The sequence below is a fragment of the Pseudophryne corroboree genome, chromosome 1 (assembly GCF_028390025.1).
Source record: "Pseudophryne corroboree isolate aPseCor3 chromosome 1, aPseCor3.hap2, whole genome shotgun sequence".
Lineage (NCBI taxonomy): Eukaryota > Metazoa > Chordata > Amphibia > Anura > Myobatrachidae > Pseudophryne > Pseudophryne corroboree.
The window spans coordinates 704,922,461-704,994,549 of NC_086444.1; the positions used below are offsets into that span (position 1 = coordinate 704,922,461).

The 72,089-nt window shown below is 48.4% G+C and overlaps 1 protein-coding gene and 1 non-coding gene across 2 annotated transcripts; both read left to right on the forward strand.

The window, feature by feature from the left end:
* Nucleotides 1-13,843: 13,843 nt before the first annotated feature.
* On the forward strand, nucleotides 13,844-44,920 carry EEF2 (eukaryotic translation elongation factor 2). Its single transcript, XM_063914862.1, has 15 exons — nucleotides 13,844-13,952; nucleotides 15,574-15,788; nucleotides 15,977-16,158; nucleotides 16,232-16,443; nucleotides 17,694-17,872; nucleotides 18,248-18,353; nucleotides 18,696-18,809; nucleotides 18,907-19,045; nucleotides 19,234-19,429; nucleotides 25,184-25,442; nucleotides 25,640-25,747; nucleotides 26,885-27,238; nucleotides 43,136-43,318; nucleotides 43,401-43,533; nucleotides 44,383-44,920. The coding sequence occupies exons 1-15, from the start codon at nucleotides 13,950-13,952 to the stop codon at nucleotides 44,574-44,576; spliced, it is 2,577 nt and encodes an 858-aa protein (XP_063770932.1). The 5' UTR covers nucleotides 13,844-13,949; the 3' UTR covers nucleotides 44,577-44,920.
* Nucleotides 18,559-18,628, forward strand: LOC134932746 (small nucleolar RNA SNORD37). The gene has a single exon (XR_010179472.1). It is a non-coding gene; the product is annotated as a small nucleolar RNA SNORD37 (small nucleolar RNA).
* Nucleotides 44,921-72,089: the final 27,169 nt, after the last annotated feature.

The window sequence follows — 72,089 nt, forward strand, 5'->3', positions numbered from 1 at the left end:
CAGCATCTTTGTGGGTAGCCGTATCCTGTGACGGCAGGGCTACCTTCTTGGATAAGCGTGTTAAAGCTTTGTCCACCTTAGGGGAGGATTCCCAGCGTAACCTGTCCGTTGGCGGGAAAGGATACGCCATAAGAATCCTTTTGGAAATCTGCAGTTTTTTTATCTGGAGATTCCCAAGCCTTTTCACATAACTCATTTAGCTCGTGTGAGGGGGGAAAGGTTACCTCCGGCTTCTTTTCCCCATACATATGTACCCTCTTGTCAGGGACTGGGATTTCCTCTGTGATGTGCAACACATCCTTAATTGCTATAATCATAGAACGGATGGATTTAGCCAATTTTGGCTGTAACTTTGCATCATCGTAATCGACACTGGAGTCAGAATCCATGTCGGTATCTGTGTCAACAATTAGGGATAGTGGGCGCTTCTGAGACCCTGACGGCCTCTGCGACATAGGATCAGGCACGGGTTGGGACCCTGACTGTCCTGAGGCTTCAGCTTTTTCTAACCTTTTATGCAAGGAATTAACATTATCATTTAAAACCTTCCACATATCCATCCAATCAGGTGTCGGCTCCGTCGGCGGAGACACCACATTCATTTGCTCCCGCTCTGCTTCCACATAGCCTTCCTCATCAGTCATGTCGACACAAGCGTACCGACACACCACACACACAGGGAATGCCCTTTTTGAAGACAGTTCCCCCACAAGGCCCTTAGGAGAGACAGAGAGAGAGTATGCCAGCACACACCCCAGCGCTATAAACCCAGGAATAATACAGTAACTTAATGTTAACCCAGTAGCTGCTGTTTATATATTGTTTTCTGCGCCTATTATGTGCCCCCCCCCCCCCCCCCTCTCTTTTTACCCTCTTCTACCGTGTATCTGCAGGGGAGAGCCTGGGGAGCTTCCTCTCAGCGGAGCTGTGGAGAAAAAATGGCGCTGGTGAGTGCTGAGGAAGAAGCTCCACCCCCTCGGCGGCGGGCTTCTGTCCCGCTTAAATATGCAATTTTTGGCGGGGGCTCATACATATATACAGTGCCCAGCTGTATATATGTTCAACTTTTGCCAAAAGAGGTCCCAAATGCTGCCCAGGGCGCCCCCCCCCCCCCCCCCCCCCCTGCGCCCTGCACCCTTACAGTAACCGGAGTATGTGAGGTGTGTGGGAGCAATGGTGCACAGCTGCAGTGCTGTGCGTTACCTCAGTGAAGAACGGAGTCTTCTGCCGCCTGTGAAGTCTTCTTTGCTTCTCATACTCACCCGGCTTCTGTCTTCCGGCTCTGCAAGGGGGACGGCGGCGCGGCTCTGGGATCGGACGGCGAGGGCGAGATCCTGCGTACGATCCCTCTGGAGCTAATGGTGTTCAGTAGCCTAAGAAGCAGGACCTAGCTTCAGAGAGTAGGGCTGCTTCTCTCCCCTCAGTCCCACGATGCAGGGAGTCTGTTGCCAGCAGCTTCCTGAAAATAAAAAACCTAACAAAATACTTTCTCTCAGCAAGCTCAGGAGAGCTCACTGAAAAGCACCCAGCTCGTCTGGGCACAGTATCAAACTGAGGTCTGGAGGAGGGGCATAGAGGCAGGAGCCAGTGCACACCAGAACGTAAATTCTTTCTTAAAGTGCCCATGTCTCCTGCGGAGGCCGTCTATCCCCATGGTCCTTACGGAGTCCCCAGCATCCACTAGGATGTTAGAGAAACATTGATAGCTGCTAACCATGGCAATGCAATGTTTATTCCTAGGGTGCCCGTCCTGAAGGTTACCGACAGGTAGTACTTCCCAATGGGAAGGGCCGGTTCAAGGGAGCTCTGCGCCCCGGGCAGGAAAAGGGGCGTGTCCTAATACAGGGGGTGTGGTCAGCTACGCCCCCTGTACATTGCTAGCGCCGCTTGAATGCTGAGCGGTGCGCGATGACGTCATCGCGCACCGCACAGCAAAAGGTCCTCTCCACGAAGGGAAACTAGACGCTATGCGTCTAGTTCCCTTCGTGGAGAGGACCTTTGCTGTGCGGTGCGCGATGACGTCATCGCGCACCGCTCAGCAAAGTTACTCTCCACGAAGGGAAACTAGACGCATAGCGTCTAGTTCCCTTCACAGGAGGCGGACGGGGACGGCAGCGGGCAGCGGAGGCGGACGGGGGACACAGCGGGCAGCAGTGGTGGATCTTGCCACGGTGCGGCGCCCTCCGGATGGCGCCAGCGCCCTCCGGAAGGCGACGCCCCGGGCAAAAGTCCTGCTTGCCCGTGGCAAGATCCGCTACTGCTTCCCATAGAAGTCACTGGCGGTCACAGTGCAGCCAGTGCATGCATCTGGCTCACAAAGGTGGTTTTACTGTGGAGGGCTGCGACTACACAGTATGTGAAATTCGTCACTATGGGGGTAATTCTGAGTTGATCGCAGCAGGAACTTTGTTAGCAGTTGGGCAAAACCATGTGCACTGCAGGGGGGACAGATGTAACATGTTAGATTTGGGCAGTGGTGTATCTAGGGGTCCGAGCGCCCCTGGCAAAATAGGGCCTGGCGCCCCCCCCTGACCTCCAGAGAGAGAGCACAGCAAGCCAGTGGCAGTTGCAGGGGTTGAGCTGCAGTGGAGACCACATTTGAAATAGGGGGGGCTGCACCAACTGCGCACCCCAAACACTGCCAAACATTGCTGTTCGGGACTCACTGTCAATAGGAACTGGCCAGTAGCAGCAGCAGACAGGAAACCAAGCAGCAATGGATCTTGAACAGCCCAGTGTGGTGCAGTGAGGTCAGTGGCTGAGGAGGCATGGGCTAGTATCAGAGCCAGAGTTACATACACATATATGAACGGGTGTGTTAGGAAATGCTGGCGTTCAGGATACTGGCAGTCACATGACCAACTGCGACATTATAATATTTAGAATGCAGATAGGGTAATTAATTTACCCCTCCTCTGCCCCCTACCCTAACCCCCCTGGGGTGGTGGCTAGGGCTAAAGCTCAGGGGGGCAGCTATGGCTAATCGCAGGGGGTGACTGCTAAGACTCTGCTAACCCCTCTTGTAGTGTTGACCGCATCCCATATGAATCGTAGGGTTCATGTGGGCATTATACAAGGTTGTACATATTTTGTTACCCTACATAGTTATAAATATCTTTTTTGTATTATTCTATTAATTTTTATAGTAAAAAAAAACTCGGGTACACTCGATATAACAGTTGAGGCTCTGCCTCCCCTGCCTACCCTTACTGCAAGTCACTGGATCAGTCCAGCGAAATTTTTCCTTGGTGTCCCCACCCCCCATATCCAAAATTTACATCTCAGTTTAACATAATGCTATGTGGCGCAAGGCATCGCGCTGGTCACTCGTATTAACCTCTGACCTTTGCTTTTTTTCTTTGAGCCAGATTGCATACTTTTTCCTGCAGTTTGTGTTTTCATTCAATAATACCCCTTTCACATCGCACTAAAAACCCGGCATATTGCCGTGTCGAAACGGGTCAGTGTGCGATGTGAAAGCTCCTTTTCAGAATTAGCGGGTCGCCTGACCCGGTAATTCAACCTGGTAAAAAAGAAGGGTTATTACCGGGTTGATTACCGGGTCAGGCGCAGTGTGAATGGGAGCCGTTCCGATGCGACACGGCTCCCATTAACAGCATAGGGAGAGGCGGCGCAGGAGATGAGCTCATCTCCCAGCGCCGCCTCCACCCCCGCCCCAGCCGCTGCTGCGTCCTCCGCTGCTATGGCAACCGACCCGGTATATTGCCGGGTCGGAAAGCCAGCAACGGAGCGCAAATGCCTGATCCCACCCGGTAAGTACACGTTTCTCTTACCGGGTAGGATCCGGCATTTGCGATCTGAATGCAGCATAAGTGTAGTAAGTACCTGGGATTAGTATCTTTACTGACCCCTCTATAATCTACACTACATCACTGACCCCTCTACACCCTACGCTATATCGCTGGTCTATCTATACCCTACTCTACATCACTGACCCCCCTACACTCTACGCTACATCACTGACCCCTCTACACCCTACGCTACATCACTGACCCCCCCTACACCCTACGCTACATCACTGACCCCTCTACACCCTACGCTACATCACTGACCCCTCTACACCCTACGCTACATCACTGACCCCTCTACACCCTTCGCTACATCACTGACCCCTCTACAACCTACGCTACATCACTGACCCCTCTACACCCTACACTACATCACTGACCCCTCTACACCCTACACTACATCACTGACGCCTCTTATCACTGGCCCATCTATACTCTACACTACATCACTGACCCCTCTGCACTACATCACTGACCGCTCTGCACCCAACGATACATCTCTGTCATCGCTACACCCTACACTAAATTACTTACCCCTCTTTGCCGTACACTACATTACTGACACCTCTATACCCTACACTACATTGCTGACCCTTCTATAGGTTACACTACACTGTAAAACATTACTGTACTACCTCTCCGCACTACATCAGAGAAAGGAAATACTGTGAAAAATAAGACATAGGGCAAAGTGGACAACAGACACTGACGCTTTAGACCAGTGGTTCCCAAACTCGGTCCTCAAGGATACCTAACTGGTCATGTTTTCCATCTCACACGGCAGCTGCACTGTGTTATCACCAACTGCCACATTTTTAAAATCCACAGGCGACCTGGAAAACATGAACTGTCGAGGACCGAGTTTGGGAACCATTGCAGTCTAGACAGAGGAGAGAGTCTAAGAACAGCAAAGCACCAGGGAAAGTGGCCAATTGATAAACTATAGAGGGAGGGAGGAGAGATAGAAATACCAGAAAAAGTAAAACAAATGGGAAAGTGGGCAAAGTATACTGAAAGACACACAAAAAGTGTGTGTGTGTGTGTGTGTGTGTGTGTGTGTGTGTGTGTGTGTGTGTGTGTGTGTGTGTGTGTGTGTGTGTGTGTGTGTGAGGAGGGGGGGGGGTAGGTGTCTAGTAGTGAGTGGTAGGATAGGGAAAAAATAAGAATTTACTTACCGATAATTCTATTTCTCGTAGTCCGTAGTGGATGCTGGGACTCCGTCAGGACCATGGGGAATAGCGGCTCCGCAGGAGACAGGGCACAAAAGTAAAAGCTTTAGGATCAGGTGGTGTGCACTGGCTCCTCCCCCTATGACCCTCCTCCAAGCCTCAGTTAGGATACTGTGCCCGGACGAGCGTACACAATAAGGAAGGATTTTGAATCCCGGGTAAGACTCATACCAGCCACACCAATCACACTGTACAACCTGTGATCTGAACCCAGTTAACAGCATGATAACAGCGGAGCCTCTGAAAAGATGGCTCACAACAATAATAACCCGATTTTTGTAACAATAACTATGTACAAGTATTGCAGACAATCCGCACTTGGGATGGGCGCCCAGCATCCACTACGGACTATGAGAAATAGAATTATCGGTAAGTAAATTCTTATTTTCTCTGACGTCCTAGTGGATGCTGGGACTCCGTCAGGACCATGGGGATTATACCAAAGCTCCCAAACGGGCGGGAGAGTGCGGATGACTCTGCAGCACCGAATGAGAGAACTCCAGGTCCTCCTCAGCCAGGGTATCAAATTTGTAGAATTTTGCAAACGTGTTTGCTCCTGACCAAGTAGCAGCTCGGCAAAGTTGTAAAGCCGAGACCCCTCGGGCAGCCGCCCAAGATGAGCCCACCTTCCTTGTGAAATGGGCATTTACATATTTTGGCTGTGGCAGGCCTGCCACAGAATGTGCAAACTGAATTGTACTACACATCCAACTAGCAATCGTCTGCTTAGAAGCAAGAGCACCCAGTTTGTTGGGTGCATACAGGATAACAGCAAATCAGTTTTCCTGACTCCAGCCGTCCTGGAAACCTATATTTTCAGGGCCCTGACAACATCTAGCAACTTGGAGTCCTCCAAGTCCCTAATAGCCGCAGGTACCACAATAAACTGGTTCAGGTGAAACGCTGACACCACCTTAGGGAGAAACTGGGGACGAGTCCGCAGCTCTGCCCTGTCCGAATGGACAATCAGATATGGGCTTTTGTGAGACAAAGCCACCAATTCTGACACTCGCCTGGCCGAGGCCAGGGCCAACCGCATGGTCACTTTTCATGTGAGATATTTCAAATCCACAGATTTGAGCGGTTTAAAATGTGATTTGAGGAATCCCAGAACTACGTTGAGATCCCACAGTGCCACTGGAGGCACAAAAGGGGGTTGTATATGCAGTACTCCCTTGACAAACTTCTGGACTTCAGGAAGTGAAGCCAATTCTTTTTGGAAGAAAATTGACAGGGCCGAAATTTGTACCTTAATGGACCCCAATTTGAGGCCCATAGACACTCCTGTTTGCAGGAAATGCAGGAATCGACCGAGTTGAAATTTCTTCGTGGGGCCTTCCAGGCCTCACACCACGCAACATATTTTCGCCACATGTGGTGATAATGTTGTGCGGTCACCTCCTTCCTGGCTTGAACCAGGGTAGGAATGACCTCTTCCGGAATGCCTTTTTCCCTTAGGATCCGGCGTTCCACCGCCATGCCGTCAAACGCAGCCGCGGTAAGTCTTGGAACAGACATGGTACTTGCTGAAGCAAGTCCCTTCTTAGCGGCAGAGGCCATGAGTCCTCTGTGAGCATTTCTTGAAGTTCCGGGTACCAAGTCCTTCTTGGCCAATCCGGAGCCACGAGTATAGTTCTTACTCCTCTACGTCTTATAATTCTCAGTACCTTGGGTATGATAAGCAGAGGAGGGAACACATACACCGACTGGTACACCCACTGTGTTACCAGAACGTCCACAGCTATTGCCTGAGGGTCTCTTGTGTTCAGGCGGGACGCCATCATGTCCACCTTTGGTCTTTCCCAACGGTTTACAATCATGTGGAAGACTTCCCGATGAAGTCCCCACTCTCCCGGGTGGAGGTCGTGCCTGCTGAGGAAATCTGCTTCCCAGTTGTCCACTCCCGGAATGAACACTGCTGACAGTGCTATCCCATGATTTTCCGCCCAGCGAAGAATCTTTGCAGTTTCTGCCATTTCCCTCTTGCTTCTTGTGCCGCCCTGTCTGTTTACGTGGGCGACTGCCGTGGTGTTGTCCCACTGGATCAATACCGGCTGACCTTGAAGCAGAGGTCTTGCTAAGCTTAGAGCATTGTTTTATGTGGAGAGAAGTCTCCAGACTTGATCACACTCCCTGGAAATTTTTTCCCTGTGTGACTGCTCCCCAGTCTCTCTGGCTGGCATCCGTGGTCACCAGGACCCAGTCCTGAATGCCGAATCTGCGGCCCTTTAGTAGATGAGCACTCTGCAGCCACCGCAGAAGAAACACCCTTGTCCTTGGAGACAGGGTTATCCGCTGATGCATCTGAAGATGCGATCCGGACCATTTTTCCAGCAGATCCCACTGAAAAGTCTTGCGTGAAATCTGCCGAATGGAATCGCTTCGTAAGAAGCCACCATTTTTCCCAGGACCCTTGTGCAATGATGCACTGACACTTTTCCTGGTTTTAGGAGGTTCCTGACTAGCTCGGATAACTCCCTTGCTTTCTTCTCCGGGAGAAACACCCTTTTCTGGACTGTGTCCAGAATCATCCCTAGGAACAGCAAATTGTCGTCGGAAACAGCTGCGGTTTTGGAATATTTAGAATCCACCCATGCTGTCGTAGAACTACTTGAGATAGTGCTACTCCGACCTCCAACTGTTCTCTGGACCTTGTCCTTATCAGGACATCGTCCATTTTCTTTGAAGAAGAATCATCATTTCGGCCATTACCTTGGTAAAGACCCGGGGTGCCGTGGACAATCCAACCGGCATCGTCTGAAACTGATAGTGACAGTTCTGTACTACGAACCTGAGGTACCCTTAGTGAGAAGGGCAAATTGGGACATGGAGGAAGCATCCCTGATGTCCCGGGACACCATATAGTCCCCTTCTTCCTGGTTCGCTATCACTGCTCTGAGTGACTCCATCTTGATTTGAACCTTTGTATGTAAGTGTTCAAATATTTCAGATTTAGAATAGGTCTCACCGAGCCGTCTGGCTTCAGTACCACAATATAGTGTGGAATAATACCCCTTTCCTTGTTGTAGGAGGAGTACTTTGATTATCACCTGCTGGGAATACAGCTTGGGAATTGTTTCCAATACTGCCTCCCTGTCGGAGGGAGACATTGGTAAAGCAGACTTCAGGAACCTGCGAGGGGGAGACGTCTCGAATTTCCAATCTTTACCCCTGGGATACTACTTGTAGGATCCAGGGGTCCTGTACGGCCCCAGCGTCATGCTGAGGACTTGGCAGAAGCGGTGGAAGGCTTCTGTTCCTGGGAATGGGCTGCCTGCTGCAGTCTTCTTCCCTTTCCTCTATCCCTGGGCAGATATGACTGGCCTTTTGCCCGCCTGCCCTTATGGGGACGAAAGGACTGAGGCTGAAAAGACGGTGTCTTTTTCTGCTGAGATGTGACTTAGGGTAAAAAAGGTGGATTTTCCAGCTGTTGCCGTGGCCACCAGGTCCGATGGACCGACCCCAAATAACTCCTCCCCTTTATACGGCAATACCTCCATGTGCCGTTTGGAATATGCATCACCTGACCACTGTCGTGTCCATAAACATCTTCTGGCAGATATGGACATCGCATTTACTCTTGATGCCAGAGTGCAAATATCTCTCTGTGCTCTATAGTCAATAAAATACTGTCCCTGTCAAGGGTATCAATATTTTCAGTCAGGGAATCCGACCAAGCCACCCCAGAGCTGCACATCCAGGCTGAGGCGATAGCTGGTCGCAGTATAACACCAGTATGTGTGTATATACTTTTTAGGATATTTTCCAGCCTCCTATCAGCTGGCTCCTTGAGGGCGGCCGTATCTGGAGACGGTAACGCCACTTGTTTTGATAAGCGTGTGAGCGCCTTATCCACCCTAAGGGGTGTTTCCCAACGCGCCCTAACTTCTGGCGGGAAAGGGTATACCGCCAATAATTTTCTATCGGGGGAAACCCACGCATCATCACACACTTCATTTAATTTATCTGATTCAGGAAAACTACATGTAGTTTTTTCACACCCACATAATACCCTTTTTTGTGGTACTTGTAGTATCAGAAATATGTAACACCTCCTTCATTGCCCTTAACATGTAACGTGTGGCCCTAAAGGAAAATACGTTTGTTTCTTCACCGTCGACACTGGAGTCAGTGTCCGTGTCTGTGTCTATGTCGACCGACTGAGGTAAATGGGCGTTTTAAAGCCCCTGACGGTGTTTGAGACGCCTAGACAGGTACTAATTTGTTTGCCGGCCGTCTCATGTCGTCAACCGACCTTGAAGCGTGTTGACATTATCACGTAATTCCTTAAATAAGCCATCCATTCCGGTGTCGACTCCCTAGAGAGTGACATCACCATTACAGGCAATTGCTCCGCCTCCTCACCAACATCGTCCTCATACATGTCGACACACACGTACCGACACACAGCACACACACAGGGAATGCTCTGATAGAGGACAGGACCCCACTAGCCCTTTGGGGAGACAGAGGGAGAGTTTGCCAGCACACACCAAAACGCTATAATTATACAGGGACAACCTTTATATAAGTGTTTTCCCTTATAGCATCTTAATATATAATCATATCGCCAAATAAGTGCCCCCCCTCTCTGTTTTAACCCTGTTTCTGTAGTGCAGTGCAGGGGAGAGCCTGGGAGCCTTCCCACCAGCAGTTCTGTGAGGGAAAATGGCGCTGTGTGCTGAGGAGATAGGCCCCGCCCCCTATTCCAGCGGGCTCTTCTCCCGGTTTTTCTGAGACCTGGCAGGGGTGAAATACATCCATATAGCCTCAGGAACTATATGTGATGTATTCTTTAGCCAGAAAAGGTATTAACATTGCTGCCCAGGGCGCCCCCCCCAGCGCCCTGCACCCTCAGTGACCGTTGGTGTGAAGTGTGCTGAGAGCAATGGCGCACAGCTGCAGTGCTGTGCGCTACCTCATGAAGACTGAAAAGCCTTCAGCCGCCGGTTTCTGGACCTCTTCTTACTTCGGCATCTGCAAGGGGGTCGGCGGCGCGGCTCCGGTGACCCATCCAGGCTGTACCTGTGATCGTCCCTCTGGAGCTAGTGTCCAGTAGCCTAAGAAGCAAATCCATCCTGCACGCAGGTGAGTTCACTTCTTCTCCCCTAGGTCCCTCGTTGCAGTGAGCCTGTTGCCAGCAGGACTCACTGAAAATAAGAAACCTATCAAAACTTTTACTCTAAGCAGCTCTTTATGAGAGCCACCTAGATTGCACCCTGCTCGGACGGGCACAAAAACCTAACTGAGGCTTGGAGGAGGGTCATAGGGGGAGGAGCCAGTGCACACCACCTGATCCTAAAGCTTTTACTTTTGTGCCCTGTCTCCTGCGGAGCCGCTATTCCCCATGGTCCTGACGGAGTCCCAGCATCCACTAGGACGTCAGAGAAAATGCTTTAAGCAGCCTAACTGAGTTGGGAAACTGGTGCTGGCATTGTAGTGTCGACATAAGGACTGTTGACTTGCTGACTACGTTCAATTCACTATTAGTACAGTATAACAGCTGTAACTTTCTACCTCTAAGGATGGAGGTGGGTACAATTACATCTGGGGACGGTTCAGTGAAATGTGGCAGCTCAACCAGCAAGCATATGCACTCGAAAAATGCAGTACTGTACAGCTCTCCCTTATTACCAGCCAGTCTTACAAGCAATAAGCGTTCTTAACTTTTTGATAAAGCTTATTAGCATCTCCAGCACACTGCAGATGCTGGGAGATGTAGTTCTCCTTGTCAAAACACTTAATTATAAACAATGTGCCCCCCCGAAAACTCTCAAACACACGTTACCCTCATACTCACAAATCTAAACAGACACATATCTCCCCCACTGACAACTCTTCCCACTCCCACACTGACAGCTCCATCACACCAATCCCCCATTCCTCCCCTCCACACCGATACCTCCATCACACCAATCCCCCCCTTCCTCCCCTCCACACTGACAGCTCCATCACACCAATCCCCCCTTCCTCCCCTCCACACTGACAGCTCCATCACACCAATCCCCCCTTCCTCCCCTCCACACTGACAGCTCCATCACACCAATCCCCCCTTCCTCCCCTCCACACTGACAGCTCCATCACACCAATCCACTCTTCCTCCCCTCCAAACTGACAGCTCCATCACACCAATCCCCCCTTCCTCCCCTCCACACTGACAGCTCCATCACACCAATCCCCCTTCCTCCCCTCCACACTGACAGCTCCATCACACCAATCCCCCCATTCCTCCCCTCCCCACTGACAGCTCCATCACACTAATCCCCCCTTCCTCCCCTCCACACTGACAGCTCCATCACACCAATCCCCCCTTCCTCCCCTCCACACTGACAGCTCCATCACACCAACCCCCCCTTCCTCCCTCCACACTGACAGCTCCATCACACTAATCCCCCCATTCCTCCCCTCCCCACTGACAGCTCCATCTCACTAATCCCCCCTTCCTCCCCTCCACACTGACAGCTCCATCACACCAATCCCCCCTTCCTCCCCTCCACACTGACAGCTCCATCACACCAATCCCCCCTTCCTCCCCTCCATACTGACAGCTCCATCACACTAATCCCCCTTCCTCCACTCCACACTGACAGCTCCATCACACCAATCCCCCCTTCCTCCCCTCCACACTGACAGCTCCATCACACCAATCCCCCCTTCCTCCCCTCCACACTGACAGCTCCATCACACCAATCCCCCCTTCCTCCCCTCCACACTGACAGCTCTATAACACCAATCCCCCCTTCCTCCCCCCCACACTGACAGCTCCCATATACACATGCCCACTCCCCAAACTGATACTGACCCCCCCCCCCACACACACACACACACTAACCGCACACATACTGTAAATGTGAGATAATTGCAGGTACTGATGTACAGTAGTGTGTATGTCACCTACACAAATCACCCCTCCTCCACACAGACGGCTGCCACAAACTTCTTGGGCCATGGACTCACCATGGTGTCTCAGCAGGGGGCTGTCCATCAGTCTCCAGCCTCACTCTCTCCTCCTTCCGCGGTGTGATTCCTTGCAGACACCTCCTCACGCTGCCGTGGTGAGCATGGCCCTGGGCCGCATCTCCGCCTCCAGGAGGGTGGGGCTAACAAAGGGACAGAGGAGGGAGTGACTTGGGTGTGCAGCAGCTGAGGGGAGCGTTATGCTGTAACAGGAACTGCTCTGCTGCAGCCAGGACTTTAGTCAGGAGCCAGCAGCACACAGCTTCTGTCTCCTCCCCTCGCCGACAGAGCCGGCCTTAGCTATAGGCAGGCTAGGCATTTGCCTAGGGCATCCAAGCATGTCTAGGGGCATCCAAGCATGTCCCTGCAGTATCTCATGCTGGGAGGGACAGTCTGCAAACTAACTGTTACTTTCCAAATGTATTCAATCAGTACTTGTATACACTGCTGTTTACATTTATCCAAAAAAATGCACACTCTCCCTTAAAGTTCTCCCTCCGACATGCTTGAATGCCCCTGACTTGTGAGAACTCAGACAGACAGCAGAAGCCCAGTAACTGCAATGCCTGGACCTGTGACATTTTCACTGACTATATAAGGTTATTACTGGATGGCTCCTTATGATACCACATGTGTATTTGGAAGACTGCTTCACATAAATCTGACATCACCTAAACTGCTTGTGCACATGGGGGATGGGGACCCTGCTATCCTGTGTGTGTCCCTTATCCCTGTGCAAACCCCAGGTGTCTGCAGGGACATAACATGGGCAGTGTTCTCCTCACACTTTATTTCCTAGTCAGTCCATACCGTAAAATTCCCCTTCCATTATGGCATACCCTGTGAGGTCACATCCCTTGTATGGGTGCCCCTTTTAACGGGTGTGAGCGCAAGCACGCACCCACTCTGCTACCCCCATCTCACAAAACGCAGTCATGGATCCAGGGAGCTGCATGGGCGCACACACTGACTGCAAGCACGCCAGCAAGCAAAAGTAAGTTATATAAAAAAAGCTACTAGCATTACTAATGTGGGGCATATGTGTAAGGTGCATTGCTATGTGGAATTATGTGTATTATGGGCATCACTGTGTGCCATTATGTAGGGTTGATCTGGCCCACAGTGTACCCCCCCCCCGGTGGGCCCCACTGCCAAAGTGTGGCTGGGTCAGATGCAGAACCAGCGGCGGTGCTAGGGGGCACCTGACAAAATTTTGCCTAGGGCATCAAATTGGCTAGGGCCGGCTCTGCTCGCCGCTAATTAACCCCGCTGTTATTAATTTGTGCAACCTGCTTCACTCCATGCCCACTGTAGCGCTCTACCACTTGGCCGCAGGTGGCACCTCCGGGTGGCGCCCCCCTTCTACGGGCGCCCCTGGCGAGTGCCATCCTGGCCAAGTGGTAGATACGCCTCTGGATTTGGGTGTGGTCTGTTCAATCTGCAATCTAAATTGCAGTGTAAAAATAAAGCAGCCCGTATTTACCCTGCATGGAAACAAAATAACCCACCCGAATCTAACTCTCTCTGCACATATCTGCCCGCCCCCCTCCCCTCCCCGCAGTGCACATGGTTTTGCTCAACTGCTAACAAAGTTTCTGCTGCGATTAACTCATAATTACCCCCTATATTATACAACACGCCATCGAAAATACGCAGCACAGCACGGGTCAGAGAGTTTACAGTGTACAGCAACAAGGGGCGTTCCCTATAGCTCCCGCATGACACCAATCACCCATTAGAGATCGCAGCAGCGCGACAAACGCAATCAGTTATCTCAAATGCATGCGCAATGAACATCCAAGTGATCCGCCTTCTCATACGTCACCACGCCGGCGCTGCGCCTATATAAAGCGTCCTGCTGACGTCAGCTTTCTCTTCCGCCTGTTTGTCTGCTGTGAGGCAGGCAGTCCGCTCCGGCTTCATCCCGTGAAAGAATCCGTCGCCATCCGCGAAAATGGTAAGCGGTGGCTACCAGCACAGTCATACGGGAGTCTCAGGCGGCGTTGTTGATTGCTATTTCCGTTATTGGGAATTTCTTCTGCCCGGTTTCGTCAGCCGGTCACGGACAAAAAACGCGGGCCAGGGGCGCCATTACTATTCTAATTTTGTCGTGTCGCCTGCTGTGGAAGCGTCGTTGTGTTTCTCGTAGTGCGGTATCTCCTGGGGTAGAAGTGATAGCTGCTGCTTCCGTGCGGCGTTACCCCGGGCCGGCAAAGTATGAGGCGGTTGCCGGGAGCCGCTGCGTGCGCTGTAGCACCAATGCCGGGTCACCTTTCCCTGGGACACGTCACTGCAACCCTACCCGTGCTGCCAGCCGTATACAACGTGGGGAGAGCGGCCCCGTTACGTAATGGCTGGGGCGGTGGTGACGTTGAAGGCTCAGGCCTCTGTGCCGCCCGCTCAGCTGACGCCTCATACAGTAATAAGCAGGAAGCAGAGTGCGCACAATGGTATGTAGAGAAACCTCCCTGCCTGATGCTGTAGCGTGTAGCACATAGGCTCCCTGATGGAGGGAAGGGCCGGCTCCCGTACTGTATCCACGGCAGGAGATGTGTATGGGCGGGTGTCTCTACTTCGGCTACGGATTAAAGCAAAATCCTTATCAAAATCTGGTCCGTTAAAGTCACCTCCCTGGGCAGATGTTGGATACAGACACCTGTATTAACGCTTGTATAATGCTCACACTGTATTCCGCAGCACTTTGCCGAGAATGGTTCAGACATTTGTCTGCCTCAGAGGAGTTCATAATCTTGTTTCCTATCACATGGATGTATGTTCGCTTTGTCTTATTTTTTTTTTTTTTTTTTTGGTTAAGCCAGTTGACTTGCCTCTCACTCCAAAAACATGTTATTGTATGCAACCTTGGTAACATGCAAGTCCCAAAGTATACATTGCATTTCCTCAGTGCTTTGTGGGTGCAATGCTTATATCTATGCTAGATTTAATGAATATTCTTTTTTTCATTAAATTAGTCCTAGAAATTAAGAATGGTTTGTGTGATGCCGCTGTGAAGACTGACATGACACAATTGTCCGTAACGCTCTGTGTAGTGCACTTGTGCTATTGCCCTCTAAAGCACTGAATAGTCTCCTTTAGCAGTTGGATGTCATTTTTTTTTTTTTTTTTTTTGTATTTTTGTCTCCCCATAAAATATATATATTTACATTTACAATTGTGGGTATCCAGTTACAGGTGATACTGTGGGTGTGAAAAATGGGTGTATCTGGCATTTTTTTTTATTTCCCCCCCCCACCTGTAACCAATTCGGTCCAGACAAGCACCTGTTTTGTTTGAAAATATGTAAGTCCTGTGAAAAGTATTGGGGTGGAGCTTGCTACACTGGAGATCGTAGAATAGCACCAGTGAACCAATTAGCTACAGTAAACTACCTCAGCTAATTGGTTATCTCCCCCCCCCCCCCCCCCTCCCCAGTATGATAGGAGAGGGCTAATTTTTATGTAGTCAAAATACACCTGGTGTGCGCAGTGAACCTGGTTCATGCCTTCTTGCTACATGCTTTAATGGGTAAGGTGTTTCTGGTGCTTCAAAGGTTTTGTATAACTTTGTTTCTCTTTCAGGTGAACTTCACGGTAGACCAGATACGTGCCATCATGGACAAAAAGGCGAACATCCGTAATATGTCTGTCATAGCCCACGTGGATCATGGAAAGTCCACTTTGACAGATTCGTTGGTGTGCAAGGCTGGCATTATTGCCTCTGCCCGTGCTGGTGAGACACGGTTTACTGATACTCGTAAGGATGAACAAGAGCGATGCATCACCATCAAATCTACGTAAGTGGCTCTTTGATTTTTATATTTTTTAAGCTACAATGTCCTGTTTGTAGGTTTTAATTCAATACAATAAACTTTTAATCTGGCGTTTGCCTTGTGTGCTAATGGCTGGTGTAAAGCAATTTTTTTTTTTTTTTTTTTTTTTTTTTTTTTTAACTTGGTATTAACTTTCAGTATTCAATTTGCAGTGCCATATCCCTGTTCTATGAACTGTCTGAGAATGACTTGGCTTTCATCAAGCAAAGTAAAGATGGCTCTGGCTTTCTCATCAATCTGATTGACTCACCAGGCCATGTTGACTTCTCCTCTGAGGTCACAGCTGCTCTTCGTGTTACTGATGGAGCGCTTGTTGTTGTGGATTGTGTGTCTGGTGAGTTTTTGGTCACTTTTATAATTGATAACTAAAATTGATAGATATTTAACTTCATTTTTCTTATGAACAGGGGTGTGCGTACAAACGGAAACTGTGCTTCGTCAGGCTATTGCGGAGCGTATCCGCCCTGTCTTAATGATGAACAAGATGGACCGTGCACTTCTGGAGCTACAACTAGTACCAGAAGAGTTGTTTAATACATTCCAACGTATTGTGGAGAATGTTAACGTAATCATCTCCACCTATGGTGAAGGAGAGACTGGCCCCATGGGAAACATCATGGTGAGTTTTATGTTTAAACCAAGCACCATGTTTTTGTTTGTGTATAGGTATAGTCTTTATGTATTACTGGTGATGGGGATTCAGAATGGATTTGGATGACTCTCTAGGAAATGTTGGTTATCAGTAGTTAATATAGGGTTTTTTTTAATGTCCAGTAGTGTTCTGACTTTGTAGATCAAATAAGTCTCTTGCTCCATTTTTATTGGAGGGAGTTGGCTGATATGTAGTAGTTGGCCTCAAGGGCTTCTATCTAGATAGTGGCTCCCAGTCTTCAGGGAACCCCAACAGTCTGTTTTCCAAGTCTTCTCAAAATTACATATGAAATTGGCTCCAGCTGTGGACCTTGTAAATGTCTGAGTAATGAAACACCTGTGTAGTGTTCACTCTAGGATTTTAACGGCAGGGTGCTGATCATTGAGGGGGGCACATTTTTGATGTGATGCTTTGTGCACAAAGCAGAGTGCATATGTTTATAGTTTTTGGACATACATTTCCCCCTTAGTATATCATATACCCCTATATACATATAGGACACCCATGTAACACCCAACATCTGTACTGCGAAACATACTGTATGTGTCCAGTCTTCGTGAAAGATTGACTGTAGCATATACATAAGTAGATAACTCTAAATGTCCTCCAGTGCTGAAGTGGTTATAATCCGTATGTGTTATAAAACAGAAGTTAAGCAGAGGGTTATAATATTTAGTTTGAGTCTGTTCTACTAGGGAAATAGTGTAAGCAGTACATGCTCACTGCTTTCCCTGTTCTTTCCCTCTTTATCAGAGTGCTGTGTTATGCAGGCAGCCACAGCAGTGATGTCATTTACAGTGCCTCCTCTGCCATCCAGTTCGCGAAGGATAGAAATTGTGTTCCAATTTCAGAGATGGGCAGGGAATAGACAATAACATTGGAACATGCACTCTGACTGTTGCATTCTGTATACTAGGGGGAGATTTATGGTCCTGCAGGGTGCACTGAGAGGGCAGGGTGCTTTTTCACATTTCAAATATGGGCAGGGTGCAGCACCCTGCTGAAACGGCCTAGAAGGAACACTACCTGTGCACCTACTAGGCAACCTGGATAACTCAGTTGGGAGTCCTTGAGTAGAATTTGGGAACCACTAATCTGTTTTCTTTAGTTGTGTGGCCAATTTGGGTAGTGCCTGCTCTTATTTAGTGCTTGCATTTTGAACTGGATAATGGATATAGCCTGTAGGTCTTGTACATTTAAAGATTCTTTCCTTTTAGATTGACCCTGTTCTTGGAACTGTTGGCTTTGGCTCTGGACTGCATGGCTGGGCTTTCACCCTGAAGCAGTTTGCCGAGATGTATGTGGCAAAGTTTGCTGCAAAGGGAGAGGCTCAGTTGGCACCAGTAGAGCGGGCAAAGAAAGTGGAAGACATGATGAAAAAGCTGTGGGGTGATAGGTGAGTTTTACTTGGATGATTTGGAAACCATAAGTGGCTTTCTCTGTTCTCAAGTATTTAGTGCCCTGCAAAACCTGTGCTTTCTGTGGCACCCTGCTAAAACTGCTGCCTGCTTCCTGCCCTCAGTGTGTAAAGATGCCGTGCGCATGGCATCCATTCACGCTGAGAGCGCTTAGGGGAAGCCCCCAACAGTGATGCCACCCACGCCCCCTTTTGTCTGGGGGCTGAACTGCCCACTTTTATTACCCACAATGGCCCTGCCCCCTATTTTTGCATGGCCATGCCCCTTTTCAGAGCTGCGCGCATGCTAGTGCACCTCTAGGTCCGGCCCAGATTCTAGAGTACACAAAATATTTATCACCTTTTGTCTTGCAGGTATTTTGACCCATCTAATGGAAAATTCAGCAAATCTGCAACAAATGCTGAAGGCAAGAAACTTCCAAGAACCTTCAGTCAACTCATTCTGGACCCCATATTCAAAGTGAGTGATTTAGTTTATAATGGGGCTTGTTTTAGTGCTGGTAATGTTAACATTCCTTCTGCATGCTCTGCAATAATCTGGCTCAATGTGGCAGTGTTGTGGTTAGGTTGGCTGGAGCACAATTAACTAGAATCTCCTAGATTCTGAATTGCAAGAATAATTTTTTTAAAATGATGCACATTAACTGAATGTTAATCAGCATGTGACAGATGATGACTAAACATTTCTTCACTTTGACCTGACAAATGGCTGAAGAAACTAAAAAAAATCTGAATGTCTCTAGCTTTGATAAAACTGAAAGTTGTCAATTACATCCTAACTACAAAGATAAGTATTTATTAGGTTTTTGATGCCATCATGAACTTCAAGAAGGATGAGACTGCTAAATTGATAGAAAAACTGGACATTAAGCTAGACAATGAGGATAAAGACAAAGAGGGCAAGCAATTGCTAAAGGTAACTTGAGGCTTATCTTCTATATGCATATTTCAGCTTTACTAAATGTATTTATGTACATCAAATATTGACTGGTAACTTCAAACAAAACTTACAGGCTGTCATGAGACGCTGGTTGCCTGCTGGTGAGGCACTTCTGCAGATGATAACCATCCACTTGCCTTCACCTGTGACAGCCCAAAGGTACCGCTGTGAGCTCTTATATGAGGGGCCTCCTGATGATGAAGCTGCCATGGGTAAGTCTTTTCTACCCTCCTGTGAGGTAGACATTCCTGCACCACTGATATGCATTCATGATTTCTTGAAGCCATCCTAGCTTTAAAATGTTATGTTTAAAAACTGGAAAACTTTGTACTGGCCAGTCAATGTACTTAAGTTAAGAAAATGCTCAAAGCTTAAGTTTATTTGTCTACTTATAAACCAGGTGTCAAGAACTGTGATCCCAAAGGACCCCTGATGATGTACATCTCTAAAATGGTGCCCACAACAGATAAGGGCAGATTCTATGCCTTTGGGCGCGTGTTCTCTGGTGTTGTTTCTACTGGCCTTAAAGTTAGGATTATGGGACCAAACTATACACCAGGAAAGAAGGAGGACCTGTACCTGAAGCCCATTCAGAGGTTTGTTGGAGACCAGGATTGTTGTGCTGCCAGATAACCTGATAAGTAGCATGCACTGTATGTATTTTCTCTGACGTCCTAGTGGATGCTGGGAACTCCGAAAGGACCATGGGGAATAGCGGCTCCGCAGGAGACTGGGCACAAAAGTAAAAGCTTTAAGACTACCTGGTGTGCACTGGCTCCTCCCCCTATGACCCTCCTCCAAGCCTCCGTTAGATTTTTGTGCCCGAACGAGAAGGGTGCACACTAGGTGGCTCTCCTGAGCTGCTTAGTGAAAAGTTTAAGTTTAGGTTTTTTATTTTCAGTGAGTCCTGCTGGCAACAGGCTCACTGCATCGAGGGACTAAGGGGAGAAGAAGTGAACTCACCTGCGTGCAGAGTGGATTGGGCTTCTTAGGCTACTGGACATTAGCTACAGAGGGACGATCACAGGCCCAGCCATGGATGGGTCCCAGAGCCGCGCCGCCGGCCCCCTTACAGAGCCAGAAGACTGAAGAGGTCTGGAAAATCGGCGGCAGATGACGTCCTGTCTTCAATAAGGTAGCGCACAGCACCGCAGCTGTGCGCCATTGCTCTCAGCACACTTCACACTCCGGTCACTGAGGGTGCAGGGTGCTGGGGGGGGGGCGCCCTGAGACGCAATAAAAACACCTTAAATGGCAAATACATCACATATAGCTCCTGGGCTATATGGATGCATTTAACCCCTGCCAATTTTTCCTTAAAGCGGGAGAAAGGCTCCACCCCTTTCTCGGCGGCCTTTCTCCTCAGCACACTGGCGCCATTTTTCCTCACAGCTCCGTTGGAGGGAAGCTCCCTGACTCTCCCCTGCAGTCCTGCACTACAGAAACGGTAAAACAAGAGAGGGGGGGGGCACTAATTTGGCAGATAAATCTATACAGCAGCTATATTAGGGAAAAACACTTATATAAGGATATATATATATATATATATATATATATATATATATATATATATATATATATTATTTATTTAGTGCTCTGGTGTGTGCTGGCAAACTCTCCCTCTGTCTCCCTAAAGGGCTAGTGGGGTCCTGTCCTCTATCAGAGCATTCCCTGTGTGTGCTGTGTGTCGGTACGTTGTGTCGACATGTATGAGGAAAATGGTATGGAGGCTGAGCAATTGCCTGTATTAGTGATGTCGACACCTGACTGGATGGTCTTATGGAAGGAATTACATGATAGTGTCAGCACTTTACAAAAGACTGTTGATGACATGAGACAGCCGGCAAATCGGTTATTACCTGTACAGGCGTCTCAAACAGTCAGGTGCTCTAAAGCGCCCGTTACCTCAGATGGTCGACCCAGACACTGACTCCAGTGTCGACGGTGAGGAAACAAACGTATTTTCCAGTAGGGCCACACGTTACATGATCACGGCAATGAAGGAGGTTTTGAACATTTCTGATACTACAAGTACCACAAAAAAGGGTATTATGTGGGGTGGGAAAACTACCCGTAGTTTTTCCTGAATCAGATGAATTAAATGAGGTGTGTGATGAAGTGTGGGTTTCCCCTGATAAAAAAACTGCTAATTTCTAAATTACTGGCATTATACCCTTTCCCGCCAGAGGTTAGGGCGCGTTGGGAAACACCCCATAGGGTAGATAAGGCGCTCACACGCTTATCAAAACAAGTGGCTTTACCGTCTCCTGATACGGCCGCCCTCAAGGAACCAGCTGATAGGAAGCTGGAAAATATCCTAAAAAGTATATACACACATACTGGTATTATACTGCGACCAGCAATTGCCTCAGCCTGGATGTGCAGTGCTGGGGTGGCTTGGTCGGATTCCCTGACTGAAAATATTGATACCCTGGACAGGGACAGTATATTATTGACTATAGAGCATTTAAAGGATGCATTTCTATATATGCGAGATGCACAGAGGGATATTTGCACTCTGGCATCAAGAGTAAGTGCGCTGTCCATTTCTGCCAGAAGAGGGTTATGGACGCGACAGTGGTCAGGTGATGCGGATTCCAAACGGCATATGGAAGTATTGCCGTATAAAGGGGAGGAGTTATTTGGGGTCGGTCTATCGGACCTGGTGGCCACGGCAACGGCTGGGAAATCCACCTTTTTACCCCAGGTCACCTCTCAGCAGAAAAAGACACCGTCTTTTCAGGCTCAGTCCTTTCGTCCCCATAAGGGCAAGCGGGCAAAAGGCCACTCATATCTGCCCCGGGGCAGAGGAAGGGGAAAAAGACTGCAGCAGGCAGCCTCTTCCCAGGAACAGAAGCCCTCCCCCGCTTCTGCCAAGTCCTCAGCATGACGCTGGGGCCTTACAAGCGGACTCGGGCACGGTGGGGGCCCGTCTCAAGAATTTCAGCGCGCGGTGGGTTCACTCGCAAGTGGACCCCTGGATCCTGCAGGTAGTATCTCAGGGGTACAAATTGGAATTCGAGACGTCTCCCCCTCGCCGGTTCCTGAAGTTTGCTTTACCAACGTCTCCCTCCGACAGGGAGGCGGTATTGGAAGCCATTCACAAGCTGTATTCCCAGCAGGTGATAATCAAGGTACCCCTCCTACAACAGGGAAAGGGGTATTATTCCACGCTGTTTGTGGTACCGAAGCCGGACGGCTCGGTGAGACCTATTTTAAATCTGAAATCCTTGAACACTTACATACAAAGGTTCAAATTCAAGATGGAGTCACTCAGAGCAGTGATAGCGAACCTGGAAGAAGGGGACGATATGGTGTCTCTGGACATCAAGGATGCTTACCTCCATGTCCCAATTTGCCCTTCTCACCAAGGGTACCTCAGGTTTGTGGTACAGAACTGTCACTATCAGTTTCAGACGCTGCCGTTTGGATTGTCCACGGCACCCCGGGTCTTTACCAAGGTAATGGCCGAAATGATTCTTCTTCGAAGAAAAGGCGTCTTAATTATCCCTTACTTGGACGATCTCCTGATAAGGGCAAGGTCCAGGGAACAGTTAGAGGTCGGAGTAGCACTATCTCAAGTAGTACTACGACAGCACGGGTGGATTCTAAATATTCCAAAATCGCAGCTGATTGCGACGACACGTCTGCTGTTCCTAGGGATGATTCTGGACACAGTTCAGAAAAAGGTGTTTCTCCTGGAGGAGAAAGCCAGGGAGTTATCCGACCTAGTCGGGAACCTCCTAAAACCAGGCCAAGTGTCAGTGCATCAATGCACAAGGGTCCTGGGAAAAATGGTGGCTTCTTACGAAGCGATTCCATTCGGCAGATTCCACGCAAGAACTTTTCAGTGGGATCTGCTAGACAAATGGTCCGGATCGCATCTTCAGATGCATCAGCGGATAACCCTGTCTCCAAGGACAAGGCTGTCTCTCCTGTGGTGGTTGCAGAGTGCTCATCTTCTAGAGGGCCGCAGATTCGGCATTCGGGACTGGGTTCTGGTGACCACGGATGCCAGCCTGAGAGGTTGGGGAGCAGTCACACAGGGAAGAAATTTCCAGGGCTTGTCGTCAAGCATGGAAACGTCACTTCACATAAATATCCTGGAACGAAGGGCCATTTACAATGCCCTAAGTCAGGCAAGGCCTCTGCTTCAGGGTCAGCCGGTGTTGATCCAGTCGGACAACATCACGGCAGTCGCCCACGTAAACAGACAGGGCGGCACAAGAAGCAGGAGGGCAATGACGGAAGTTGCAAGGATTCTTCGCTGGGTGGAAAATCATGTGATAGCACTGTCAGCAGTGTTCATTCCGGGAGTGGACAACTGGGAAGCAGACTTCCTCAGCAGACACGACCTCCACCCGGGGGAGTGGGGACTTCACCCAGAAGTCTTCCACATGATTGTGAACCGTTGGGAAAAACCAAAGGTGGACATGATGGCGTCCCGCCTCAACAAAAAACTGGACAGATATTGCGCCAGGTCAAGGGACCTTCAGGCAATAGCTGTGGACGCTCTGGTAACACCGTGGGTGTACCAGTCAGTGTATGTGTTCCCCCCCTCTGCCTCTCATACCCAAGGTACTGAGAATCATAAGGAGAGGAGTAAGGACTATACTCGTGGCTCCGGATTGGCCAAGAAGGACTTGGTACTCGGAACTTCAAGAGATGCTCACAGAGGACCCGTGGCCTCTACCTCTAAGAAAGGACCTGCTCCAGCAGGGACCCTGTCTGTTCCAAGACTTACCGCGGCTGCGTTTGACGGCATGGCGGTTGAACGCCGGATCCTGAAGGAAAAAGGCATTCCGGATGAAGTCATCCCTACCCTGATCAAAGCCAGGAAGGATGTAACTGCAACATTATCACCGTATTTGGCGTAAATATGTTGCGTGGTGTGAGGCCAGGAAGGCCCCTACAGAGGAATTTCAACTGGGTCGTTTCCTGCATTTCCTGCAAACAGGACTGTCTATGGGCCTAAAATTAGGGTCCATTAAGGTTCAAATTTCGGCCCTGTCGATTTTCTTCCAGAAAGAACTAGCTTCAGTTCCTGAAGTTCAGACGTTTGTCAAGGGGGTACTGCATATACAGCCTCCTTTTGTGCCTCCAGTGGCACCTTGGGATCTCAATGTGGTTTTGGGGTTCCTAAAATCACATTGGTTTGAACCACTCACCACTGTGGACTTAAAATATCTCACATGGAAAGTGGTAATGCTGTTAGCCCTGGCTTCAGCCAGGCGTGTCTCAGAATTGGCGGCTTTATCCTATAAAAGCCCTTACCTAATTTTTCATACGGACAGGGCAGAATTGAGGACTCGTCCTCAATTTCTCCCTAAGGTGGTTTCAGCATTTCACTTAAACCAGCCTATTGTGGTACCTGCGGCTACTAGGGACTTGGAGGATTCCAAGTTGCTGGACGTAGTCGGGGCCCTGAAAATATGTTTCCAGGACGGCTGGAGTCAGGAAATCTGACTCTGTTTATCCTGTATGCACCCAACAAGCTGGTGCTCCTGCTTCTAAGCAGACTATTGCTCGTTGGATTTGTAGTACAATTCAGCTTGCACATTCTGTGGCAGGCCTGCCACAGCCAAAATCTGTAAAAGCCTATTCCACACGGAAAGTGGGCTCATCTTGTGCGGCTGCCCGAGGGGGTCTCTGCTTTACAACTTTGCCGAGCAGCTACTTGGTCAGGGGCAAACACGTTTGCTAAATTCTACAAATTTGATACCCTGGCTGAGGAGGACCTGGAGTTCTCTCATTCGGTGCTGCAGAGTCATCCGCACTCTCCCGCCCGTTTGGGAGCTTTGGTATAATCCCCATGGTCCTTTCGGAGTTCCCAGCATCCACTAGGACGTCAGAAAATAAGAATTTACTTACCGATAATTCTATTTCTCATAGTCCGTAGTGGATGCTGGGCGCCCATCCCAAGTGCGGATTGTCTGCAATACTTGTACATAGTTATTGTTACAAAAATCGGGTTATTGTTGTGAGCCATCTTTTCAGAGGCTCCTCTGTTATCATGCTGTTAACTGGGTTCAGATCACAAGTTGTACGGTGTGATTGGTGTGGCTGGTATGAGTCTTACCCGGGATTCAAAATTCTTCCTTATTGTGTACGCTCGTCCGGGCACAGTATCCTAACTGAGGCTTGGAGGAGGGTCATAGGGGGAGGAGCCAGTGCACACCAGGTAGTCTTAAAGCTTTTACTTTTGTGCCCAGTCTCCTGCGGAGCCGCTATTCCCCATGGTCCTTTCGGAGTTCCCAGCATCCACTACGGACTATGAGAAATAGAATTATCGGTAAGTAAATTCTTATTTTAACAGCTAATATTACAGCTTTACCGTCTTCTCACTATAGAACTATTCTGATGATGGGACGGTATGTGGAGCCAATTGAGGATGTACCCTGTGGCAACATTGTTGGTCTAGTGGGAGTGGACCAGTATTTGGTGAAGACTGGAACAATCAGCACTTTTGAACATGCACACAACATGCGTGTCATGAAGTTCAGTGTGAGCCCTGTTGTTCGTGTTGCTGTAGAAGCAAAGAACCCTGCTGACCTGCCAAAATTGGTTGAAGGTCTGAAGCGTCTTGCTAAATCTGACCCTATGGTACAGGTAAGAATGAGTTTTGTGCTATTGAACAAAGCATACTGGCCACCTTTAGAGTTCTAAATTAAGAACAAAACCAGGGTATGAATGGGTTTATTTCTTAATGTTGAGACACAATGGGAACCTCACTTGAAATGGTGACTAGTAATTTGTGAGATACTGTAAGTGTGCTGCCTGTGACGACTTTAATCTTATTTTACAAGTGCATCATTGAAGAGTCCGGAGAACACATCATTGCAGGAGCTGGAGAACTACACTTGGAAATCTGTCTGAAAGATCTGGAAGAGGATCATGCTTGCATTCCAATAAAGGTAAACTATAGGCAAAGCTATGCATCGCCTGAAGCTCCCTATGGCTGGTATCTAGTCACTTGCAGAATGAGCTACATTGTACAGTTTTAAAGGACCACTTAACAGCAAATTTCCAAGTTACTTGACATCAGGGTTGTCTGGTTTAAACCAAATGTTTTAATAACCTTTTTTTTTTTTTTTTTTTTTTTTTTTATGCTGTCTGTACTGGCAAGGTGCCTTGACTTTATTTAGAAAGTCTATTATACTAAAGTAGTGTCTTAAAAATGCTTAATGCCAGTGACATTCCCTTTGCTAATGCTTTAACTCCTTTTTTGTGGCTTTTATGAAAGTGCTTTCGCACTTTCCATTTTGTACTAGTCAGATTTATTTATAAATAAGACTAATGCTGAACATTAACTTGTCCTCATTTTCAATTTGTCAGTGTACTTTGTATGTATTAGGAGTACATATTTTCAGATTTAATAGAAATCTTTAAAAAAAAATGGTTTTGTACATAGTCCCAGAAAAAAACATTTCTACCATACACACTGCAGTCATTTGACAAATGACCTGATACTGTGTTCAGGATTGTATCCAGTTGCTCCTATATACTCCATGCAGTCTTAATGTAGAAGTAAAATGTTTGAGGCTTCTAATACACTAAAAAAAATGGGGGGGGGGGGAGGGGAGGAAAGATGTAAACATGTAATTTTTTTCTCTTCCCAAACCTGCTTGACATGAATGCTGCTTAACAGACCATTACTTGAGCAAGCTTTAATTTCATGTAGGTGGGGTATGCATAGTAATTCCAGTTGGGCTGTTTTGCCAACAAACTGATGTCCTACTGTATACTTGCTATCCACTGAATGGTAATGGCTGAGTTTTGGCCAAAGCACATAAGGCATTTCTACAGGCTGCAAGTTCTCGCTACCCTTCTCAGACAAAAATGATGTCATTGTCAAATTACTAACTAGAACTGCTTTACCTGGTTTCACTTTGTTTCATTCCCCCTTTTTATGTAGCAGAATTTTAACTTTGGTCGAAGTGTGCAATATTGTGATCATGAAGTTGCTTAGTCTCCTGAAAAAGCGATTTGCTTAATATGAAACTTGAAATGTAATGACTTGGCTTTTGATTTTTTATTTTTTTTCTCTCTAGAAATCTGATCCAGTTGTGTCTTACCGTGAGACAGTAAGTGAGGAATCAAACCAGCTGTGTTTGTCAAAGTCTCCAAACAAGCACAACCGTCTGTACATGAAATCTCGTCCTTTCCCTGATGGCTTGGCTGAAGATATTGATAAAGGTGATGTGTCGTCACGTCAGGAGCTCAAGACTCGGGCTCGTTACCTGACTGAGAAATATGAATGGGATGTTACAGAAGCTAGGAAGATTTGGTGTTTTGGTCCTGATGGAACTGGACCAAACATACTCGCTGATGTCACCAAGGGAGTCCAGTACTTGAATGAAATAAAGGACAGTGTAGTGGCAGGCTTCCAGTGGGCCACCAAGGAGGTAGGTGTGATTTAGCAAAACACTTTATTGCTTTAATTGGTTTGGGAAGCAAGGGCTTGTTAGTTACAAGTAATTCTAAACGATAGTGGAGCAGTTAAAGCTATAAATCCAAAGTTAAATGCTATGGGGCTAACACTTGATTTTCTGCAGAAGTTTCTAAAGATAAAAACTGACAATAAGCTTTTTGCAAGCAACTTGGCTGACTTCTACAGTACATGGTATACAGGTTGAGTATCCCATATCCAAATATTCCGAAATACGGAATATTCCGAAATACGGACTTTTTTGAGTGAGAGTGAGGTAGTGAAACCTTAGTTTTTTGATGGCTCAATGTACACAAACTTTGTTTAATACACAAAGTTATTAAAAATATTGTATTAAATGACCTTCAGGCTGTGTGTATAAAGTGTATGTGAAACATAAATGAACTGTGTGAATGTACACACACTTTGTTTAATGCACAAAGTTATAAAAAATATTGGCTAAAATGACCTTCAGGCTGTGTGTATAAGGTGTATATGTAACATAAATGCATTATGTGCTTAGATTTAGGTAACATCACCATGATATCTCATTATGTTATGCAATTATTCCAAAATACGGAAAAATCCGATATCCAAAATACCTCTGGTCCCAAGCATTTTGGATAAGGGATACTCAACCTGTATAAACACTTTTGCATCTGGGGACCTAAATTCCAGAGGTAGGAAGCAGCTTCAACAAAATCTGAGTGAGGAAGTAATCGGTTGCCAGAAGATGGGTGGGAGTATAAAGGGAGACTGGGTTAGATATGTGAATGGGTGAGGAGTAAATTTCAACAGAAGGGAATGCAGTGTTTAATAGGGGAGGTAGACATGGTACATTTGGAGAGGGAGATGGGCAGCAGACATAGTCGAGAGGCCAGTGAATCTGGAGATGACTAGTGAGGTTATTGGCGTGAATCAAGGGCTGAGTCATATACTGGAAATTTGAGATAAAAATGGTAGGACTGCAAGAGGTGCTGAATGTGTGGTTTGAAGGTGGGTGGATTAAAAGATTACTGAAGATAGCTTACTTGGGGGCTAGAGGAGATGTGCCTTCAATAAATTATGAAATTGTAGGTGTTCTGCCAAACTGTGGTTAAGATAATCAGCTCAGTCATAAGGGCCCTACATACAGTCAGATTTGCCATCAATGTGCCCAATAACCCCCCTGTCCTTGGGCTGTGACAGCTTCACTCCCCTATCACCATAGCACTGCATGCTAATATGGATGAGATTGTCCATATTGGCATGTATAAATCTCACACAATGCGGGGCTGCTCATCGGTGGTGCTTACATGCAAAGATATGAATGATATCTTTGTTAATGAACAAGATCGTTCATAATCTTTCAGTGTAATCGCTAAGTGTCAAGCCCATTAAACATGTTAGCAGTGAAACATCTTAGAAAATATAGCAGGGGAAGTAGGAGATACTGCACAAGTGAGGGGAGGAAAGGGTAGATTGGAGTATTGTCGGCTTAAAGATTGAGTCTCGACTAAAGAGCTTGCCTAGAGGACTAAAGGTATGTACACAAGGTGCAATTTCTGCTGCAGGGTACACTGGGCTCCACAAGGGTTAACATCGGGTTGTAGAGTAGGATATTGATCCGAGGCACCAACAGGCTCAGACTGTTCCCAAGATGCAGTGTCGCCGCCGCCTTTAACTCCGCATCCATGCACAGGAGCTCAGTTTGTAAGTTGGTGCCATGCAGTAAGCAGGCACTTAACAGGAGGGCTGCATTAGGCAGCATATTGCTTTAATTGAACGAAAGAACTTAAGATTCTTCTGTCAGACTACAAAGGGCTGCAGCAGGCAGTCTCATAGACTGTCCTATTTGCAGCTCCGTCACCCCCAGCGGCGCTGTGTACTTTCGCGCCCTGGTTGCCAGGTCACTGCAGCGGAGGCGCCGGTTCCTGCAAACCGTGAGACACACGCCGCTGTCCTCCCAGATCGCAGGGCCGCAGGTACGGTGGAGGTAGGGACTTCTGTGCCTGCACTTTACTGAGATCCAGCACGGCCATGTGTGCTGGCACAGACACTGATCACTGGGCAGCCACACCACCAGGGACACTTAATGTGTACAGGTCTGGGGGCTTTTAATATACATAAACCCTGCATTTAACTGCCTGCAGCACCTGGTGGGGATGCCAGCAGGGGGAGCAGGTCAGACCTGTGGCCCCAGCCCGAGGGCGCCATTTCTACAAATGTTCCTGCCCTGTAGCCGCTTTACACTCCTTCACTCCTGGCCAGCAGCCATCACTGATGGAGCGGTGCTGTTCCTGGGACTGCTGGGGCAAATCCTTCTCTGTAGAACCGCCTGATTTGCCAGTGCTGTGCTTCCTACAGGACACTTAAGTATTCTACCTGTCACTGGGACAGTGTTAAGAGTGCATACATTCAGGGTTGTGTGGTACAAACACCCTATGATATAACAAAGCACAGTAACTACTGGATGTATATCTATTAACTCGTATAGCCATACTGAGTATTACTTTGTATTGCTAGTCCAATTTTCTCTGACGTCCTAGTGGATGCTGGGGACTCCGTAAGGACCATGGGGAATAGACTGCTCCACAGGAGACTGGGCACATCTAAAGAAAGCTTTAGGACTATCTGGTGTGCACTGGCTCCTCCCCCTATGACCCTCCTCCAAGCCTCAGATTTCTGTGCCCAGCTGAGCTGGATGCACACTAGGGGCTCTCCTGAGCTCCTAGGAAGAAAGTATGTTAGGTTTTTTTATTTTCAGTGAGACCTGCTGGCAACAGGCTCACTGCACCGAAGGACTAAGGGGAGAAGAAGCGAACCTATCTAAGTGGTGGTAGCTTGGGCTTCTTAGGCTACTGGACACCATTAGCTCCAGAGGGATCGAACACAGGACCCGACCTCGTCATCCGTTCCTGGAGCCACGCCGCTGTCTCCCTTACAGAGCCAGAAGCAAGAAGGTGGTCCGGAAAATCGTCGGCTGAAGACTTCTGTCTTCTCCAAGGTAGCGCACAGCACTGCAGCTGTGCGCCATTGCTCCTCATGCACACCACACACTGCGGTCACTGATGGGTGCTGGGGGGGGGCGCCCTGAGCAGCAATATTAACACCTTGGCTGGCGAACTGACACCATATATAGCCCCAGGGGCTATTTAGGTGTTTATTAACCCCTGCCAGAACTTTTACAATAGCGGGAGAAAGCCTGCTGAAAAAGGGGTGGAGCCATCTCCCTCAGCACACTGGCGCCATTTTCCCTCAGCTCTGCTGGAGGGATTGCTCCCTGGCTCTCCCCTGCAGTCCTGCACTACAGGAAAGGGTTAAAAAGAGAGGGGGGGGCACAAATGAGGCGCTGTATGTAAATATAATATAATTAATATAATATAATTAATATAATATAATGCAATGCAGCTATAAGGGAAAACACTCTCTATAGGGGATATATAGCGCTCTGGTGTGTGCTGGCATACTCTCCCTCTGTCTCCCCAAAGGGCTTCGTGGGGTACTGTCCTCTGTCAGAGCATTCCCTGTGTGTGTGCTGTGTCGACATGTATGATGAGGATAATGATGTGGAGGCGGAGCAAATGCCTGTGAATGGGATGTCGCCCCCTGCGGGGTCGACACCGGTGTGGATGGACTTATGGAAGGAATTACGTGACAGTGTCAACTCCTTACATAAAAGGTTTGACGACATAGGACAGCCAGCTGCTCAGCTTGTGCCTGTCCAAGCGTCTCACATGTCGTCAGGGGCTCTAAAACGCCCGCTACCTCAGATGGCAGACACAGATGTTGACACGGATACAGACTCCAGTGTCGACGACTATGAGACTAGTGTACCTTCCAATAGGGCCACCCGTTACATGATTGAGGCAATGAAAAATGTATTACACATTTCTCTGACGTCCTAGTGGATGCTGGGAACTCCGTAAGGACCATGGGGAATAGCGGCTCCGCAGGAGACTGGGCACAAAAGTAAAGCTTTAGGACTACCTGGTGTGCACTGGCTCCTCCCCCTATGACCCTCCTCCAAGCCTCAGTTAGATTTTTGTGCCCGACCGAGAAGGGTGCACACTAGGGGCTCTCCTGAGCTCTTAGTGAAAGTTTAGAGTTAGGTTTTTTATTTTCAGTGAGACCTGCTGGCAACAGGCTCACTGCATCGAGGGACTAAGGGGAGAAGAAGCAAACTCGCCTGCGTGCAGAGTGGATTGGGCTTCTTAGGCTACTGGACACCATTAGCTCCAGAGGGACCGAACACAGGCCCAGCCTCGAGTCCGGTCCCAGAGCCGTGCCGCCGGCCCCCTTACAGAGCCAGAAGCAAGAAGAGGTCCGGAAAATCGGCGGCAGAAGACATCCTGTCTTCACCAAGGTGTAGCGCACAGCACTGCAGCTGTGCGCCATTGCTCCTCAGCACACTTCACACTCCGGTCACTGAGGGTGCAGGGCGCTAGGGGGGGGTGCCCTGAGCAGCAATAGAAACACCTTGGCTGGCGAAAATACATCACATATAGCCCCCAGGGCTATATGGATGAATTTTAACCCCTGCCAGATTCCACATAAAAGTGGGAGAAAAGGCTGCCGAGAAGGGGGCGGAGCCTATCTCCTCAGCACACAGGCGCCATTTTCCTTCACAGCTCTGCTGAAAGGACGTCTCCCTGACAATCCCCTGCAGTCCTGTACTACAGAAACAGGGTAAAAAAGAGAGGGAGGCACTAATTGGCGTAATAATTACAAATAGCAGCTATAAGGGGGAAAAACACTTATTTAAGGTTATCCCTGTGTGTATGTATATATGTATATATATATATGTATATATGTGTGTATGTGTATGTGTGTATATATATATTATCTATCTATCTAGCGCTCTGGTGTGTGCTGGCATACTCTCCCTCTGTCTCCCCAAAGGGCTAGTGGGGTCCTGTCCTCTGTCAGAGCATTCCCTGTGTGTGTGCTATGTCGGTACGTTGTGTCGACATGTATGAGGAGGAAAATGATGTGGAGGCGGGGCAATTGCCTATAATAGAGATGTCACCTCCTAGGGAGTCGACACCTGAGTGGACAGTGTCGGCTCTTTGCAAAAAACGGTTGACGACATAAGACAGCCGGCTACTCGGCTTGTGCCTGTCCAGGCGTCTCAAAAGCCATCAGGGGCTCTAAAACGCCCGTTACCTCAGATGGTAGATACAGACGTCGACACTGATACTGACTCCAGTGTTGACGGGGAAGAGACAAACGTGACTTCCAGTAGGGCCACACGTTACATGATTGAGGCAATGAAAAATGTTTTACATATTTCTGATAATACTAATACCACTAAAAAGGGTATTATGTTCGGAGAGAACTACCTGTAGTTTTTCCTGAATCTGAGGAATTAAATGAGGTGTGTGATGAAGCGTGGGTTTCCCCCGATAAACTGATAATTCCTAAAAAATTATTGGCATTATATCCTTTCCCGCCAGAGATTAGGGCGCGTTGGGAAACACCCCCTAGGGTGGATAAAGCACTCACACGCTTATCAAAACAGGTGGCTCTACCCTCTCCTGAGACGGCCGCCCTTAAGGATCCTGCTGATAGAAAGCAGGAAGGTATCCTAAAATGTATTTACACACATACTGGTGTTATACTGCAACCGGCAATCGCCTCAGCCTGGATGTGCAGTGCTGGTTTGGCTTGGTCGGATTCCCTGACTGAAAATATTGATACCCTAGACAGGGACCGTATATTACTGACTATAGAGCATTTAAAAGATGCATTTCTATATATGCGTGATGCACAGCGGGATATTTGCCGACTGGCATCAAGAGTAAGTGCGCTGTCCATTTCTGCCAGGAGAGGGTTATGGACGCGACAGTGGTCAGGTGATGCGGATTCCAAACGGCATATGGAAGTATTGCCTTATAAAGGGGAGGAGTTGTTTGGGGTAGGTCTGTCAGATCTGGTGGCCACGGCAACAGCTGGGAAATCCACATTTTTACCCCAGGTCGCCTCAACATAAGACACCGTATTATCAGGCGCAGTCCTTTCGTCCCCATAAGGGCAAGCGAGCGAAAGGCTCCTCATTTCTGCCCCGGGGCAGAGGAAGGGGAAAAAGGCTGCAACAGACAGCAAATCCCCAAGAACAGAAGCCTTCTCCCGCTTCTGCCAAGTCCTCAGCATGACGCTGGGGCTTTACAAGCGGACTTAGGCACGGTGGGGGCACGTCTCAAGAATTTCAGCGCGCAGTGGGCTCACTCGCAGGTAGACCCCTGGGTCCTTCAGGTGGTATCTCAGGGGTACAAATTGCAATTCGAGACACCTCCCCCTCGCCGGTTCCTAAAGTCTGCGTTACCGACGTCTCCCTCCGACAGGGAGGCGGTATTGGAGGCCATTCACAAGCTGTATTCTCAGCAGGTGATAATCAAGGTACCCCTCCTGCAACAGGGCAAGGGGTATTATTCAACGCTGTTTGTGGTACCGAAGCCGGACGGATCGGTGAGACCTATTTTAAATCTGAAATCTTTGAACACTTACATACAAAGGTTCAAGATGGAGTCACTCAGAGCAGTGATTGCAAACCTGGAAGGGGACTATATGGTGTCTCTGGACATCAAGGATGCTTATCTCCATGTCCCAATTTACCCTTCTCACCAAGGGTACCTCAGGTTTGTGGTACAGAACTGTCACTATCGGTTTCAGACGCTGCCGTTTGGATTGTCCACGGCACCCCGGGTCTTTACCAAGGTAATGGCCGAAATGATACTTCTGAAGAGAAGGCGTCTTAATTATCCCTTACTTGGATGATCTCCTGATAAGGGCAAGATCCAAGGAACGGTTAGTAGTCGGAGTAGCACTATCTCAGGTAGTGTTACGACAGCACGGGTGGATTCTAAATAACCCAAAATCACAGCTGATTCCGACGACACGTCTGCTGTTCCTAGGGATGATTCTGGACACAGTCCAGAAAAAGGTGTTTCTTCCGGAAGAAAAAGCCAGGGAGTTATCAGAGTTAGTCAGAAACCTCCTGAAACCAGACCGGGTCTCAGTGCATCAATGCACAAGGGTCCTGGGAAAAATGGTGGCTTCCTACGAAGCGATTCCATTTGGCAGATTCCACGCAAGAACATTTCAGTGGGATCTGCTGGACAAATGGTCCGGATCGCATCTTCGCATGCATCAGCGGATAACCCTGTCCCCAAGGACAAGAGTCTCTCCTGTGGTGGTTGCAGAGTGCTCATCTTCTAGAGGGCCGCAGATTCGGCATTCAGGACTGGATCCTGGTGACCACGGATGCCAGCCTGGGGAGCAGTCACACAGGGAAGAAATTTCCAGGGCTTGTGGTCAAGCCTGGAAACGTCACTTCACATAAATATCCTGGAACTAAGGGCCATTTACAATGCTCTAAGCCAAGCAAGACCTCTGCTTCAGGGTCAGCCGGTGTTGATCCAGTCGGACAACATCACGGCAGTCGCCCACGTAAACAGACAGGGCGGCACGAGAAGCAGGAGGGCAATGGCAGAAGCTGCAAGGATTCTTCGCTGGGCAGAAAATCATGTGATAGCACTGTCAGCAGTGTTCATTCCGGGAGTGGACAACTGGGAAGCAGACTTCCTCAGCAGACACGACCTCCACCCGGGAGAGTGGGGACTTCATCCAGAAGTCTTCCACATGATTGTAAACCGTTGGGAAAAACCAAAGGTGGACATGATGGCGTCCCGCCTCAACAAAAAACTAGACAGGTATTGCGCCAGGTCAAGGGACCCTCAGGCATTAGCTGTGGACGCTCTGGTAACACCGTGGGTGTACCAGTCAGTGTATGTGTTCCCTCCTCTGCCTCTCATACCCAAGGTACTGAGAATCATAAGAAGGAGAGGAGTAAGGACTATACTCGTGGCTCCGGATTGGCCAAGAAGGACTTGGTACCGGAACTTCAAGAGATGCTCACAGAGGAACCGTGGCCTCTACCTCTAAGAAGGGATCTGCTCCAGCAGGGACCCTGTCTGTTCCAAGACTTACCGCGGCTGCGTTTGACAGCATGGCGGTTGAACGCCGGATCCTGAAGGAAAAAGGCATTCCAGATGAAGTCATCCCTACCCTGATCAAAGCCAGGAAGGATGTAACCGCACAACATTATCACCGTATTTGGCGTAAATATGTTGCGTGGTGCGAGGCCAGGAAGGCCCCTACAGAGGAATTTCAACTGGGTCGTTTCCTGCATTTCCTGCAAACAGGACTGTCTATGGGCCTAAAATTAGGGTCCATTAAGGTTCAAATTTCGGCCCTGTCGATTTTCTTCCAGAAAGAACTGGCTTCAGTTCCTGAAGTTCAGACGTTTGTCAAGGGGGTACTGCATATACAACCTCCTTTTGTGCCACCTTGGGATCTCAATGTAATTTTGGGGTTCCTAAAATCACATTGGTTTGAATCACTCACCACTGTGGACTTAAAATATCTCACATGGAAAGTGGTAATGCTGTTGGCCCTGGCTTCAGCCAGGCGTGTCTCAGAATTGGCGGCTTTATCCTATAAAAGCCCTTACCTAATTTTTCATTCGGACAGGGCAGAATTGAGGACTCGTCCTCAATTTCTCCCTAAGGTGGTTTCAGCGTTTCACCTGAACCAGCCTATTGTGGTACCTGTGGCTACTAGGGACTTGGAGGACTCGAAGTTGCTGGACGTAGTCAGGGCCCTGAAAATATGTTTCCAGGACGGCTGGAGTCAGGAAATCTGACTCGCTGTTTATCCTGTATGCACCCAACAAGCTGGGTGCTCCTGCTTCTAAGCAGACTATTGCTCGCTGGATTTGTAGTACAATTCAGCTTGCACATTCTGTGGCAGGCCTGCCACAGCCAAAATCTGTGAAAGCCCATTCCACAAGGAAGGTGGGCGGCTGCCCGAGGGGTCTCGGCGTTACAACTTTGCCGAGCAGCTACTTGGTCAGGGGCAAACACGTTTGCTAAATTCTACAAATTTGATACCCTGGCTGAGGAGGACCTGGAGTTCTCTCATTCGGTGCTGCAGAGTCATCCGCACTCTCCCGCCCGTTTGGGAGCTTTGGTATAATCCCCATGGTCCTTACGGAGTTCCCAGCATCCGCTAGGACGTCAGAGAAAATAAGAATTTACTTACCGATAATTCTATTTCTCGTAGTCTGTAGTGGATGCTGGGCGCCCATCCCAAGTGCGGATTGTCTGCAATACTTGTACATAGTTGTTGTTACAAAAATCGGGTTATTGTTGTGAGCCATCTTTCCAGAGGCTCCTCTGTTATCATGCTGTTAACTGGGTTCAGATCACAGGTTATACGGTGTGATTGGTGTGGCTGGTATGAGTCTTACCCGGGATTCGGAATCCTTCCTTATTGTGTACGCTCGTCCGGACACAGTATCCTAACTGAGGCTTGGAGGAGGGTCATAGGGGGAGGAGCCAGTGCACACCAGGTAGTCCTAAAGCTTTACTTTTGTGCCCAGTCTCCTGCGGAGCCGCTATTCCCTATGGTCCTTACGGAGTTCCCAGCATCCACTACGGACTACGAGAAATAGAATTATCGGTAAGTAAATTCTTATTTTCTGATAATACCCCAGATACCACAAAAAAGGGTATTATGTTTGGTGACAGAAAACTACCAGTTTTCCTGCATCTGAGGAATTGATATGAGGTGTGTGAGGAAGCGTGGACTTCCCCCGATAAGAAATTGATAATTTCTAAAGCAGCGTACCCTTTTCCGCGAGAGGATAGGTCACGTTGGGAAATAACCCCTAGGGTAGATAAAGCGATTACACGCTTATTAAAAAAGGTGGCACTACCATCACGGATACGGCCACCCTGAAGGAACTGCTGATAGAAAGCAGAAAACTACCCTTAAAGCTATATATACACACACACGGGCATTATATTGAGACCTGCTATTGCCTCGGCATGTATGTGCAGTGCGGCAGCTGCGTGGTCCGATTCCCTGTCGGATAACTATAGATAGGGACAATATTTTGCTGAAAATAGAGTATATAAAAGACGCTGTCTTATACATGTGTGATGCACAGAGGGATATTTACCGACTGGCATCACTAATAAGCGCTATGTAAAACCATTGCCGCCAGACGGGGGTTATGGACTCTGCAATGGTCGGGCGATGCCGATTTAAAATGGCACATGGAAGTTTGCCCTAGAAGGGGGTGGAACTGTTTGGGGATGGTCTTTCAGACCTCGTTTCCACAGCTACGGCTGGGAAATCAAAACTTTTGCCACAAGCTACCCCACAGCAAAAGTAAGCACTGTATTATCAGGTACAGTCCCTTCGGCCCCAGAAAAGTAGAGAGCTAGAGGCTCATCTTTTCTGCCAAGAGGAAAAGGTAGAGGGAAAAAGCTGCAGCACACAGCTAGTTCCCGGGAGCAGAAGTCCTCCCCTGCGTCCGGTAAGTCCACAGCATGACGCTGGGGTTGCTCAGGCGGACCCGGGTACGGTGGGGGCCCATTTCAGAAATTTCAGCTCACAGTGGGCTCTCTCACAGGTGGATCACTGGGTTCTTCAAACAGTATCTCAGAGGTACAGGCTGGAATTCGTGACGTGTCTTCCCCCCCCCCCCGTTTCCTAAAATCTGCCTTACCGGCAACTCCCTCTGCCAGGGAGGCAGTGTTGGTGGCTATCCAAAAATAAGTATTCACAGCAAGTGATTATCAAGGTACCCCTCCAACAGGAAAAGGGTTACTTTTCCACAATGTTTGTGGTACTGAAACCGGACGGTTCGGTGAGACCCATCTTAAATTTAAAATCCTTGAACACATAACAAAAGATTCAAGTGCAAGATGGAATCGCTCAGGGCGATTATTGCGAACCTGGACGAGGGGGATTACAGGGTCTCTCTGGACATCAAAGATACTTACCTGCATGTCCCCATTTACCCTCCTCACCAGGAGTACCTTAAGGTTGTGGTACAGGACTGTCACTATCAGTTCCAGACGCTGCCGTTTGGATTATCCACGGCACCGAGGGTCTTTACCAGGGTAATGACTGAAATGATGCTCCTTCGCAAGAAGAGAGTTTTAATTATCCCGTATTTGGACGATCTCCTGATAAAGGCGAGGTCCAAGGAACAGTTGGTAAGGGGGTAGCACTTTCTCGGGAAGTGCTGCAACAGCAGGACTGGATTCTCAATTCCAAAGTCACAGCTGGTCCCGACAACACGTCTTCTGTTCCTGGGAATGATTCTGGAAACAGACCAGAAAAAAGTGTTTCTTCCAATGGAAAAAGCCGAGGAGTTGTCATCTCTAGTCAGAAACCACCTAAGACCGGGACAGGTGTCGGTACATCAATGCACACGAGTCCTGGGAAAAAATGTTAGCTTCGTACGAAGCAATTCCATTCGGAAAGTTCCACGCAAGGATTTTCCAGTGGGGCCTGTTGGACAAATGGTCCGGGTCCCATCTCCAGATACAGCAGCCGATAACCCGGTCGGCAAGAACCAGGGTGTCGCTGCGGTGGTGGCTGCAGAGGGCTCATCTACTAGAGGGCCACAGATTCGGAATACAGGACTGGGTCCTGGTGACCACGGATGCCAGCCTTCGGGGCTGGGGTGCAGTCACACAGGGAATAAAATTCCAAGGACTATGGTCCAAACAGGAGTTTTCACTTAACATAAATTTTCTGGAGATAAGAGCAATTTACAAGGCCCTAAGCAAAACAAGGCCCCTGCTTCACCAGCCGTACTGTTCCAATCAGTCAACATCACGGCGCTCGCCCATGTAAACAGGCAGGGCGGCACAAGAAGCAGGAGGGCAATGGCAGAAGCCACAAGGATTCCCCGTTGGGCGGAAAATCATGTGGTAGCACTGGCAGCAGTGTTCAGTCCGGGAGTGGACAACTGGGAAGCAGACTTCCGCAGCAGACTCCACCCGGGAGAATAGGGACTTCATCCAGAAGTCTTCCAAATGCTAGTAAACCGTTGGGAAAGACCACAGGTGGACATGATGGCGTCCCGCCTCAATAAAAAAGATATTGCGCCAGGTCAAGGGAACCTCAGGCGATCGCTGTGGACGCTCTAGTGACACCGCGGGTGTACCAGTCGGTTTGTGTTCCCTCCTCTCCCTCTCATACCCAAGGTACTGAGGATAATAAGGAAAAGAGGAGTAAGAACTATACTCATTGTTTCGGATTGGCCAAGAAGGGCTTGGTACCCGGAACTTCAAGAGATCTCAGAGGACCCATGGCCTCTGCCACTCAGACAGGATCTGCTGCAGCAGGGGCCCTGTCTGTTCAAAGACTTACCGCGGCTGCGTTGACGGCATGGCGGTTGAACACCGGATCCTGAGTGAAAAAGGCATTCCGGAGGTAGTCATTCTTATCCTGATCAAAGCCAGGAAGGATGTCAGCCTGAAGTTCAGATGTAAGGGAGTGCTGCATATTCAGCCCCTTCTTTGTGCCCCAGTGGCACCTTGGGATCTCAATGTTTTGGAGTTCCTGGAATCACATTGGTTTGAGCCACTTAAAACCGTGGATTTGAAATATCTCACATGGAAAGTGGTCATGTGTTGGCTCTGGCTTCGGCCAGGCATGTGTCAGAATTGCCGGCTTTGTCATAAAAAAAGCCCTTACCTGACTTTCCATATGGATAGGGCAGAGTTGAGGACTCGTCCTCACTTCTCCCGAAGGTGGTATCAGGTTTTCACTTGTACCAACCTATTGTGGTGCCTGCGGCTACTAGGGACCTGGAGGATTCCAAGTTACTGGACGTAGTCAGGGCCCTGAAAAATTTATATTTCCAGGACGGCTGGAGTCAGGAAAACTGACTCGCTGTTTATCCTAGATGCACCCAACAAGCTGGGTGCTCCTGCTTCTAAGCAGACTATAGCGCGCTGGATTTGTAGCACTATTCAGCTTGCGCATTCTGCGGTGGGACTACCGCGGCCTAAATCTCTAAAAGCCCATTCCACAAGGAAGGTGGGCTCATCTTGGGCGGCTGCCCGAGGGGTCTCTGCTTTACAACTTGGCCGAGCTGCTACTTGGTCAGGGGCAAACACGTTTGCAAAATTTTGTAAATTTGATACCCTGGCTGAGGAGGACCTGGAGTTCTCTCATTCGGTGCTGCAGAGTCATGCGCACTCTCCCGCCCGTTTGGGAGCTTTGGTATAATCCCCCATGGTCCTTACGGAGTCCCCAGCATCCACTAGGACGTCTGAGAAAATAAGATTTTACTCACCAGTAAATCTATTTCTCGTAGTCCGTAGTGGATGCTGGGCGCCCATCCCAAGTGCGGATTGTCTGCAATACTTGTAAATAGTTATTGTTACACAAATCGGGTTGTTATTGCGAACCATCTATTCAGAGGTTCCATTGTGATCATACTGTTAACCGGGGTTCCTATCACAAGTTATATGGTGTGGCTGGTATGAGTCTTACCCGGGATTCAAAATCCTTCCTTATTGTGTCCGCTCTTCCGGGCACAGTGTCCTAACTGAGGCTTGGAGGGAGGGTCATAGGGGGAGGAGCCAGTGCACACCAGATAGTCCTAAAGCTTTCTTTAGATGTGCCCAGTCTCCTGCGGAGCCGTCTATTCCCCATGGTCCTTATGGAATCCCCAGCATCCACTACGGACTACAAGAAATAGATTTACCGGTGAGTAAAATCCTATTTTATGGTGCATTAATTTCTGCATGGTACACTCGACTATTTGTGTGTGCGCATGTAGCTGCTGCGTGGTTGCCTTATTAAAGGGTATTTCACTCAGTGGGCTACTCCTTTATTGCTATACCTGAGGGTACTAAGTGCATCGGGTTTCTTTCTGTATAATACGGGATTGTATCACAAGATATACTTGCTGTGTGTTTTTACTTGTGATTCATAGTTGCCCTATATATCTCTTGAACTCCCGGTTTGGCTGTCAGTCACACTTCACTGAGTGTTCTTGCTAGGTATATTGCTGCTACACCTTGTACCAGGTTGCCTGATTATTGTGCACTTATGTCTGCTACACGTGGCAACGACCCTGGGGCTTCTCCCACATTGCATGGTGAGGCCGTTGACATGATGGAGGAGAATATGGCAGCTGAGTGTTCAGGGGGTTCCTTATTCCCCCCAGTGGGTCAGTAGCACCTGGGGTATCTCAGGACCCACCTTGGGCTACGTTTTCGATGCTGTTAAACATGCTTGTAACTAATTGGTGCCCCCTGTGGGACCACCTGTGCCAATGCAGAACTATTAATCCAACAGGGCCTAGACTTAGGCCTACGTCTGGCCTCCCTCAAGGTTCACATCTCTGCCTTGTCGGTTTGGTTTCGGTGAAAAATTGCTACCCTTCCTGATGTCCATACATTCACTCAGGGTGTGTTGCGGATTCAGCCTACTTATGTGCCACCAGTGGCCCCTTGGGACTTGTCTGTGGTTTTGGAGGCCTTGCAAGAGTCTCTGGTTGAACCTCTTGCCTCTGCTGACCTTAAGTGGCTTTCCTTTAAGGTCCTATTCTTGCTGGCGATTGATTCAGCTAGAAGGGTCTCAGACTTGAGTGCCTTATCCTGTAAGTCTCCCTATTTGATTTTTCACCGTGACCGGGCGGTTCTTAGAATGCGGCCAGGTTATTTACCTAAGGTGGTGTCTTCCTTCCACCTTAACCAGGAGATAGTGGTTCCGGCCTTTCATTCTCCTGAGTTGTCTTCCAAAGAGCGGTCTTTGGATGTGGTACGGGCTCTCTGTATCTATGTGAAGAGAACTTCCTCCTTTAGGAAATCTGATTCTTTTTGTATTGGGTTTTCACAAACGTGGCTGGCCTGCTTCCAAGCAGAGTTTGGCCAGATGGATAAGAATGGTGATTGCACATGCTTATGTACAGGCTGGTTGTCCGGTACCTGCTACCATTAAAGGCCATTCTAATCTGTCTGGACCTTCTTGGGCAGCCCACTGTGGTGCAACCCTTGAACAGTTGTGCAAGGCGGCAACATGGTCCTCAGGGAACACGTTTGTAAGGTTCTATGCCTTCAATACCGCCGCTTCCCAGGATGATTCATTTGGACGCAGGGTTCTTGTGCACGCTACAGTGTCCCCTCCCATAAGAAACTGCTTTAGGATATCCCCGATGTTAATCCTTGTAGAGCCCAGTGTACCCTGCAGCAGTAAACAAGATTTATTGTAAGAACTTACCGTTAACTCTTTCTGCGAGGTACACTGGGCTCCACAAGGTGCCCACCCTGACACACTTGGCTTCTTTGGGTTGGTATTGGCATAGCCGCCGACACCCCCTCCTGTGGGGTGTAATTAGCTATGAGCGATTGTCGTCTCTGGTACCTGCTACTGCATTGGGCTGGTTAATGAATCTGAGCTCCTGTGCATGGAGGTGGGGTTATAGAGGAGGCAATGCTGTGCATCTTGGGAACAGTCAAAAGCTTTGAGCTTGTTGGTGCCTCTGATCAGGATCATCCTCTACACCCAATGTTAATTGTTGTGGAGCCCAGTGAACCTCGCAGAAAGATTTAAGTGAGTTACCATAACTCGCGTTTGTTTTTTTCTTACAACTTAGACTTGTCAAAATCGTAAGAAAATATAGTGCATATTGCACTGTATTGTCCCTGTGATGCCGATACGCCTTCCTGCAGGATCAGCAACACAAGGAAAAATAGGCTGTGCAGGCAGCTCAACCTTGACTATCTGTGGGTTGTCTCCAGCCACATCAAAGTCAATGTCTGGCTGTACAGCACATCGCACTGTGTACACACTATTAGAGCAGGTACAAGAACAGCACCTTGGTGGACATGATGTAACTACCTGCATGGCTAGATTTAATAAGCCTACTTCACTGTTCCCAAGACTTCACTGCAATCTGATTTATGATGCATTTAGCAAGGAGCTTGTTTACTGCAGTCTAAACTTTTCGAAGTATTTTCAAAGTTTATGGAAGGCCATGATTTTTTCTTAAATTAGACTAAATCTTTAATTTCAGGGTGCCTTGTGTGAAGAGAACATGAGGGCAGTTCGTTTTGATGTCCATGATGTGACCCTTCATGCAGATGCCATACACAGAGGAGGTGGACAAATCATCCCAACTGCCCGTCGCTGCCTTTATGCTTGTGTACTAACTGCTCAGCCTCGCCTCATGGAGCCAATCTACCTTGTGGAGATCCAGGTCGGTACAACTTTCGTTCTTGACCTGATTTAGCATTAGTTGTACAGGAACTGCCTTACTGATGACCTATATTCCATCACAGTGCCCTGAGCAAGTCGTGGGAGGAATCTATGGAGTCTTGAACAGAAAACGGGGTCATGTGTTTGAGGAGTCACAAGTTGCTGGCACACCAATGTTTGTTGTTAAAGCTTACTTGCCTGTCAATGAATCATTTGGTAAGTTCTTTATTTTTGCACTGCATCTTATATAGCAGAGGTTGGCAATAAGCAAACTCCAGCTGGTGTGGGACTACACATCACAGCAAGCCCTGCCACAGTTCTTGGTACGGCATGCTGGTATGTAATTCAACACCAGCTGTATGGCTAACTAAATGCCTTGAATGTCCCAGCATGAACTGAAGTTAGAGTAGGGACAAACTAAACTTGTGTATAATATGTAAAATCCTCCCATACTCTGCTTAGAGTAGCACTTTATCTGCGGCATGTGTTAAGTGTCTATCTTTGTGCAATTTTAATTGCATAACGTGCCTTATTTAAGTATCCTAGTAAGTCCTTGGTTTTCAAGTCTGTTCTGTACAATATTGAAATAAGCTGCTTTTGGAGACTTTGGACAGTTGAATGGTGGATTGTCATATGAAGTGGAAACTGCAACAATAGCTTGACTTTTTGCAATTTTTTTTTTTTCAATGGGGCAAAATGGAAGTTAACTTAACATACACTAGGCGATATATCTTTTTACCCTCCTGAGCAATATTGTCCAGTGTATGATATGACAATACATGCTCCCAGGGTTTAACAACTTTGTATGTACATACAGCTCAACCTGACAACCTTGTCGGATGCTGCATAATCGGGCTGACTGTGGCATAATGCCGCTGTGATATTAGTGTATACACACTGCCTAGTGTTTCCCTTCCCAGGGTGCCTGCAATCACCCTGAAGTGAGTTGCCTAGTGTTAAGTTTGTATATCTGAAATCTATTAATTTTTGAGTAAAACAGAACAAAAGTAGTTATTGTAGATGGATACTTGTGTAAATAACTTGGCTTCATAAATCTCTCTGCAGGTTTCACTGCTGATCTGCGATCAAACACTGGTGGCCAAGCCTTCCCTCAGTGTGTGTTTGACCACTGGCAGATTCTTCCTGGAGATCCATTTGACACAACAACAAGGCCCTGCCAGGTTGTTGCTGAAACCCGTAAAAGAAAGGGTCTTAAAGAAGGTATCCCGGCCTTGGATAATTTCCTGGACAAGCTGTGATCCTCCTATGGCAGCATGAAAATCAGCTGGAGATATGGACTTAAAATGGCAAAAGTCAGCTTTCTCAGTATGGCCCACCTTTATTTTGCAACTTACAGGAGATCTGTTCCTCATTCTAATGGCCAGAATTTTCTTCTCCCATCTTGGTGCCGTAACACTCATATTTATTAGGAAATCTGTTCTGGGTTTATCACCCCTGTTCATTTAAAAGATTAGGTCTTTGAATCAGAAATGTGAATATAATGGGGCTGTTCAGGGGTGTCTGACAAACAAGATTGGGAATCCTGTACTTTCACAGCATGAATATCAGCATTGTATTAGTGCCATTAAATACTTATATTTCAGTTTTGCAGTGCGATTGCTATTTAAGTCCTTGGGTTTTTTTCCAACAAATTAAGGAACATTACATTGCGAAAGTTTAAACATAAAGAAATGATTGTACAAAAGGGCTGCAATAACACAAGTTATGCTGACTGCCACTCACCTTTTCTAATTACAAGGAACTGTTTAATTGGCCACATACAGGCTTCAACTTGCATCTTCTAAGCTTGTTAAATTGTTTCTCTTGTACTCAAATTCAATCCTACAGACTGGTGTAGTAAAACATTTGAAAGATTTGTGATAGTTACCACAAATAACTTGATGTCATGGTCTGCTCCAGGCTTTTGGGTACAATTTGCTAGCAGGGTGTGCTGGGCTGTGACTGCAGCCCAGCTTGGCATGCTGGGCTGTGACTTTGCAGCCCAGCATGGCACATTGCAGCAAAGATGAACATGGCTACATTCTACCTCAGTGCCAAGGCTTGGGAGGTTGCATAGTAATGTACAGTATCTCATATCTGGCTATTAAGCCTGTAATAGCATAGGAGGGATGTATATTAAAAAATTCAACATAATTATACATAATCTGTATGATTGTGTTTGTGTAAGAAACCCACATTGTGAGGTTAAACTAAAGTACTGTATAAGATGAAAGCACATGGCTGGAGACTAAACTTCCTGCTTCTTGCAGGAAGTTTGCTTCTGTCCTACAACACTCTGCCACCGGAGGAGCAGGGGTGTTAGTAGGAATTCTGTACAGATCAGGTTTCACTGATTGTAGTGTGTCCCACATGCATTGCATTTCAGTCTTGTATACACCTTAGTTACATTTTCTCTTACGTCCTAGAGGATGCTGGGGACTCCGTAAGGACCATGGGGAGAGACGGGCTCTGCAGGAGACATGGGCACTTTAAGAAAGACTTTAGATCTGGTGTGCACTGGCTCCTCCCTCTATGTTCCTCCCCCAGACCTCAGTTTGATACTGTGCCCAGAGGAGATGGGTGCACCTCAGGGAGCTCTCCTGAGCTTCCTGGCAGAAAGTATATTTGTTAAGTTTTTAATTTTCAGGGAGCCTGCTGGCAAGACTCCCTGCATCGAGGGACTGAGGGGAGAGAAGCAGACCTACTTCTGTGAGTTTCAAGGATCTGCTTCTTAGGCTACTGGACACCATTAGCTCCAGAGGGAGTCAGAACACAGGTCTCACCCTGGAGTTATTCCCGGAGCCGCGCCACCGTCTTCAGAGCCGGAAGATAGAAGCCGGGTGAGTAAAAGAAGACTTCATGATCTTCACTGAGGTAACGCAACGCAGTGCAGCTGTGTGCCATTGCTCCCACATGGCAGTCACTGGAAGGGTGCAGGTGGGGCGCCCTAGGCAACAATAAAGTTTTTTCTGGAAAAAGATAGATATAGAATATATATATATATATATATATATATATATATATATATATATATATATATATATAAAATAAGCCCCCACCAGTTTTTACTATATTTAAGCGGGATAGAAGCCTGCTGCTGAGGGGGAGGGGCTTCTCCCTCGGCACTCACCAGCACCATTTTCTCCACAGCACAGCTGAGAGGAAGCTCCCCTGCTTATCCACGGTGAAAGAGTTTGAGAGAAGAGGGGGGGGCACATAATTGGCAGCAAATAGTATTACAGAGCTACTGGGTAAACACTGTTTCTCTGACGTCCTAGTGGATGCTGGGAACTCCGAAAGGACCATGGGGGATAGCGGCTCCGCAGGAGACTGGGCACAAAAGTAAAAGCTTTAGGACTAGCTGGTGTGCACTGGCTCCTCCCCCTATGACCCTCCTCCAAGCCTCAGTTAGATTTTTGTGCCCGAACGAGAAGGGTGCACACTAGGTGGCTCTCCTGAGCTGCTTAGTGAAAAGTTTAAGTATAGGTTTTTTATTTTCAGTGAATCCTGCTGGCAACAGGTTCACTGCACCGAGGGACTAAGGGGAGAAGAAGCGAACTCACCTGCGTGCAGAGTGGATTGGGCTTCTTAGGCTACTGGACATTAGCTCCAGAGGGACGATCACAGGCCCAGCCATGGATGGGTCCCAGAGCCGCGCCGCCGGCCCCCTTACAGAGCCAGAAGACAAGAGGTCCGGGAAATCGGCGGCAGAAGACGTCCTGTCTTCAATAAGGTAGCGCACAGCACCGCAGCTGTGCGCCATTGCTCTCAGCACACTTCACACTCCGGTCTCTGAGGGTGCAGGGCGCTGGGGGGGGGGGGGCGCCCTGAGACGCAATAAAAACACCTTAGATGGCAAAAAATACATCACATATAGCTCCTGGGCTATATGGATGCATTTAACCCCTGCCAGTTTTTCCTTAAAGTGGGAGAAAGGCTCCGCCCCCTTCTTGGCAGCCTATCTCCTCAGCACACTGGCGCCATTTTTCCCTCACAGCTCCGTTGGAGGGAAGCTCCCTGACTCTCCCCTGCAGTCCTGCACTACAGAAACGGGGTAAAACAAGAGAGGGGGGGGCACTAAATTGGCAGATAAATCAATACAGAAGCTATATAAGGGAAAAACACTTATATAAGGTTATCCCTATATATATCTATCTATCGCGCTCTGGTGTGTGCTGGCAAACTCTCCCTCTGTCTCCCCAAAGGGCTAGTGGGTCCTGTCCTCTATCAGAGCATTCCCTGTGTGTCGGTACGTTGTGTCGACATGTATGAGGAGGAAAATGGTATGGAGGCGGAGCAATTGCCTGTAATAGTGATGTCACCCCCTAGGGAGTCGACACCTGACTGGATGGTCTTATGGAAGGAATTACGTGATAGCGTCAGCACTTTACAAAAGACTGACGACATGAGACAGCCGGCAAATCAGTTATTACCTGTACAGGCGTCTCAAACACCGTCAGGGGCTCTAAAGCGCCCGTTACCTCAGATGGTCGACACGGACACTGACTCCAGTGTCGACGGTGAGGAAACAAACATATTTTCCAGTAGGGCCACACGTTACATGATCACGGCAATGAAGGAGGTTTTGAACATTTCTGATACTACAAGTACCACAAAAAAGGGTATTATGTGGGGTGTGAAAAAACTACCCGTAGTTTTTCCTGAATCAGATGAATTAAATGAGGTGTGTGATGAAGCGTGGGTTTCCCCCGATAAAAAACTGCTAATTTCTAAAAAATTATTGGCATTATACCCTTTCCCGCCAGAGGTTAGGGCGCGTTGGGAAACGCCCCCTAGGGTAGATAAGGCGCTCACACGCTTATCAAAACAAGTGGCGTTACCGTCTCCTGATACGGCCGCCCTCAAGGAACCAGCTGATGGGAAGCTGGAAAATATCCTAAAAAGTATATACACACATACTGGTATTATACTACGACCAGCAATTGCCTCAGCCTGGATGTGCAGTGCTGGGGTGGCTTGGTCGGATTCCCTGACTGAAAATATTGATACCCTGGACAGGGACAGTATATTTGACCTATAGAGCATTTAAAGGATGCATTTCTATATATGCGAGATGCACAGAGGGATATTTGCACTCTGGCATCAAGAGTAAGTGCGCTGTCCATTTCTGCCAGAAGAGGGTTATGGACGCGACAGTGGTCAGGTGATGCGGATTCCAAACGGCATATGGAAGTATTGCCATATAAAGGGGAGGAGTTATTTGGGGTCGGTCTATCGGACCTGGTGGCAACGGTTGGGAAATCCACCTTTCTCTAACGTCCTAGTGGATGCTGGGGACTCCGTCAGGACCATGGGAATTAGCGGCTCCGCAGGAGACAGGGCACAAAAATAAAGCTTTAGGATCAGGTGGTGTGCACTGGCTCCTCCCCCTATGACCCTCCTCCAAGCCCCAGTTAGGTTTTTGTGCCCGTCCGAGCAGGGTGCAATCTAGGTGGCTCTCCTAAAGAGCTGCTTAGAAAAAGTTTTTAGGTTTTTTATTTTCAGTGAGTCCTGCTGGCAACAGGCTCACTGCATCGAGGGACTTAGGGGAGAGAAGTGAACTCACCTGCGTGCAGGATGGATTGGCTTCTTAGGCTACTGGACACCATTAGCTCCAGAGGGAGTCGGAACACAGGTCTCACCCTGGGGTTCGTCCCGGAGCCGCGCCGCCGACCCCCCGACCCACCTTGCAGATGCCGAAGATGGAAGAGGTCCAGAAGCAGGCGGCAGAAGACTCTTCAGTCTTCCTGAGGTAGCGCACAGCACTGCAGCTGTGCGCCATTGTTGTCAGCACACTTCACACAGCGGTCACGGAGGGTGCAGGGCGTTGGGGGGGCGCCCTGGGCAGCAATATATAATACCTTTTTATGGCTAAAAATACATCACATATAGCCCTTTGAGGCTATATGGATGTATTTAACCCCTGCCAGATCTCACAGATTCCGGAGAAGAGCCCGCCGAAATAGGGGGCGGGGCTTATTCTCCTCAGCACACAGCGCCATTTTCCTGCTCAGCTCCGCTGTGAGGAAGGCTCCCAGGACTCTCCCCTGCACTGCACTACATACCCCTCCTACAACAGGGAAAGGGGTATTACTCCACGCTATTTGTGGTACCGAAGCCGGACGGCTCGGTAAGACCTATTCTAAATCTGAAATCTTTGAACCTGTACATACAAAAATTCAAGTTCAAGATGGAATCACTCAGAGCAGTGATAGCGAATCTGGAAGAAGGGGACTTTATGGTGTCCCTGGACATAAAAGATGCTTACCTACATGTCCCAATTTGCCCTTCACATCAAGGGTACCTCAGGTTCGTGGTGCAAAACTGTCTATCAGTTTCAGACGCTGCTGTTTGGTTTGTCCACGGCACCTCGGGTCTTTACCAAGGTAATGGCCGAAATGATGATTCTTCTGCGAAGAAGAGGCGTATTAATTATCCCTTACTTGGACGATCTCCTGATAAGGGCAAGGTCCAGAGAACAGCTGGAGGACGGAGTAGCACTAACCCAAGTAGTGCTGCAACAACACGGGTGGATTCTGAATTTCCCAAAATCTCAGTTGACCCCGAAAACACGTCTGCTGTTCCTGGGAATGATTCTGGACACGGTTCAGAAAAAGGTGTTTCTTCCGGAGGAGAAAGCCAAGGAGTTATCCGAACTTGTCGGGAACCTCCTAAAACCAGGAAAAGTGTCTGTGCATCAATGCACAAGAGTCCTGGGAAAGATGGTGGCTTCTTACGAAGCAATCCCATTCGGCAGATTCCACGCACGAACTTTTCAGTGGGATCTGCTGGACAAATGGTCCGGATCGCATCTTCAGATGCATCAGCGGATAACCTTATCGCCACGGACAAGGGTGTCTCGTCTGTGGTGGTTGCAGAGTGCTAATCTGTTAGAAGGCCGCAGATTCGGCATACAGGACTGGGTCCTGGTGACCACGGATGCCAGTCTGAGAGGCTGGGGAGCGGTCACACAGGGAAGAAACTTCCAGGGAGTATGGTCAAGCCTGGAGATGTCTCTTCACATAAATATACTGGAGCTAAGAGCGATTTACAATGCTCTAAGCCTAGCAAAACCCCTGCTTCAGGGTCAGCCGGTGTTGATCCAGTCAGACAACATCACGGCAGTCGCCCACGTAAACAGACAGGGCGGCACAAGAAGCAGGAGAGCAATGGCAGAAGCTGCAAGGATTCTTCGCTGGGCGGAAGATCATGTGATAGCACTGTCAGCAGTGTTCATTCCGGGAGTGGACAACTGGGAAGCAGACTTCCTCAGCAGACACGATCTACACCCGGGAGAGTGGGGACTTCATCCAGAAGTCTTCCACATGATTGTGAACCGTTGGGAAAAACCAAAGGTGGATATGATGGCGTCTCGCCTCAACAAAAAACTGGACAGGTATTGCGCAAGGTCAAGAGACCCTCAGGCAATAGCTGTGGACGCTCTGGTAACACCGTGGGTGTTCCAGTCAGTGTATGTGTTTCCTCCTCTGCCTCTCATACCCAAAGTACTGAGAATCATACGGCAAAGGGGAGTAAGAACGATACTCGTGGCTCCGGATTGGCCAAGAAGAACTTGGTACCCGGAACTTCAGGAGATGCTCACGGAAAATCGATGGCCTCTACCTCTAAGACGGGACCTGATTCAGCAGGGACCGTGTCTATTTCAAGACTTACCGCGGCTGCGTTTGACGGCGTGGCGGTTGAACGCCGAATTCTAAGGGAAAAAGGCATTCCAGAAGAGGTCATTCCTACACTGGTTAAAGCCAGGAAGGAGGTGACTGCACAACATTATCACCGCATTTGGAGAAAATATGTTGCGTGGTGTGAGGCCAGAAAGGCCCCCACGGAGGAATTTCAATTGGGTCGATTCCTACATTTCCTGCAAACAGGATTGTCTATGGGCCTCAAGTTGGGGTCCATTAAGGTTCAAATTTCGGCCCTGTCGATTTTCTTCCAGAAAGAATTGGCTTCAGTTCCTGAAGTCCAGACTTTTGTAAAAGGAGTACTACATATACAGCCCCCGGTTGTGCCCCCAGTGGCTCCGTGGGACCTTAATGTAGTTTTGGATTTTCTCAAATCCCATTGGTTTGAGCCACTCAAATCGGCGGATTTGAAATATCTTACATGGAAAGTTACCATGCTACTGGCTCTGGCTTCAGCCAGGAGAGTGTCAGAATTGGCGGCTTTATCGTATAAAAGCCCATATCTGATTTTCCATTCGGACAGGGCAGAACTGCGGACTCGTCCTCACTTTCTGCCTAAGGTGGTGTCAGCGTTTCACCTGAACCAGCCTATTGTGGTGCCTGCGGCTACTAGCGATTTGGAGGATTCCAAGTTGCTGGACGTTGTCAGGGCATTGAAAATATATATTTCAAGGACGGCTGGAGTCAGAAAATTTGACTCGCTGTTTATACTGTATACACCCAACAAGCTGGGTGCTCCTGCTTCTAAGCAGACGATTGCTCGTTGGATTTGTAGCACAATTCAACTTGCACATTCTGTGGCAGGCCTGCCACAGCCTAAATCTGTCAAGGCCCATTCCACAAGGAAGGTGGGCTCATCTTGGGCGGCTGCCCGAGGGGTCTCGGCATTACAACTCTGCCGAGCAGCTACGTGGTCTGGGGAGAACACGTTTGTAAAATTCTACAAATTTGATACCCTGGCTAAAGAGGACCTGGAGTTCTCTCATTCGGTGCTGCAGAGTCATCCGCACTCTCCCGCCCGTTTGGGAGCTTTGGTATAATCCCCATGGTCCTGACTGAGTCCCAGCATCCACTAGGACGTCAGAGAAAATAAGATTTTACTTACCGATAAATCTATTTCTCGTAGTCCGTAGTGGATGCTGGGCGCCCATCCCAAGTGCGGATTGTCTGCAATACTTGTACATAGTTATTGTTACAAAAAAATCGGGTTGTTCTTGTTGTGAGCCGTCTGTTCAGAGGCTCCTACGTTGTCATACTGTTAACTGGGTTCAGATCACAAGTTGTACGGTGTGATTGGTGTGGCTGGTATGAGTCTTACCGGGGATTCAAAATCCTTCCTTATTGTGTACGCTCGTCTGGGCACAGTATCCTAACTGAGGCTTGGAGGAGGGTCATAGGGGGAGGAGCCAGTGCACACCACCTGATCCTAAAGCTTTATTTTTGTGCCCTGTCTCCTGCGGAGCCGCTAATCCCCATGGTCCTGACGGAGTCCCCAGCATCCACTACGGACTACGAGAAATAGATTTATCGGTAAGTAAAATCTTATTTTTTTTTTTACCCCAGGTCACCTCTCAGCAGAAAAAGACACTGTCTTTTCAGGCTCAGTCCTTTCGTCCCCATAAGGGCAAGCGGGCAAAAGGCCACTCATATCTGCCCCGGGGCAGAGGAAGGGGAAAAAGACTGCAGCTGGCAGCCTCTTCCCAGGAACAGAAGCCCTCCCCCGCTTCTGCCAAGTCCCCAGCATGACGCTGGGGCCTTACAAGCGGACTCAGGCACGGTGGGGGCCCGTCTCAAGAATTTCAGCGCGCAGTGGGCTCACTCGCAAGTGGACCCCTGGATCCTGCAGGTAGTATCTCAGGGGTACAAATTGGAATTCGAGACGTCTCCCCCCTCGCCGGTTCCTGAAGTCTGCTTTACCAACGTCTCCCTCCGACAGGGAGGCGGTATTGGAAGCCATTCACAAGCTGTATTCCCAGCAGGTGATAATCAAGGTACCCCTCCTACAACAGGGAAAGGGGTATTATTCCACGCTGTTTGTAGTACCGAAGCCGGACGGCTCGGTGAGACCTATTTTTAAATCTGAAATCCTTGAACACTTACATACAAAGGTTCAAATTCAAGATGGAGTCACTCAGAGCAGTGATAGCGAACCTGGAAGAAGGGGACTATATGGTGTCTCTGGACATCAAGGATGCTTCCCTCCATGTCCCAATTTGCCCTTCTCACCAAGGGTACCTCAGGTATGTGGTACAGAACTGTCACTATCAGTTTCAGACGCTGCCGTTTGGATTGTCCACGGCACCCCGGGTCTTTACCAAGGTAATGGCCGAAATGATGATTCTTCTTCGAAGAAAAGGCGTCTTAATTATCCCTTACTTGGACGATCTCCTGATAAGGGCAAGGTCCAGGGAACAGTTAGAGGTCGGAGTAGCACTATCACAAGTAGTACTACGACAGCACGGGTGGATTCTAAATATTCCAAAATCGCAGCTGATCCCGACGACACGTCTGCTGTTCCTAGGGATGATTCTGGATACAGTCCAGAAAAAGGTGTTTCTCCCGGAGGAGAAAGCCAGGGAGTTATCCGAGCTAGTCAGGAACCTCCTAAAACCAGGCCAAGTGTCAGTGCATCAATGCACAAGGGTCCTGGGAAAAATGGTGGCTTCTTACGAAGTGATTCCATTCGGCAGATTCCACGCAAGAACTTTTCAGTGGGATCTGCTGGACAAATGGACCGGATCGCATCTTCAAATGCATCAGCGGATAACCCTGTCTTCAAGGACAAGGGTGTCTCTCCTGTGGTGGTTGCAGAGTGCTCATCTTCTAGAGGGCCGCAGATTCGGCATTCAGGACTGGGTCCTGGTGACCACGGATGCCAGCCTGAGAAGCTGGGGAGCAGTCACACAGGGAAGAAATTTCCAGGACTTGTGGTCAAGCATGGAAACGTCATTGCACATAAATATCCTGGAACTAAGGGCCATTTACAATGCCCTAAGTCAAGCAAGGCCTCTGCTTCAGGGTCAGCCGGTGTTGATCCAGTCGGACAACATCACGGCAGTCGCCCACGTAAACAGACAGGGCGGCACAAGAAGCAGGAGGGCAATGACGGAAGTTGCAAGGATTCTTCGCTGGGCGGAAAATCATGTGATAGCACTGTCAGCAGTGTTCATTCCGGGAGTGGACAACTGGGAAGCAGACTTCCGCAGCAGACACGACCTCCACCTGGGGGAGTGGGGACTTCACCCAGAAGTCTTCCACATGATTGTGAACCGTTGGGAAAAACCAAAGGCGGACATGATGGCGTCCCGCCTCAACAAAAAACTGGACAGATATTGCGCCAGGTCAAGGGACCCTCAGGCAATAGCTGTGGACGCTCTGGTAACACCGTGGGTGTACCAGTCAGTGTATGTGTTCCCTCCTCTGCCTCTCATACCCAAGGTACTGAGAATCATAAGGAGAGGAGTAAGGACTATACTCGTGGCTCCGGATTGGCGAAGAAGGACTTGGTACCCGGAACTTCAAGAGATGCTCACGGGAGGACTCGTGGCCTCTACCTCTAAGAAAGGACCTGCTCCAGCAGGGACCCTGTCTGTTCCAAGACTTACTGTGGCTGCGTTTGACGACATGGCTGTTGTACGCCGGATCCTGAAGGAAAAAGGCATTCCGGATGAAGTCATCCCTACCCTGATCAAAGCCAGGAAGGATGTAACTGTGCAACATTATCACTGGATTTGGCGTAAATATGTTGCGTGGTGTGAGGCCAGGAAGGCCCCTACAGAGGAATTTCAACTGGGTCGTTTCCTGCATTTCCTGCAAACAGGACTGTCTATGGGCCTAAAATTAGGGTCCATTAAGGTTCAAATTTCAGCCCTGTCGATTTTCTTCCAGAAAGAACTAGCTTCAGTTCCTGAAGTACAGACGTTTGTCAAGGGGGTACTGCATATACAGCCTCCTTTTGTGCCTCCAGTGGCACCTTGGGATCTCAATGTAGTTTTGGGGTTCCTAAAATCACATTGGTTTGAACCACTCACCACTGTGGACTTAAAATATCTCGCATGGAAAGTGGTAATGCTGTTAGCCCTGGCTTCAGCCAGGCGTGTCTCAGAATTGGCGGCTTCATCCTATAAAAGCCCTTACCTAATTTTTCATACGGACAGGGCAGAATTGAGGACTCGTCCTCAATTTCTCCCTAAGGTGGTTTCAGCGTTTCACTTAAACCAGCCTATTGTGGTACCTGCGGCTACTAGGGACTTGGAGGATTCCAAGTTGCTGGACGTAGTCAGGGCCCTGAAAATATATGTTTCCAGGACGGCTGGAGTCAGAAAATCTGACTCGCTGTTTATCCTGTATGCACCCAACAAGCTGGGTGCTCCTGCTTCTAAGCAGACTATTGCTCGTTGGATTTGTAGTACAATTCAGCTTGCACATTCTGTGGCAGGCCTGCCACAGCCAAAATCTGTAAAAGCCCATTCCACAAGGAAGGTGGGCTCATCTTGGGCGGCTGCCCGAGGGGTCTCGGCTTTACAACTTTGCCGAGCAGCTACTTGGTCAGGGGCAAACACGTTTGCTAAATTCTACAAATTTGATACCCTGGCTGAGGAGGACCTGGAGTTCTCATTCGGTGCTGCAGAGTCATCCGCACTCTCCCGCCCGTTTGGGAGCTTTGGTATAATCCCCTTGGTCCTTTCGGAGTTCCCAGCATCCACTAGGACGTCAGAGAAAATAAGAATTTACTTACCGATAATTCTATTTCTCATAGTCCGTAGTGGATGCTGGGCGCCCATCCCAAGTGCGGATTGTCTGCAATACTTGTACATAGTTACAATAATCGGGTTATTGTTGTGAGCCATCTTTTCAGAGGCTCCTCTGTTATCATGCTGTTAACTGGGTTCAGATCACAGGTTGTACGGTGTGATTGGTGTGGCTGGTATGAGTCTTACCCGGGATTCAAAATCCTTCCTTATTGTGTACGCTCGTCCGGGCACAGTATCCTAACTGAGGCTTGGACGAGGGTCATAGGGGGAGGAGCCAGTGCACACCAGCTAGTCCTAAAGCTTTTACTTTTGTGCCCAGTCTCCTGCGGAGCTGCTATCCCCCATGGTCCTTTCGGAGTTCCCAGCATCCACTACGGACTATGAGAAATAGAATTATCGGTAAGTAAATTCTTATTTCTCTGATGTCCTAGTGGATGCTGGGGACTCCGTCAGGACCATGGTGAATAGCGGCTCCGCAGGAGACAGGGCACAAAATTTAAAAGTTTGACCACTAGGTGGTGTGTACTGGCTCCTCCCCCTATGACCCTCCTCCAAGCCTCAGTTAGGTTTTTGTGCCCGTCCGAGCAGGGTGCAATCGAGGTGGCTCTCATAAAGAGCTGCTTAGAGTAAAAGTTTTGATAGTTTTATTATTTTCAGTGAGTCCTGCTGGCAACAGGCTCACTGCAACGAGGGACCTAGGGGAGAAGAAGTGAACTCACCTGCGTGCAGGATGGATTTGCTTCTTAGGCTACTGGACACTAGCTCCAGAGGGACGATCACAGGTACAGCTTGGATGGGTCACCGGAGCCGCGCCGCCGACCCCCTTGCAGATGCCGAAGTAAGAAGAGGTCCAGAAACCGGCGGCTGAAGGCTTTTCAGGCTTCATGAGGTAGCGCACAGCACTGCAGCTGTGCGCCATTGCGCTCAGGCACACTTCACACCGGCGGTCACTGAGGGTGCTGGGGGGGGCGCCCTGGGCAGCAATGTTAATACCTTTCTGGCTAAAAAGAATACATCACATATAGTCCATGAGGCTATATGGATGTATTTCACACCTGCCAGGTCTCAGAAAAACCGGGAGAAGAGCCTGCCGGAATAGGGGGCGGGGCCTATCTCCTCAGCACACAGCGCCATTTTCCTACACAGCTCCGCTGCTAGGAAGGCTCCCAGGCTCTCCCCTGCACTGCACTACAGAAACAGGGTAAAAAACAGAGAGGGGGGGCATTTTTTGGCGATATTATATATATTTAAGCAGCTATAAGGAAACAACACTTGTATAAGGTTGTTCCTATATAATTATAGCGCTTTGGTGTGTGCTGGCAAACTCTCCCTCTGTCTCCCCAAAGGGCTAGTGGGGTCCTGTCTTCGATCAGAGCATTCCCTGTGTGTCGGTACGTGTGTGTCGACATGTATGAGGACGATGTTGGTGTGGAGGTGGAGCAATTGCCGGTAATGGTGATGTCACCCCCTAGGGAGTCGACACCGGAATGGATGGCTTTGTTTATGGAATTACGTGATAATGTCAGCACGCTGCAAAAGTCGGTTGACGACATGAGACGACCGGCAAACCAGTTAGTACCTGTACAGGCGTCTCAAACACCGTCAGGGGCTGTAAAACGCCCTTTGCCTCAGTCGGTCGACCCAGACACGGACACCGAATCTAGTGTCGACAGTGAAGAAACGAACGTATTTTCCAGTAGGGCCACACGTTATATGATCACGGCAATGAAGGAGGCTTTGCATATCTCTGATACTGCAAGTACCACAAAAAGGGGTATTATGTGGGGTCTGAAAAAACTACCTGTAGTTTTTCCTGAATCAGAGGAATTGAATGATGTATGTGATGAAGCGTGGGTTACCCCTGATAAAAAACTGCTAATTTCAAAAAAGTTATTGGCGTTATACCCTTTCCCGCCAGAGGTTAGGGCGCGCTGGGAAACACCCCCTAGGGTGGACAAGGCGCTCACACGTTTATCCAAACAAGTGGCGTTACCGTCTCCTGATACGGCCGCCCTCAAGGATCCAGCTGATAGGAGGCTGGAAAATACTCTAAAAAGTATATACACACATACTGGTGTTATACTGCGACCAGCAATCGCCTCAGCCTGGATGTGCAGTGCTGGGGTGGCTTGGTCGGATTCCCTGACTGAAAATATTGATACCCTGGATAGGGACAGTATTTTATTGACTATAGAGCAATTAAAGGATGCATTCCTTTATATGCGAGATGCACAGAGGGATATCTGCACTCTGGCATCAAGAGTAAGTGCGATGTCCATATCTGCCAGAAGAAGTCTATGGACACGACAGTGGTCAGGCGATGCGGATTCCAAGCGGCATATGGAAGTATTGCCGTATAAAGGGGAGGAATTATTTGGGGTCGGTCTATCGGATTTGGTAGCCACGGCAACAGCCGGGAAGTCCACCTTTTTACCTCAAGTCCCCTCTCAGCAGAAAAAGACGCAGTCTTTTCAGCCGCAGTCCTTTTGTTCCTATAAGAACAAGCGAGCAAAAGGACATTCATATTTGCCCCGAGGCAAAGGAAAGGGTAAGAGACTGCAGCAAGCAGCCCCTTCCCAGGAGCAGAAGTCCTCCCCGGCTTCTGCAAAGGCCTCAGCATGACGCTGGGACCTTACAAGCGGACTCAGGGGCGGTGGGGGGTCGCCTCAAGAATTTCAGCGCACAGTGGGCTCACTCGCAGGTGGACCCCTGGATCCTGCAGGTAGTATCTCAGGGTTACAGGTTGGAATTCGAGAGGTCTCCCCCTCGCCGGTTCCTAAAATCTGCTTTGCCAACGTCTCCCTCAGACAGGGCGACGGTATTGGAAGCCATTCACAAGCTGTATTATCAGCAGGTGATAATCAAGGTACCCCTTCTACAACAGGGAAAGGGGTATTACTCCACGCTATTTGTGGTACCGAAGCCGGACGGCTCGGTAAGACCTATTCTAAATCTGAAATCTCTGAACCTGTACATACAAAAATTCAAGTTCAAGATGGAGTCACTCAGAGCAGTGATAGCGAATCTGGAAGAAGGGGATTTTATGGTGTCCTTGGACATCAAGGATGCTTACCTTCATGTCCCAATTTGCCCTTCACACCAAGGGTACCTCAGGTTCGTGGTACAAAACTGTCATTATCAGTTTCAGACGCTGCCGTTTGGATTGTCCACGGCACCCAGGGTCTTTACCAAGGTAATGGCCGAAATTATGATCCTTCTTCGAAGAGAAGGCGTATTAATTATCCCTTACTTGGACGATCTCCTGATAAGGGCAAGATCCAGAGAACAGCTGGAGGTCGGAGTAGCACTAACTCAAGTAGTGCTCCAACAGCACGGGTGGATTCTGAATTTTCCAAAATCCCAACTGATCCCGACGACACGTCTGCTGTTCCTAGGGATGATTCTGGACACTGTTCAGAAAAAGGTATTTCTTCCGGAGGAGAAAGCCAGGGAGTTATCCGAACTCGTCAGGAACCTCCTAAAACCAGGGACAGTGTCTGTGCATCAATGCACAAGAGTCCTGGGGAAAATGGTGGCTTCTTACGAAGCGATTCCATTCGGCAGATTCCATGCACAAATTTTTCAGTGGGATCTGCTAGACAAATGGTCCGGATCGCATCTGCAGATGCATCAGCGGATAAAATTGTCGACAAGGGTCTCTCTGCTATGGTGGTTGCAGAGTGCTCATCTGTTAGAGGGCCGCAGATTCGGCATACAGAACTGGGTCCTAGTGACCACGGATGCCAGCCTGAGAGGCTGGGGAGCGGTCACACAAGGAAGAAACTTCCAGGGCTTGTGGTCAAGCCTGGAAACGTCTCTTCACATAAATATACTGGAACTAAGAGCAATCTACAATGCTCTAAGCCTGGCAAAACCTCTGCTTCAGGGTCAGCCGGTGTTGATCCAGTCGGACAACATCACGGCAGTCGCCCACGTAAACAGACAGGGCGGCACAAGAAGCAGGAGGGCAATGGCAGAAGCTGCAAGGATTCTTCGCTGGGCGGAAAATCATGTGATAGCACTGTCAGCAGTGTTCATCCCGGGAGTGGACAACTGGGAAGCAGACTTCCTCAGCAGACACGATCTTCACCCGGGAGAGTGGGGACTTCATCCAGAAGTCTTCCACATGATTGTAGTCCATTGGGAAAGACCAATGGTGGACATGATGGCGTCCCGCCTCAACAAAAAACTGGACAGGTATTGCGCCAGGTCAAGAGACCCTCAGGCAATAGCTGTGGACGCTCTGGTAACACCATGGGTGTACCAGTCAGTGTATGTGTTCCCTCCTCTGCCTCTCATACCCAAGGTACTGAGAATTATACGGCAAAGGGGAGTAAGAACGATACTAGTGGCTCCGGACTGGCCAAGAAGGACTTGGTACCCGGAACTTCAGGAGATGCTCACGGAAGATCCGTGGCCTCTACCTCTAAGAAGGGATCTGCTTCAGCAGGGACCGTGTCTATTCCAAGACTTACCGCGGCTGCGTTTGACGGCATGGCGGTTGAACGCCGGATACTAAGGGAAAAAGGCATTCCAGAAGAGGTCATCCCTACCCTGGTCAAAGCCAGGAAGGAGGTGACTGCACAACATTATCACCGCATTTGGAGAAAATATGTTGCATGGTGTGAGGCCAGGAAGGCCCCGACAGAGGAATTTCAACTGGGTCGATTCCTACATTTCCTGCAAACAGGATTATCTATGGGCCTCAAATTAGGGTCCATTAAGGTTCAAATTTCGGCCCTGTCGATTTTCTTCCAGAAAGGATTGGCTTCAGTTCCTGAAGTCCAGACTTTTGTAAAAGGAGTACTACATATACAGCCCCCGGTTGTGCCCCCAGTGGCACCGTGGGATCTCAATGTAGTTTTGGATTTTCTCAAATCCCATTGGTTTGAGCCACTCAAATCGGTAGATTTGAAATATCTTACATGGAAAGTAACCATGCTACTGGCCCTGGCTTCAGCCAGGAGAGTGTCGGAATTGGCGGCTTTATCGTATAAAAGCCCATATCTTATTTTCCATTCGGACAGGGCAGAATTGAGGACGCGTCCTCATTTTCTGCCTAAGGTGGTATCAGCGTTTCACCTGAACCAGCCTATTGTGGTGCCTGCGGCTACTAGCGATTTGGAGGATTCCAAGTTGCTGGACGTTGTCAGAGCATTGAAAATATATATTTCAAGGACGGCTGGAGTCAGAAAATCTGACTCGCTGTTTATACTGTATGCACCCAACAAGCTGGGTGCTCCTGCTTCTAAGCAGACGATTGCTCGTTGGATTTGTAGCACAATTCAACTGGCACATTCTGTGGCAGGCCTGCCACAGCCTAAATCTGTCAATGCCCACTCCACAAGGAAGGTGGGCTCATCTTGGGCGGCTGCCCGAGGGGTCTCGGCATTACAACTCTGCCGAGCAGCTACGTGGTCAGGGGAGAACACGTTTGTAAAATTCTACAAATTTGATACCCTGGCTAAGGAGGACCTGGAGTTCTCTCATTCGGTGCTGCAGAGTCATCCGCACTCTCCTGCCCGTTTGGGAGCTTTGGTATAATCCCCATGGTCCTGACGGAGTCCCCAGCATCCACTAGGACGTCAGAGAAAATAAGAATTTACTCACCGGTAATTCTATTTCTCGTAGTCCGTAGTGGATGCTGGGCGCCCATCCCAAGTGCGGATTGTCTGCAATACTTGTACATAGTTATTGTTACAAAAAAATCGGGTTGTTTATTGTTGTGAGCCATCTTTTCAGAGGCTCCTGCGTTATCATACTGTTAACTGGGTTCAGATCACAAGTTGTACGGTGTGATTGGTGTGACTGGTATGAGTCTTACCCGGGATTCAAAATCCTTCCTTATTGTGTACGCTCGTTCGGGCACAGTATCCTAACTGAGGCTTGGAGGAGGGTCATAGGGGGAGGAGCCAGTACACACCACCTAGTGGTCAAACTTTAAAATTTTGTGCCCTGTCTCCTGCGGAGCCGCTATTCCCCATGGTCCTGACGGAGTCCCCACCATCCACTACGGATTATGAGAAATAGAATTACCGGTGAGTAAATTCTTATTTTTTTCCTGGGGTATTAGCGCTGGGTGTGTGCTGGCATACGCTCTCTCTGATAATGCTGATTTTGATTACCTTATAAACTTCATTATATGGGTAAGAGACTCAGTACGCAATTGGCGTATGGGGTACCGTAAGGGTACGCACTTAGCGTAGCATACGCTCGGCTGTGATTGAGACGCACATGCGGCACGCTCGCTCACAGCTTAATGCGTGGTGTCGAGCGCGCTATAGGCGGGTGACTACCGTAATGCTACGCTACCAGCGTAGCGGACGCTCGAGACCACGAGCGGCGCAGACGCTCACAAGATGACAATCGGTAAACCTTGAATGTAACACACAAAGGATACTCTTATACTGTAAACCTTGTACTGAAACACTGTAGCGATATAACGCTGCTTAACCTTGTTAATACTAAAGCTGTTTGAGCGATCGAGACGCTCCTATTACCCACTGCAATGTAATGAACACACGCTACCGTGCTAAGGTTCCAACACCTTTACTAACAAGCTTTCTCTGACGTCCTAGTGGATGCTGGGAACTCCGTAAGGACCATGGGGAATAGCGGCTCCGCAGGAGACTGGGCACAACTAAAGAAAGCTTTAGGTCACCTGGTGTGCACTGGCTCCTCCCACTATGACCCTCCTCCAAGCCTCAGTTAGATTTTGTGCCTGGCCGAGGTTGGATGCACACTAGGGGCTCTCCTGAGCTTCTAGAAAGAAAGTATAGAATTAGGTTTTTTATTTTCAGTGAGACCTGCTGGCAACAGGCTCACTGCAGCGAGGGACTAAGGGGAGAAGAAGCGAACCTGCCTGCTTGCAGCCAGCTTGGGTTTCTTAGGCTACTGGACACCATTAGCTCCAGAGGGATCGACCGCAGGCCCAGCCTTGGTGTTCGGTCCCTGAGCCGCGCCGCCGTCCCCCTTACAGAGCCAGAAGCAAGAAGAGGTCTGGAAAATCGGCGGCAGAAGCCATCAGTCTTCACAAAGGTAGCGCACAGCACTGCAGCTGTGCGCCATTGCTCCTCATACACACTTCACACTCCGGTCACTGAGGGTGCAGGGCGCTTGGGGGGGGGGGGGGGGCCGCCGCCCTGAGCAGCAATAAAAACACCTTGGCTTGCAAAAATACCACAATATATAGCCCCAGAGGCTATATATGTGGTAAATACCCCTGCCAGAATCCAGAGAAAAGTCCGCGAAAAAGGGGTGGAGCTATCTCCCTCAGACACACTGGCGCCATTTTCTCTTCACAGTGCAGCTGGAAGAAAGCTCCCCAGGCTCTCCCCTGTAGTTTTCAGGCTCAAAGGGTTAAAAAGAGAGGGGGGGCACTAAATTTAGGTGCAATATTATATATACAAGCAGCTATTGGGGAAAATTTCACTCAGTTCTAGTGTTAATCCCCACATTATATAGCGCTCTGGTGTGTGCTGGCATACTCTCTCTCTCTGTCAACCCAAAGGGCTTTGTGGGGTCCTGTCCTCAGTCAGAGCATTCCCTGTGTGTGTGCGGTGTCTCGGTACAGCTGTGTCGACATGTTTAATGAGGAGGCTTATATGGTGACGGAGCAGATGCCGATAAATGTGATGTCGCCCCCCTGTGGTGCCGACACCAGAGTGGATGGTTAGGTGAAAGGTATTAACCGACAGTGTCAATTCCTTACATAGAAGGGTGGATGACGTAACAGCTGTGGGACAGCCGGCTTCTCAGTCCGCGCCTGCCCAGGCGTCTCAAAGGCCATCGGGCTCAAAAACGCCCGCTCACTCAGATGGCAGACACAGATGTCGACATGGAGTCTGACTCCAGTGTCGACAAGGTTGAGACATATACACAATCCACTAGGAACATCCGTGACTTGATCCCGGCAATAAAAAATGTGTTACACATTTCTGACAATAACCCAAGTACCACTGAAAAAGGTAAGATAATTGCCGCGCTGGTGTTATTATATCAGCAGCTCCATATAATGGGTACAATGGAAAAAATTATAAAAATAAGGAGCGCTTAAGTGATTAGATAAAAAATTGAACGCACATACCTGTGAAAGTAAATGAACCCGAAACGCGTTGGAGACTTATCACGGTGAGGAGAACGGAGAATTGTCTGTCAGTGCACGCAAACGCTGACACGCTTTAAACAAGTAAGCGTATGAAGAGACCAAGCCGGAGCGGCCGCGACGACGGGGAGACGGCATCAATTACAACTGCGGCAGACACTTGCACAGGAACATCCAGCCGCCAAAGGTACAAGCAGGGATAGTAGGGACAGTTAATATCCGCTTATAAAGACTGTCCAACCTGTTCTATTTCGAGAGCTAAGACCAGCAATATCTCCGCTTCACCAATTATTCACAAAAAGAGCTGTAACATTTTTACTAATCATTTATTTACTTTCACAGGTATGTGCGTTCAATTTTTATCTAATCACTTAAGCGCTCCTTATTTTTATAATTTTTTTTACCACTAAAAAAGGGTTTTATGTTTGGGGAGAAAAAGCAGGCAGTGTTTTGTTCCCCCATCAGATGAATGAATGAAGTGTGTGAAAAGCGTGGGTTCCCCCCGATAAGAAACTGGTAATTTCTAAAAAGTTACTGATGGCGTACCCTTTCCCGCCAGAGGATAAGTTACGCTGGGAGATATCCCTTAGGGTGGATAAGGCGCTCACACGGTTGTCAAAAAAGGTGGCACTGCCGTTTTAGGAACGGCCACTTTGAAGGTACCTGTTGATAAAAAGCAGGGGCTATCCTGAAGTCTGTATTTACACACTCAGGTACTAGACTGAGACCTGCAGATCGTGCTGCTGCAGCGTGGTCGGTGACCCTGTCAAACATGAGAACATATTAAAGACGTCGTCTTATATATGAGGGATGCACAGAGGGATATTTTGCCGGCTGGCATCCAAAATGAATGTAATGTCCATTCTGTCAGGAGGGTATTAGAGACCTGTCACTAGACAGGTGATGCTGCCTTTAAAAGGCGCATAGAGACTCTGCCTTATAAGGGTGAGGAATTATTTGGGGATGGTCTCTGGGACCTCGTATCCATTACCTCAGGTTTCCTCACAGACTAAGAAAGCACTGTATTATCAGGTACAGTCCTTTCGGCTTCAGAAAAGCAAGCGGGTCAAAGGCACTTCCTTTCTGTACAGAGACATGGGAAGAGGGAAAAAGCTGCACCAGTCAGCCTGTTCCCAGAATCAAAATTCTTCTCTCGCTTCCTCTGAGTCCACAGCATGACGCGGGGGCTCCACAGGTGTAGCCAGGTACGGTGGGGGGCCGTCTCAAAAATTTCAGCGATCAGTGGGCTCGCTCACAGGTGGATCCCTGTTTCATTCAAGTAGTATTTCAGGGGTACAAGCTGGAATTCGAGATGTCCCCCCCCCCCCCCCCCGCCGTTTCCTCAAATATGCCTTACCGACAACTCCCTCAGGCAGGGAGGCTGCGCTAGAGGCAATTAATAAGCTGTATTCCCAGCAGGTAATACTCAAGGTGCCCCTACTTCAACAAGGACGGGGGTTACTATTCCACACGGTTTGGGGTACCGAAACCGCATGGTTCGGTGTGACCCAATTTATATTTAAAATCCTTGAACACATACATAAAAAAATTCAAGTTCAAGATGGAATCGCTCAGGGCGGTTATTGCAAGCCTGGACGAGGGGGATTACATGGGATCCCGGGACATCAAGGATGCTTACCTGCATGTCCCCATTTACCATCCTCGCCAGGAGTACCTCAGATTTGTGGTACAGGATTACCATTACCAAGTCCAGACACTGCCGTTTGGACTGTACATGGCACCGAGGGTGTTTACCAAGGTAATGGCCGAAATGATGATACTCCTTCAAAAAAAAGGGAGTTTTAATTATCCCGTACTTGGACAATCTCCTTATAAGGGCAAGGAGCAGTTGCTAGTCGGGGTAGCACTATTTTGGAAAGTGCTACAACAGCACGGTTGGATTTTAAACAGTCCAAAGTCACAGCTGGTTTCTACGACACGTCTACTGTTCCTGGGGATGGTTCTGGACACAGAATAGAAATAAGTGTTTCTCCCGGAGGAGAAAGCCAAGGAGCTGTCATCTCTAGTCAGAGACCTCCTGAAGCCAAAACAGGTATCGGTGCATCATTGCACGCGAGTCCTGGGAAAAAATGGTAGCTTCCTACGAAGCAATCCCATTCGGCAGGTTCCATGCAAGAACTTTTCAGTGGGACCTGTTGGATAAGTGGTCCGGATCACAGCTTCAGATGCATCGGCTGATAACCCTGTCTTCAAGGACCAGGGTATCTCTACTGTGGTGGCTGCAGAGTGCCCATCTTCAAGAGGGCCGCAGGTTCGGCATACAGGACTAGGTCCTAGTGACCATGGATGCCAGCCTTTGAGGCTGGGGGGCAGTCACACAGGGAAAAAACTTCCAAGGACTTTGGTCAAGTCAGGTGACTTCCCTACACATAAATATTCTGGAACTGAGGGCCATTTACAATGCCCTGAGTCAGGCAAGGCCTCTGCTTCAAAACCAGCCGGTACTGATCCAATCAGACAACATCACGGCAGTCGCCCATGTAAACCAACGGGGCGGCACAAGAAGCAGGATGGCGATGGCAGAAGCCACAAGGATTCTCCGATGGGCGGAAAATCATGTGTTAACACTGTCAGCAGTGTTCATTCCCGGAGTGGACCACTGGGAAGCAGATCTTCTCAGCGGACACGACCTCCACCCGGGAGAGTGGGGATTTCATCCAGAAGTCTTCCAAAGGATTGTACACCATTGGGAAAGGCCACAGGTGGACATGATGGCGTCCCGCCTCAACAAAAAGCTATAAAAGATATTGCGCCAGGTCAAAGGACCCTCAGGCGATAGCTGTGGACGCTCTGGTAACACCGTGGGTGTTCCAGTCGGTTTATGTGTTCCCCCCTCTGCCTCTCATACAAAAGGTACTGAGAATAATAGGAAGGCGAGGAGTAAGAACGATACTCGTGGTTCCGGATTGGCCAAGAAGAGCTTGGTACCCAGAACTTCAAGAAATTATATCAGAGGACCCATGGCCTCTGCCGCTCAGACAGGACCTGCGGCAGCAGGGGCCCTGTCTGTTCCAAGACTTACCGCGGCTACGTTTTGACGGCATGGCGGTTGAACGCCGTCCTAAAGGAAAAGGGCATTCCGGAGGAAGTCATTCCTACGCTGATTCAAGCCAGGAAAGATGTAACTGCAAAACATTATCACCGCATATGGCGAAAATATGTTGCTTGGTGTGAGGCCAAAAAAGGCCCCAACAGAGGAATTTCAACTAGGTCGATTTCTGCATTTCCTACAAGCAGGAGTGTCTATGGGCCTAAAATTAGGCTCCATTAAGGTACAGATCTCGGCTCTGTCGATTTTCTTCCAGAAAGAACTAGCTTCAGTACCTGAAGTTCAGACATTGTAAAAGGAGTGCTGCATATTCAGCCCCCGGTTGTGCCTCCAGTGGCACCTTGGGTTCTCAACGTGGTGTTGAGTTTCTTAAAATCACATTGGTGTGAGCCACTAAAAACCGTGGATCTAAAATATCTCACGCGGAAAGTGGTCATGTTATTGGCCTTGGCTTCGGCCAGGCGTGTATCAGAATTGGCGGCTTTGTCATATAAAAGTCCTTATCTGATTTTCCATATGGATAGGGCAGAAGTGAGGACTCGTCCCCAGTTTCTCCCTAAGGTGATATCAGCTTTTCACTTGAACCAACCTATTGTAGTGCCTGCGGCTACTAGGGACTTGGAGGATTCCAAGTTACTGGACGTAGTCAGGGCCTTGAAAAATTATGTTTCCAGGACGGCTAGAGTCAGGAGAACTGACTCACTGTTTATCCTGTATGCACCCAGCAAACTGGGTGCTCCTGCTTCTAAGCAGACTATTGCTCGCTGGATTTGTAGCACAATTTAGCTGGCGCATTCTGCGGCTGGACTACCGAAACCAAAATCTGTAAAAGCCCATTCCACAAGGAAGGTGGGCTCATCTTGGGCAGCTGCCCGAGGGGTCTCGGCTTTCCAACTTTGCCGAGCTGCAACTTGGTCAGGGGCAAACACGTTTGCTAAATTCTACAAAATTGATACCCTGGCTGAGGAGGACCTGGAGTTCTCTCATTCGGTGCTGCAGAGTCATCCGCACTCTCCCGCCCGTTTGGGAGCTTTGGTATAATCTCCATGGTCCTTACGGAGTTCCCAGCATCCACTAGGACGTCAGAGAAAATAAGATTTTACTCACCGGTAAATCTATTTCTCGTAGTCCGTAGTGGATGCTGGGCGCCCATCCCAAGTGCGGATTGTCTGCAATACTTGTATGTAGTTATTGCCTAACTAAAGGGTTATTGTTGAGCCATCTGTTGAGAGGCTCAGTTATATTCATACTGTTAACTGGGTATAGTATCACGAGTTATACGGTGTGATTGGTGCGGCTGGTATGAGTCTTACCCGGGATTCAAAATCCTTCCTTATTATGTCAGCTCGTCCGGGCACAGTATCCTAACTGAGGTCTGGAGGAGGGTCATAGTGGGAGGAGCCAGTGCACACCTGGTGACCTAAAGCTTTCTTTAGTTGTGCCCAGTCTCCTGCGGAGCCGCTATTCCCCATGGTCCTTACGGAGTTCCCAGCATCCACTACGGACTACGAGAAATAGATTTACCGGTGAGTAAAATCTTATTTTTAATTATATCGAAAAAGGTAAAACCGTTCACAAGTCATACACTACAAACTAACATATAATTCTAACAGAATATCTAGACAAAAATATACAATAACTTTACAATTTTATACTATAACAGAGAGAGAATGTGGCCAATACAAGCAAAGAGCGAGATGATTACAGAGAATTACTTACACACACTGGGAATGATCGCTGCGCAGCCTTCTGGTACCAGCTCCGAGTTAGTCAAGATGAAAACCGTTTGTGGAGAGAGCGAGAGCTGCCCAGGCTGGCTGATCTTATATACACTGAGTACAGTATACTACAAAGGGACCTATAATCTCATTGTTCATTGGACACAGGAATGTCTCCTCGCATCATAACAAAAGGTCATAGGTTAGTTTGAACAGGTGGGCTTTGACTATATCAAACTGCTCAGGTGGGAGGGAATCTGAAGATTCCCGCCGCATGGGTAATGAATCGCAAATATAGTAAATGTCCAGAAAATACTAATGGCCATATCTATACGCAGGAGCGATTAATCTTTACCTAACCAGCACCGGATTGTTTCTAATAAAATGTTCTTTAGTTAGGTACCAGACACAGCTGTTCAAACCCTGTCTGACCCTTCGTACCATACAAAGAGGAATTCCTCTGTCCAGCGACCATTTACATTAAACAAACTTACAGTCATTATTAAGGGGAACATTATCTATAAAACATACTATTTGGTTTTATTATTTAACGATTGAGTCGCCCGCTAGACGCACACAAACTCTTCCGTAAATGCACATACCACGCACTCGAGCGCATGGCTGAGGTGCCATCACGCGGCTGCAAATATCCGTACGCACGGGAGATAATGTGCACGTGCAGCAGGCACGCGCATGAGGTGTATATATGGCAACGTGTAGCATGTTATTTTTCTGACTTTGACAGTCACCAATAACTGCCACTTCCTAAAACAGTTCAAAAAGAGAAAAAATATACGTCATATGTAAATACATTTCTATGATTGGGTAAGGGAGAAGAGAAGAAGGTGGGAAAAAGGTATGACCTAGTGAGATAGTAGAAGCATGTGTGTATGAGTCATGTTTGAGGGGTCATGTATCATCGTGCCGTACGTGTTTTAAATCAAGCTTCGAGGTATTGCGAAGTATACATTTGAATTCCTTCTTATCCCGTATTACGGGCCTGTGGATGGGCTGTCAAACTTTACCGAGCTCTTTTCGGCTTTTGGTTGCAACAAAATGGGGGAGCACATTTTAGTTGATGATACATAAATGGGGGGATATGTGAGTGCTGATATCTGTGCCTATATTCCCTATCGACTATGTGTGTCATTACCTGAAGGTTGTAGAAATGAAGACAAGCAATTATGGTAAATGCAGTCATAAACTATGTGAGTTTAATATACATTTGTTGATTGAGGTCTTGTCTCGATGTACATGTTGACTGTAGTCTCCCGATACTTTTGCTATAATTGCTTGAGCAAAAAGCTTTCTCAATGTCCATAGACTTACAATCTTTAAAGTGTTGGGCTATCGTAAAATTTTAAAGTCACTAGGGAAAATGGGGGTCTATGGCATTGTCCATCAATGGTCTGTATAAAAGAGGTTGTCAAATTCTTCTTCCAAGCGGATGTCTTTGTACCTTGGAGGAAAACAAAGGAGAAACGGGTGAAAGAAACGGACTGTGGAATCACATTTTCATCACAACATTGTCTCTATCGTTGGGTCATACATCAAATTAGTTGTTGTTAGTACAGTGTCCTCGCTCCTTAGACTCATCACCCTGGTATTACTTTTATGCTTCGCTAAAACCCGAACGCATCTAAATATCAGGCCAACCAATATGGCGACTCCCAGAATACACAAAAGAAACTTCCCTACATCCATGATAATACCTTGGGCCCATTCTCCTAACCAGAGAACCAATTTTGCGGGTTCAACCATGACACCCAACTGGTCAGCTCATTACCCACAGCAGCGAGTGTGAGATTGTGTTTCCTTCGAAACTCCCACTTTAATTGTAAAATGTCATCCATCTTTTGGTCTATGACCTCGGCTGGGTCCTCCGTGCTGTTTGTAATGTACGTGCAGCACTTTATTCCATATTGAGTTGCCAGGGTAACACAATACCCGCCTGTCACAGCTGTGAGGTAATTGAGAATCATCCTATGCTGAACCAGTTCTGTTTTGTAGGCTTGTAACTCTTTCCCAGTGTACCTGAATGTGTCGTCATACATTTCGGTGATATTGTCTAATAAATTTGCAAGCGCAGATATATATTTGTAGTTTATCACTCCTCTGGCGGTACGAGTGATATCTAACTCGAGTAGGAATTGAATCCCGGTGGATTCATGGATCAGGTCAGAGGCCGAATGCTCTGTTCTTTCTATCAGGTGCCGTTTAACGATGTGCTCGTAATGTGTGAGTATAAGGAGCTTGGGCACTGCGGTGAATATCTTTCATTTTAGTGTGGGATACAGTCATTACCTCAGGCAGTACTTTTCCAATATAACATAACCCTTCTGAGTTTGGGGCAAGCCACTTATACGCCTTCCTCCCGCATATGAAATATGCATCATCGGGGAGAACATATGGGACGGAGTGTGACATAACCATATTACAAATTTTCCATGTGAACTCTCCTAACCCTAATTCTCCCATCTGTTTAGTACACGTATCAGTTTGTACGATCTGTGCACAGTATCCTGGTGATACTTCTCCAACTCGCATGATCCTACTTCCTAAGGTGTACCTATACCGAAAGAATTTCCTATGGTCGGCTATCTGGCGTATAAGTTCTGTGTCTATGGGCAATCTGTCTGCTCTATGTGAGAATGTCATGGTTTGATTACTCCATGACACTTCCCAATTTCCCGGCTTTCGGGGATTGGAAATGTTAAAGCACACTAAGGACCTATCCACATGATATTGGTGGAGCTTCAAACTAGGAGGACTAGAGATATTAAACCTCTTGTCCACCGGCCTCCCACCACTTAGCTCAAGTACCTCTCCTACCGTTAAAGGGAATGGTACTAGTCCTGGTTTGCTATGGCCTTGAGGTACTTGAGAGCATACCCAACAGTCTGTCTGATTTGACACTTGACCCACTAAGGAGTGATAGTCACTCAATGGATGCCGGTCCATGTGGACATTAAAACTGGACTGACATTTCTTTATGCACCCATCCTCAACTATATTGTCACAATGCCTACAGATGCAGTTCTCTTCAGCTAACAATCCTTCACAATTCCTTCTATTGTCAATGCTACCAGATCGTTTTCTGATACTCGCCTTTACTCGGAGGTTATGTTGTTCTTGGAAATCTACGCCTGCATCCTGGTCATCAGAACCCATTCCCGATCCTTTCTCGACCTCCATGGTACTCTCACCGAAACAGACTGCTCTGGTCAACATCATGGTCAACAGGAAAATCCGGATCACAGTCTCTTGGGGCAAGTCCATCTTAGAGGAGTAAAAGGAGAAAAATAAGAAGGGGGAAAGGAAATAGGAGGGAGGTGGGAACTGGAGAAAATAACAAATGGGAAAAAGAAATCTGGCTCGACAAGCTTCCGGTCTTGTTATTCTCAGCGCTCAGGTGTCGTCTCA

What these genes read in the sequence shown, in the direction of transcription:
- EEF2 (XM_063914862.1), top strand. An exon ending in TTCTGGACCCCATATTCAAA is followed by an intron (nt 18,354 to 18,695) that starts GTGAGTGATTTA and finishes AGTATTTATTAG; the next exon opens with GTTTTTGATGCCATCATGAA. An exon ending in ATGCTTGCATTCCAATAAAG is followed by an intron (nt 25,748 to 26,884) that starts GTAAACTATAGG and finishes TTTTCTCTCTAG; the next exon opens with AAATCTGATCCAGTTGTGTC.